General features: G+C 46.6%; 3 protein-coding genes and 2 long non-coding RNA genes across 8 annotated transcripts; 3 read left to right on the forward strand and 2 right to left on the reverse strand.

The window, feature by feature from the left end:
* Positions 1-12,122: 12,122 nt before the first annotated feature.
* Positions 12,123-13,847, forward strand: LOC124678061 (cyclin-dependent kinase B2-1). The gene is made up of 6 exons (XM_047214001.1): positions 12,123-12,527; positions 12,651-12,824; positions 12,931-13,024; positions 13,125-13,194; positions 13,298-13,436; positions 13,559-13,847. Exons 1-6 carry the CDS (start codon positions 12,123-12,125, stop codon positions 13,649-13,651), a joined length of 975 nt encoding a protein of 324 aa, XP_047069957.1. The 3' UTR covers positions 13,652-13,847.
* Positions 13,848-18,780: 4,933 nt separating this feature from the next.
* Positions 18,781-22,515, forward strand: LOC124678071. 4 transcript variants are annotated; one of them, XR_006994322.1, is made up of 4 exons: positions 18,781-18,841; positions 19,980-20,098; positions 20,901-21,726; positions 22,113-22,515. It is a non-coding gene; the product is annotated as an uncharacterized LOC124678071 (long non-coding RNA). The 4 variants fall into 4 exon arrangements; XR_006994324.1 differs by lacking the exon at positions 18,781-18,841 and having other exon boundaries at positions 19,284-20,098; positions 20,901-20,963; positions 21,610-21,726; XR_006994321.1 differs by lacking the exon at positions 18,781-18,841 and having other exon boundaries at positions 19,284-20,098; positions 22,110-22,515.
* A 4,147-nt stretch (positions 22,516-26,662) lies between these two features.
* Positions 26,663-27,424, forward strand: LOC124680762. The gene has a single exon (XM_047215815.1). The coding sequence runs from the start codon at positions 26,663-26,665 to the stop codon at positions 27,422-27,424; it is 762 nt and encodes a 253-aa protein (XP_047071771.1).
* Positions 27,425-43,068: 15,644 nt separating this feature from the next.
* LOC124678087 lies at positions 43,069-45,982 on the reverse strand. Its single transcript, XR_006994328.1, has 2 exons — positions 45,829-45,982; positions 43,069-43,443 (listed from the first exon to the last, which is right to left on the reverse strand). It is a non-coding gene; the product is annotated as an uncharacterized LOC124678087 (long non-coding RNA).
* Positions 45,983-51,752: 5,770 nt separating this feature from the next.
* LOC124649247 (caldesmon-like) lies at positions 51,753-60,857 on the reverse strand. The gene is made up of 11 exons (XM_047188901.1): positions 58,927-60,857; positions 57,481-57,495; positions 54,858-54,912; positions 54,376-54,437; positions 54,201-54,282; positions 53,585-53,655; positions 53,430-53,511; positions 52,914-52,988; positions 52,760-52,834; positions 52,310-52,429; positions 51,753-52,228 (listed from the first exon to the last, which is right to left on the reverse strand). Exons 1-11 carry the CDS (start codon positions 60,855-60,857, stop codon positions 52,046-52,048), a joined length of 2,751 nt encoding a protein of 916 aa, XP_047044857.1. The 3' UTR covers positions 51,753-52,045.
* Positions 60,858-71,201: the final 10,344 nt, after the last annotated feature.

A 71,201-nucleotide genomic window follows, 5' to 3' on the forward strand; every position in this document is an offset into this window, starting at 1 on the left:
TCGTCGCGAAAACCCCAGTACCGAGAGCCACGATACGGAAAACCTTCCAGAGACGCCGCCGCCGTCAATCCCATCTCGGGGGATTCAGGAGATCGCCTCCGGCACCCTGCCGGAGAGGGGAATCATCCCCCGGAGGTCTCTTCATCACCATGATCGCCTCCGGATCGATGTGTGAGTAGTTCACCCCTGGACTATGGGTCCATAGCAGTAGCTAGATGGTTGTCTTCTCCCCATTGTGCTATCATGTTAGATCTTGTGAGCTGCCTATCATGATCAAGATCATCTATTTGTAATGCTACATGTTGTGTTTGTTGGGATCCGATGAATATTGAATACTATGTCAAGTTGATTATCAATCTATCATATATGTTGTTTATGTTCTTGCATGCTCTCCGTTGCTAGTAGAGGCTCGGCCAAGTTCATACTTGTGACTCCAAGAGGGAGTATTTATGCTCGATAGTGGGTTCATGCCTCCATTGAATCCGGGACAAGTGACGAAAGTTCTAAGGTTGTGGATGTGTTGTTGCCACTAGGGATAAAACATCGATGCTTTTGTCTAAGGATATTTGTGTTGATTACATTACGCACCATACTTAATGCAATTGTCTGTTGTTTGCAACTTAATAATGGAAGGGGTTCGGATGATAACCTGAAGGTGGACTTTTTAGGCATAGATGCATGCTCGGATAGCGGTCTATGTAATTTGTCGTAATGCCCCGATTAAATCTCATAGTACTCATCATGATATATGTATGTGCATTGTTATGCATTCTTTATTTGTCAATTGCCCAACTGTAATTTGTTCACCCAACATGATATTTATCTTATCGGAGAGACACCACTAGTGAACTGTGGACCCCGGTCCATTCTTTACATCTGAAATACAATCTACTGCAATACTTGTTCTTTACTATTCTTCGCAAACAAACATCATCTTCCACACTATACATCTAATCCTTTGTTTACAGCAAGCCGGTGAGATTGACAACATCACTGTTACGTTGGGGCAAACTACTTTCATTGTGTTGTGCAGGTTCCACGTTGGCGCCGGAATCCCTGGTGTTGCGCCGCACTACACTCTGCCACCAACAACCTTCACGTGTTCCTTGAATCCTACTGGTTCGATAACCTTGGTTTCTTACTGAGGGAAAACTTGTCGCTGTACACATCACACCTTCCTCTTTGGGTTCCCAACGGACGTGTGTCTTATACGCCATCAAGACAGTTTTCTGGCGCCGTTGCCGGGGAGATCAAGACACGCTGCAAGGAGAGTCTCCCACATCCAATCTCTTTACTTTGTTTTTGTCTTGCTTTACTTTATTTTATTTACTGCTTTGTTTGCTCTTTATATAAAAAATACAAAAAAATTAGTTGCTAGTTTTACTTTATTTACTGTTTTGCTCTCTATATCAAAAACACAAAAAAATTAGTTACTTGCATTTACCTTATTTTGTTATCATGACTAGTCCCGTAATTGTTACACTATCACCTGAGGAGTCGATCTTCACTTTTAAACAAGGTGGTGAAGAGAGTTTTAAAGAAGCTTGGTCTAGAATTTTTGATTCTTATAGTAAAACTGAACCTAAAATGACTCTAAGTTTGCTTCTTAGTAACTTTTATTTTGGGCTTATTCTTCGCTATAGATATGCCTTAGACGCTGTAGTGGGAGGAGACTTCCTTCACTGTGATGGGGATCAAGCTTATAATGCCATTAAAAAATTGGTTGCATCATCTAGCTCCGCTAATAATTTTGATTCATCTCTTGCTAGCATTCATAATAGATTAAACACTCTCGAAACAAATATATCTTGTTTAAAAGAAGGGTACAACCAGATTCGTGAGTATTATGATTATGTTCCAGTAAGCTTTGAACCTTCAATGTGGGTGCCTACTATTAAAGTTGCTATTTGTGGTGAAACTTTTCATGCTCGCTGTGATATTATGTCTGAGTTTTGCCTTATGCCTGAAAGAATTTATGAATCTTTAACACTTTGGGAACTTACTGAAGGAGGAGAAGGAATAACTCTTACTGATAACTCTGTTATAATTCCCAAGGGTATAGCTCAAGGTGTGTTCACAACCTTTCTTGGAACAACGGTATCCACGGATTATTTCGTTGTTGTATGTGTAGAGACAGGACAAATCACGCTTGGAAGGTCCCTGCTGAAACTCGTGGGAGCAATCATAGATGTGGGCAAAGGCACTCTAAATTTTACCTCTACGCCCGGATGCGGTCATGTATTCCCTATAAAAAAAGAGTAATAAGGGTAAGCGCAAAGCCCCTGGTAAGAATGCTAATGCTTCATCTCTTGACAATACTTGATTCACACTTTCTGTGCCTAGCTGATAGGCGTTAAAGAAAACCGCTTATGGGAGACAACCCATTATTTTACTTCTGCACTTTTATTTTATATTTGAGTCTTGGAAGTTGTTACTACTGTAGCAACCTCTCCTTATCTTTATTTTATTGCATTGTTATGCCAAGTAAAGTCTTTGATAGTAAAGTCAATACTAGATTTGGATTACTGCGCAGAAACAGATTTCTTGCTGTCACGAAATTGAGCAGCCCCTGCTGAAGAAAATTTAGAAAAAATCTGCCAATTTACGTGCGTGATCCTCAGATGTGTACTCAACTTTCATTCAATTTGATCATTTTCATCTGAGAAAGTTAAGTGCCCCTGAAAAATTCGTCTTTACGGACTGTTCTGTTTTGACAGATTCTGCCTTTTATTTCGCATTGCCTGTTTTGCTATGTTTGATGGATTTCTTTGTTCCATTAACTTTCAGTAGCTTTATGCAATGTCCAGAAGTGTTAAGAATGATTATGTCACCTCTGAATATATGAATTTTCAATTATGCACTAACCCTCTAATGAGTTTGTTTTGAGTTTGGTGTGGAGGAAGTTTTCAAGGGTCAAGAGAGGAGGATGATACAATATGATCAAGAAGAGTGAAAAGTCTAAGCTTGGGGATGCCCCCGTGGTTCATCCCTGCATATTTTAAGAAGACTCAAGCATCTAAGCTTGGGGATGCCCAAGGCATCCCTTCTTCATCGATAACTTATCAGGTCACCTCTAGTGAAACTATATTTTTATTCCGTCACATCTTATGTGCTTTACTTGGAGCGTCTGTTTGTTTTTGTTTTTGTTTTTGTTTGAATAAAATCGGATCCTAGCATTCCTTGTGTGGGAGAGAGACACGCTCCGCTATTTCGTATGAACACATATGTTCTTAGCTTTATTCTTAATGTTCATGGCGAAGGTTGAAACTGCTTCGTTCATTGTTATATGGTTGGAAACAAAAAATGTTGCATGTGGTAAATGGTATAATGTCTTGAATAATTTGATACTTGGCAATTGTTGTGCTCATATAGATCATGTTTAAGCTCTTTCATCATGTACTTTGCACCTATTAATGAAGAACTACATAGAGCTTGTTAAAATTTGGTTTGCATGATTAGTTTCTCTAGAGTCTAGATATTTTCTATTTAAGGTGTTTGAACTACAAGGAGACGATGTAAAGTCTTATAATGCTTGCAATATGTTCATATGTAAGCTTTGCTGTAACGTTTTATACTTGAGTTTGCTTCAAACAACCTTGCTAGCCTAGCCTTGTATTGAGAGGAATTCTTCTCGTGCATCCAAATCCTTGAGCCAAAAACTATGCCATTTGTGTCCACCATACCTACCTACTACATGGTATTTCTCTGCCAATCCAAAGTACATTACTTGAGTGCAACCTTTAAAAATTCTATTCTTTTGTCTGTGCAATATATAGCTCATGGGAAAATAGCCTTGAAAACTATTGTGGTGAAGAATATATACTTATGTATCTTATTTCTTAATAAGTTGCTTGTTGAGCGGTAACCATGTTTCTGGGGACGCCATCAACTTTTACCTTTGTTGAATATCATGTGAGTTGTTATGCATGTTCGTCTTGTCTGAAGTAAGGGCGATTTTCATGATCAAATGGTTTGAGTATGCATATTGTTAGAGAAGAACATTGAGCCGCTAACTAAAGGCATGATCCATGGTGGAAGTTTCAGTTTGGACAATTAATCCTCAATCTCTTATGAGAATATTATTTGTTGTTGAAACATATGTTATGCAATGATAATCCAGGTTAATCCAAGCTAATTAGGACAAGGTGCGAGCACTACTGGTATACTATGCATGAGGCTTGCAACTTATAGGATATCTTATACATAACACATATGATTTATTACTACCGTTGACAAAATTGTTTCTATGTTTTCAAAATGAAAATCTCTAGCACAAAAATAGTAATCCATGCTTCCCTCTGCGAAGGGCCATTCTTTTACTTTATTGTTGAGTTATTTTACCTACTTCTTTCTATCTTAGAAGCAAACACTTGTATCAACTGTGTGCATTGATTCTTACATGTTTACCTATTGCACTTGTTATATTACTTTGTGTTGACAATTATCCATGAGATATACATGTTGAAGTTGAAAGCAACTGCTGAAACTTATATCTTCCTTTGTGTTGCTTCAAATCTTTCTACTAAGAATTTATTGCTTTATGAGTAACTCCTATGCAAGTCTTATTGATGCTTGTCTTGAAAGTATTATTCATGAAAAGTCTTTGCTATATGATTCAGTTGTTTACTCATTGTCTTCACCATTGCTTCGAATCGTTGCATTCATCTCATATGCTTTACAATAGTATTGATAAAGATTATGATAGCATGTCACTTCAGAAATTATCCTTGTTATCATTTACCTACTCGAGGGCGAGTAGGAACTAAGCTTGGGGATGCTTGATACGTCTCAAACGTATCTATAATTTCTTATGTTCCATGCTACTTTTATGATGATACTCACATGTTTTATACACATTTTATGTCATTTTTATGCATTTTCCGGCACTAACCTATTGACGAGTTGCCGAAGAGCCAGTTGTTGTTTTCTGTTATTTTTGGTTTCAGAAATCCTACAAAGGAAATATTCTCGGAATTGGACGAAATCAACACCCAGGGTCTTATTTTTCCACGAAGCTTCCAGAAGACCGAGGGAGAAATGAAGTGGGGCCACGGGGCGCCGACACCATAGGCCGGCGCGGCCAGGGTGGGCCCCGCGCCGCCCTATGGTGTGGGGCCCCCGTCAGCCCTCCGACTCCGCCCTTCCGCCTACTTAAAGCCTTCGTCGCGAAAACCCCGACACCGAGAGCCACGATACGGAAAACCTTCCAGAGACGCCACCGCCGCCAATCCCATCTCGGGGGATTCAGGAGATCGCCTCCGGCACCCTGCCGGAGAGGGGAATCATCTCCCGGAGGTCTCTTCATCACCATGATCGCCTCCGGATCGATGTGTGAGTAGTTCACCCCTGGACTATGGGTCCATAGCAGTAGCTAGATGGTTGTCTTCTCCTCATTGTGCTATCATGTTAGATCTTGTGAGCTGCCTATCATGATCAAGATCATCTATTTGTAATGCTACATGTTGTGTTTGTTGGGATCCGATGAATATTGAATACTATGTCAAGTTGATTATCAATCTATCATATATGTTGTTTATGTTCTTGCATGCTCTCCGTTGCTAGTAGAGGCTCCGGCCAAGTTGATACTTGTGACTCCAAGAGGGAGTATTTATGCTCGATAGTGGGTTCATGCCTCCATTGAATCTGGGACGGTGACGAAAGTTCTAAGGTTGTGGATGTGCTGTTGCCACTAGGGATAAAACATCGATGCTTTTGTCTAAGGATATTTGTGTTGATTACATTACGCACCATACTTAATGCAATTGTCTCGTTGTTTGCAACTTAATACTCGGAAGGGGTTCGGATGATAACCTCGAAGGTGGACTTTTTAGGCATAGATGCATGTTGGATAGCGGTCTATGTACTTTGTTGTAATGCCCTGATTAAATCTCATAGTACTCATCATGATATATATATGTGCATTGTTATGCCTTCTTTATTTGTCAATTGCCCAACTGTAATTTGTTCACCCAACATGCTATTTCTTATCGGAGAGACACCACTAGTGAACTGTGGACCCCCGTCCATTCTTTACATCCGAAATACAATCTACCGCAATACTTGTTCTTTACTCGTTCTTCGCAAACAAACATCATCTTCCACACTATACATCTAATCCTTTGTTTACGAGCAAGCCGGTGAGATTGACAACCTCACTCGTTACGTTGGGGCAAAGTACTTTGATTGTGTTGTGCAGGTTCCACGTTGGCGCCGGAATCCCCGGTGTTGCGCCGCACTACACTCGCCACCAACAACCTTCACGTGTTCCTTGACTCCTACCGGTTCGATAACCTTGGTTTCTTACCGAGGGAAAACTTGTCGTCGTACACATCACACCTTCCTCTTGGGGTTCCCAACGGACGTGTGTCTTATACGCCATCAAGACAAGCTTTCGGCGCCGTTGCCGGGGAGATCAAGACACGCTGCAAGGGGAGTCTCCCACATCCAATCTCTTTACTTTGTTTTTGTCTTGCTTTACTTTATTTTATTTACTGCTTTGTTTGCTCTTTATATAAAAAATACAAAAAAAAACTAGTTGCTAGTTTTACTTTATTTACTGTTTTGCTCTCTATATCAAAAACACAAAAAAATTAGTTACTTGCATTTACCTTATTTTGTTATCATGACTAGTCCCGTAATTGTTACTCTATCACCTGAGGAGTCGATCTTCACTTTTAAACAAGGTGGTGAAGAGAGTTTTAAAGAAGCTTGGTCTAGAATTTTTGATTCTTATAGTAAAACTGAACCTAAAATGACTCTAAGTTTGCTTCTTAGTAACTTTTATTTTGGGCTTATTCTTCGCTATAGATATGCCTTAGACGCTATAGTGGGAGGAGACTTCCTTCACTGTGATGGGGATCAAGCTTATAATGCCATTAAAAAATTGGTTGCATCATCTAGCTCCGCTAATAATTTTGATTCATCTCTTGCTAGCATTCATAATAGATTAAACACTCTCGAAACAAATATATCTTGTTTAAAAGAAGGGTACAACCAGATTCGTGAGTTTTATGATTATGTTCCAGTAAGCTTTGAACCTTCAATGTGGGTGCCTACTATTAAAGTTGCTATTTGTGGTGAAACTTTTCATGCTCGCTGTGATATTATGTCTGAGTTTTGCCTTATGCCTAAAAGAATTTATGAATCTTTAACACTTTGGGAACTTACTGAAGGAGGAAAAGGAGTACCTTAATTTCCAGTAGATTCCCTAGAGGCCCGGCTGCCACTGGCTGGTAGGACAAAAGATGTTGTGCAAGTTTCTCATTGCGAGCACGTACGACTAAATATGGAACACATGCCTATTGATTGATTAGTACTTGGATACCGTTTTATTACTATCTCGCAAATGCCCTACCTTGATTGTTACATGAGTTTCTCTCATCCATGCAACGCCCGTTTATCCATCCCCGTGCCTACGGTATTTTAATCCTGCTCGTTTACTATAATCACTACCGCTGTCTTTGTTACACCGCTCGCCGATATTTCACTACCGCTATCGCTATAAAACTCGTTGCTACCGATAAACTCTTGCGAGCAAGTCTCGTTTCCGTGTGTAGCTGAATTGACAACTCCGCTGTTAAGGCTTACAAATATTCTTTGGCTCCCCTTGTGTCGAATCAATAAATTGGGTTTTACTTCCCTCGAAGACTGTTGCGATCCCCTATACTTGTGGGTCATCACCCGTCGTGGACTAACCAAGAGATCCTTCGCGCAGCTTTTTCCAATATCGGAAATTGGGCAAGTGTGGGGACGAAGCTCCAGCTGTCACGTTCTTCCGGAGGCTTGTTGATGAATTTGGGCAGCCCATCGTGGACACCCGGAACTGCGATATTCTTCACGTAGAACCATCCGGCGTTCCAGTACCGGACGGACTCGTGGGAGTCGTGAGGTGGATACATACGACCAGGTCGGAGCATGAAGGTCATGCTCCCGCAGTTCACCATGGCCTTGTCCTTCGTTTCTTTCTTCACCGGAAGAAAAATTGCCATAGTCGGACGTCTGGGCGAATTCCGAGATGCCCGTCACAAAGCGTCACGAAGTTCGAGAGGAGTAGATATGAGTTCGGACAGATATTGTGAGGTTGAAGTCCATATGTGGAAAGGATGGAGAGAAAGAATTCCGAACAGGGGAGCGACAGACCGCGCTCAACCCAGGCTTTCGTCAGGACTCTTTCATCCGCGTCTGGCTTGGGGACGTCGGAGTCACGCATGAAACTCCAATACGAGGAAATCATGCCCTCATTTTGGAGGTCCCTTAATTCCGCATCCTTGGTTTCGCAGGGCCACCACTGTCCCTTCTCGCCTTCTCGAATCCGGCCCTTGGAAGCCTTCTTCGCTTCCGCCTCCTGCACCTTAGCAGCCATCCTAGCTTGTCCCTCAAGTTCTTCTTGGATTTTTTTGAGGGTGGGGATCCGGCCTAGTGCAATGCTGGAAGAGGCAGAGAATGGTTGAGCTAATTTGATGTCGGAAACATATGGTGGCAAGAATGCAAGGGGCTCCGGACAGCTTGGTTCTAATGAGCTGGGTTCCGGATTATTCGGAGAACTACCAGTGCATTTGGGCGAACTAGGCAACATGCTTCCGGCTGCACCCATGCAAACTAGTTTGAGTAGTCGAATCTACACTAAGCTACTTCTTCTTCTACAAGACCGACGCACTTACCGTTAATGGCGCGGTGGTTCTTCGGAACGCCGGTGTGGATGGGGTTGCCGGACTTGAAGCGCTGAGCTTTGATGTCTACGCACGCTTCTTTTCCTGTAGACAGTGTTGGGCCTCCAAGAGCAGAGGTTTGTTGAATAGCAGCAAGTTTCCCTTAAGTGAATCACCCAAGGTTTATCGAACTCAGGGAGGTAGAGGTCAAAGATATCCCTCTCAAGCAACCCTGCAATTACGATACAAGAAGTCTCTTGTGTCCCCAACACACCTAATACACTTGTCAGATGTATAGGTGCACTAGTTCGGCGAAGAGATAGTGAGATGCAAGTGATATGGATGAATATGAGTGGTAATAACAATCTAAAATAAATATGGCAGCAAGTAAACATGCAGTAGAACAGTAAATAAACGGGGTTTCAATGCTTAGAAACAAGGCCTAGGGATCATACTTTCACTAGTGGACACTCTCAATAATGATCACATAAATAAATAAGTTCTCTTCTCTTATGCTACTTCAAACACTCTCTTGTTGGATAACAAACACCATTCATTGTGTAGGGCTACAAGAGCTCCCTCAAGCCGGAGTAAACAAGCTCCACAACATTCGGAATTCATATTTAAGTAACCTCTAGAGTGCATAATAGACCGTTGCAATTTAGACCGAGTACTAACATAGCATACACACTCGTCAACAATAGCTATGAAAGGGGGAATAGATCGCATCAATACTATCATAGTAATAGTTAACTTCATAATCTACAAGAGATCACAATCATAACCTACGCCAAGTACTACGTGATGCACACACTGTCAACATTACATCATGGAGGAGGAATAGACTACTTTAATAACATCACTAGAGTAGCACATAGATTAATAGTGATACAAAGCTCATGATCACATAAAGATCACACCATGGGAGAGAGAGATGAACCACATAGCTACCGTGCACAGCCCTTAGCCTCGAGGGAGAACTACTCCCTCCTCATCATAGGAGACGACGAGCCGGCGATGAAGATGGCGGTGGTGTCGATGGAGATGCCTTCCGGGGGCAATTCCCCGTCCCGGCGGCGTGCCGGAGCAGAGACTTCCGTCCCCCGAATCTTGGCTTCGCGATGGCAGCGGCTCTGGAACTTTTCTAGTATCGTGGCTTATTCTCATAGGGTTTTCGCGACGAAGGCTTTATATAGGCGGAAGGGCAGCCTCGGAGGAGTCCTGGTGGAGCCAGACCATAGGGGGGCGCCCCCCCCCCCTTGGCCGCGCCGCCATGTGGGCTGGGGCCCCCAGGGCTCCCCTCTGGTCCCTCTCTGGCTCTTTGGAAGCATCCGTGAAATATAAGACCCTGGGCGTTGATTTCTTCCAATTCCGAGAATATTTCCTTTGTAGGATTTCTGAAACCAAAAACAGCACAAAACAGGAACTGGCACTTCGGCATCTCGTTAATAGGTTAGTTCCGGAAAATGCATCAAAACGATATAAAGTGTGAACAAAACATGGAGGTATTGTCATAAAACTAGCATGGAACATAAGAAATTATAGATACGTTGGAGACGTATCAAGCTTCCGATGACCATGGATTGGCGGCGGAGATGTTTTCCCGATCAACCGTGGGAATCTCAGGTCGAGGAAGACCTTGGAGTGGTGGCGGGCGAAGCTCTCCGTGCGGAAGATCGCCGGAGATCAGATCTGGCGAGCGGCGCTGCGGGAGGAAGAAGATGAAGTGGGGATTGTGGTGAAAGAATGGGAAAGTTACCGCGCGCGGGGGTATTTATAGACTTCGCGCGGGGATTCGTGATTCGGATCCAATGGTGGAAACGGAATGGTCACACTGTTGGATGGCTGACACATCTCTTAGGTCAAAAACGGTAAAATGGCGTGGAGGTAACTTAACTGTGGAGGTAACTTAACTGTGCGCTTCCGAAATTTCTGGTTAAAGATTTGTATCTCCGAAAATTTAGCGCGGGAAAAGAGGAAGTTGTGCGCGGGATAAGTGGAAACTCTGCTAAATTGCCGTTACTGAAGAACAGATGATTTCCAAGAAGACGACGTCGGAAACAAGTAAATTTTGGAAGCTCTTCAAGATTCTCTTCGGATCTGAGTTAAATGAAGTCGGAAGAATGATGAATCTCGGAGAACTTTGGAGGCTACTGTTGTGGGTATACTTTATGGGTATATCAACGGCCTGGTCTCGATCCGGCAAGCCCGGGTGGCCCACAGATGGTGATGTGGCATATGGCCCATCGGGCGGCCCAGTTGTTGTAGATCCTGAAAGATGAAATCCAGCCCAGGAGCGAGGAGCCGGATCCCAACCGACCTACGAAGGGGGCCGGATCCGTAGAGGCCCATAAGGTATCCGGATCCTGCACGACATAGATGGAAGGCGGATCCTTGACGTACACGGCAAGATATTGTACCGTAGTTAGGCAACTTGTATTCCGGCTAGGACTCTTCGTGTAAACCCTAGATCCGTGCGCCTTTATAAGCCGGATCCCGGAAGCCCTAGAGGCACAACCACAACTCATTGTAACAACGCGAAAGCGTCCAGATAATTCCAGACAAGCAGTAGTAGGCCATGTCTTCGAGCAGGTGTTCCGAAGGTGGGTAAATCGCGTACCACCGTCCCGAGGACTCTCCGCTCTATGGCCCCTACTTCTTCTCCCCCTCGTGAGGATCCCTCCTCCGAGGCACCGTCGATTAGGCAACGACACCACCGCTACCTCCGCACGCGCCACCACATGCAGCATGGGACAGCCAAAAGGTTCCACCTCCACCGTCAGCGATGTCACCACATTTCGCGCAACCGCCTCCGCAGTACGCGCAACCAGCGGAGGTCCCTGCTTGGCCTCAGCAGCTCTGGATGCCACCGCCCTTTGTCGACCTTGTCTCCGACGACAAAGAAGATGGCGGCGCCTGAATTAGTTTAGATTTTAGTTTTAAACTACTTCCTCCGATTCATATTATTTCACTCTAGTTTTAAACTACCGCGCACATGAGTATGTAAATTATGTTTGAATCAATGAAACCTAACAAATTTTCTCTTTTTTTTTTTAATTTCATGCCATTTTATTTGTCTTCCGTGCGCGAGCCAAGTAGCCAGCGAACCGAATGAATCGCGCCGCCGCGTGCACTGTTGGGACCGGCGGGACCGTGAGACGCATCGGTGCCGTCTTTTGGGCGATTCAGCCGCCGAACGACGGGCTGTGAGGTAGCAACGGCCCATTCGCTGATCCCACCGACCACGTATAGATTGATACAATTCTAAAGAAAAACTTGAGAATTCGAAATTCGAAATCTGAAAAGGCAACCGTTGGAGCGCCCCCCCATCAAACGGCTCTCTCGCGTACAAATCTCCCCCACGATTCCCCCAAATCAACCACAAACCCTAGCCCCACCACGCCTCCATCCATCCCCAATCCCGCACAACAACAGCCCGCGAGAGAGACAGAGAGGTAGCGGCGGATCTGCGCGATGGCGACCCTCCAGCACCAGGGAGCGCCGCCCATGGCGACGACGGGGGGCGACGAGATGCGCGCCATGGACCTGTACGAGAAGCTGGAGAAGGTCGGGGAGGGCACGTACGGCAAGGTGTACAAGGCCCGGGAGAAGGCCACGGGCCGGATCGTGGCGCTCAAGAAGACGCGCCTCCCGGAGGACGACGAGGGCGTCCCGCCCACGGCGCTCAGGGAGGTCTCCCTGCTGCGGATGCTGTCCGAGGACCCGCACGTCGTGCGCCTGCTCGACCTCAAGCAGGGCCAGAACAAGGAAGGACAGACCATCCTCTACCTCGTCTTCGAGTACATGGACACCGACCTCAAGAAGTTCATCCGCGGACACCGCCAGAACCACGAGAAGATCCCCGCACACACAGTCAAGGTAATCCATTCTCCTCCTCACCCCCACCGATCTCGGTCTCTTGTCGTTCGTTTCCCAGATCTTGCACGCCAGGTGTTTGTCTGAATGTTCCCGACAGCGTTTAATCCGTTGATTCGCGTGCAGATCCTGATGTACCAGCTCTGCAAGGGCGTGGCCTTCTGCCACGGCCGCGGCGTCCTGCACCGCGACCTCAAGCCGCACAACCTGCTCATGGACCGCAAGACCATGGCGCTCAAGATCGCCGACCTCGGGCTCAGCCGTGCCTTCACGGTTCCCCTCAAGAAGTACACGCACGAGGTCCGCTTCCTAGTTCCTGCTACGAGTTTTAGCACCTGGCGGTTGTTTCTGCACGATTGTCCTTCCTTGATCTGCTCTTCATGACGCAATCTGAATCCCTTTGCAGATCCTGACTCTGTGGTACAGGGCTCCCGAGGTCCTTCTTGGCGCCACACACTACTCCACGCCTGTTGATATGTGGTCCGTCGGCTGCATATTTGGTAAGATGAGCTCGATTCTACATGGATGTTGTAGATAAGCACTTCTTCAGATTCAACTCAGCTATATACAGATATGCTGAACTCCTTGTAAAACTGGCAGCTGAATTGATCACCACCTCTGCCCTGTTCCCTGGAGACTCTGAGGTGCAGCAGCTCCTGCACATTTTCAAGTACAGTACCGCACCTTGTCCAATGTTATTTTATTTCTGCCTGACATTAGTACCATAGTATATGAGATGTTGATGGTGTGTCTTGTTTTTGAATGAATGATAGGTTGCTGGGCACTCCAAATGAGGAGGTCTGGCCAGGAGTGGGCAAGCTCCCCAACTGGCACGAGTACCCTCAGTGGAATGTCTCACCCTTGTCTAAAGTAATTCCCAGTCTCGACGCTGATGGTATTGATCTGCTTGAGGTTAGTCAGTCATCTACCATGTGCATTTGTATTAGCCTGTTGCTGGGGATAACTGTTAAAGCAAACATAAAAGAGGAGGTGCTCTTTTTAGAATGCTGTCCTAACCTGGTTCACTGTTGCAGAAAATGCTGCAGTATGAGCCGGCAAAGAGGATCTCTGCAAAGAAGGCAATGGAGCACCCCTACTTCGATGACGTAGACAAGGAGCTGTACTGAAGACTAGCATGAACCCGATTTCTTGCGACTTGTGCTTGCCTGGAAGCATCCCTTTTGCTTCCACGGCATACTTTTTACCACTGTTTTTCCAGCTGCTGTTTAGTGTGCGTCATTCACTGGTATCTGTGATGGATAATGATTATGTAGCGTCCTGCATAATTAAACTGTCTTGCTGAATGTCTTATGCAACAGTACTTCTGCTTCAAGGACCTCTTTTTTACTAGCTGCTACGCCATTCGTTGGCGTTTGTGATCTAATAGCTAATACAGTCTTTTCGCAAAAAAAAAACTAAAATCAGCTTGATATTTGCTTCAAGCCTCACTAATGACTATGGTGCTCGGCAATTAAACTGTCTTTACCTTGCGATTCAGTGTGGTGTTGGTGATTTACAATTAAAATCGTCTTGATAAAATGTAATGTCCTGAGCTACTATACTCTTTCGGTAGGGAGAGTATGGAACGGGTTGCTTGAAATAACATATGCAATAGATTTCGCAATAGACCTTCTATTGAATCAGATAAGTTTAAAATAACCATCGTTTTTCTCTCTAAAATTCAAAAAAATCATGATTAAATTTTTATTGGATTTGGTGATGCCAAGTAAAATAGGCGAGGAAGGAAAAGGCCTTGTAGCGGCAGAGCTGCTCCACAGGCCCATAACTCCAAGAACCACCCGTCGAAGTTCCAGTTAAGCCCACGGAAGCTACAGTAATCGATACTAGGGTACGGCATCAAACCAATCTGAAGGGGAGCCGCCGCCGCCGACCTTCTATTGTACTTGAATTAAAACTAAGTTGAAATGATTAGCATTAAAAGACTAATACTCCAAGAAGAGAGCTTAACATGAACTCTCTCTCGCATAAGCTAGTAAAATTATCATACAATTACCTTTCTATCTGAAGACCATACCACCACTGCACTTTTCCCTGGAGATTCTGAGGTGCAGCAGCTCCTGCACACTTTCAAGTACCGTACCACACCACACATTGTTCACTCTTATTTATCTCCCGCTGACATTAGTACTAGGGTTTATGAGATGTCGATGATGATGGTCCATCTTGGTATTTGAATGCTAGGATGCTGGGCACTCCAAATGAGGAGGTCTGGCCAGGAGTAGGCAAGCTCCTGAACTGGTATGAGTATCGTCAGTTCAACGTCTCAAAGTTGTTTTCGGTAATTCCCAGTCTTGACGCAAATGGTATTGATCTGCTTGAGATTAGTCATCCATCATGTGCATTTGTACAATCTTGGTCCTTGCGCCTGGTGTTGGCAAGTATGATCTCAAACATAAAAGAAGAGGCCCTCTTTTCAGAATGTTGTCTTAACCTGCATCACTGTTATTCTTGCAGAAAATGCTGCAGTATGAGCCAGCAAAGCGGATCTCTGCAAAGAAGGCCATAGAGCACCCGTAATTCAATGATATAGACAAGGCGCTATACTGAAGTTGTCTTCGTACTAATATGAAGCTGATTTCTTGCGTCTCGTGCTTGCCCGGAGCCTCTCCTTTGCTTACAGGGCATGCTATTTTACCTCTGTTTGTTCCAGCTGCTGTTTAGTGTGTGTCATTCACTGATATTTGTGATGATAATGACTATGTAGTCCTGCATAATTAAACTGCCTTGCCGAGTGCCTTGTGAAGCAGTACTTCTGCTTCAATGGCAGGATTTACCTCTTTTTTCTTGATGCTATTCAGTGTACGACTTTAATTGGTTTTTTTTTTACGGATAGCTAAAATCGCCTTTGGATGCAAAATATTGTGCCATTCACTGATATTTGTGATGGATAGTGACAATGTAATTTGGCATGATTAAACGTGTCTTGAGTATCAAGTGCATGTCTTGTCAAGCACTAGTTCTGATTGGATTTACCTTGCGACTGGGGAGTTCTCCATAATTAAAATTGTCTGTCCAAGCACTAGTTCTGCTTCAGTGACAGGCTTTACCTCGTGATTGGGGAGTTCTGATAAAGCTAAAAGCAAAACATTTCTTTGGAAACAAAAGATAATTTGATTTCACTTGTTAACACATGGTGATCACCTAGAGATTTATGTAATCTCTTTATGACACAAATTTGGCCAATTAATCAATGCAGAACTTTGCTTCGGTGGGATGCTCCTGCTACACAAATTTGCAAATAATTGGCATTTTGCTTCAGATGCAACTTTCTTCTCAACTTCAAATTATCTTCGATGTTTTGGATGCCGCAGGTCACAGCATAAATCTCTCAAACCTTTATGCAACCGAACGTTTGAACCTGGTCAGCGTTTTTTTGCTGCAGAACAGCATCGCCACTCATAGAGAAGCATCTTCTTTATTTGGCTTACCCCGATATCTGAAGACATCAGCATTGCTAACACCATTGGTATGTCAAATCTTGTGTCGATGTTGGAAATCCCACTTACCCATTTTTACCGTAGTGCCATGATATGAAATCTTCTATTGAATCATTTAGAGGAATTGCCAGGGTGTTTCGAAAAAAAGGAATTGACACTTTGACAGGATCCTCCCAAATACCAATGGACTAGGAAGTTTGCTTTACAAATTCTTCATCCCACCGACCAATAACTGGGCTCATGCATAATTGGTGTTTCTGATGGATAATTAAAATCGTCTTGATAATAAAACAGCGCGCTAGTTTCTCTCTCCTTAGATAGAGTTATGAAATCTTCTCATATTTGGGTCTTTTGAGAACATATATACTCCTCATGCACTCATCTTGCTCTTTTGAGGTTGCACTAACATCTCGCTCAAATAGATTTGGCACTGAGAACCAACCTGAGGTTGGGTGGTAATACCCCCAGCCCACCAGAGTTCAAACCCCAGATTTGATATCTACGTGTCTCATAAAGGTGGAATATTCATTTACTGGGAGGCGATGTTCCCGTCCACAGCAGGCGCCTGTGGTGACTTCGTCAATTTCAAGATCCAATCCACCAGCTCACTCTTCCGGAGGTGCTCGCAGGGGTAGGGTGTGCGGGTATGCGTCCATAGAGATGAGTGTATGCGCGTGTATGTGAATTTTGCGTTTGTACTGTGTTTCTCAAAAAAAAAAAAGATTTGGCAGTGGATGTTCTAACCACCTCTATTTTTTTATTGGATTTGTTTGATGCTCTTTTTGTTTTTGAGGATATGGTCATGCCTTTTTTTGAGTCTATAATGATGATGCCCTAGTTTTTTTTCTTGAGAATCCTGATGATGCCCTAATTGCACGGAAAATATTAGAGGAAGAAAAAGGCCTTGTAGTGAACAAGCTGCTCCACAGCCCACAGGCCCATCCAGCCGCCGAAACTCTATTTATAGAATTGGATGCCAGTAATCTCTAAAATTGTACGCCACAAAACCAATCTGAAGGGGAAGCCGCCGTCGGCCGCTGCGCCGCCCACCCCACGTCTCCCTCTCTTTCGAACGGAAGAGAGGCCGACATCGCTGCCGGCCGCACTGACCACGGTGATGTGACACGGCTGTGGCACCGCGGGGCTTTACTAGGAAACTAGAAGGTGAGTCGCTTTGTTGTTCGTACCGTGGCTTCAAAAGCCACGCTATCCTCCTATCTAACTTTTTTTTCGAGACAACCTCTCAAATATTTTTTAAACCTCTCGTTGCTAAAATCCCATGAAACCATCCTCAACGAGATCGACCTAGTTTCCTTTTTTTTGTGATTTTTTCGTATTTACTGCAGATGTATTCATATTTATTGCAAAGATTTAGGATGGGAAAAGAGGGAATAGAAACGTGTTGCCTTGATTATTGTCCCCCATATCATATTCTTTAAATAGAAACACAGCCTTGTGAAAAAGAATTATGCAGCTTCGAGAAGGGAAAAGTGGATCCATGGAGTCCATATCTGCTGCGATGCCGAAACCTTGACGGCTGATCTGAGTTCGGCGGATTGCTGGTTGTATCGCCCGCGTGTTGCAATGGCGGCAACGGGCTATCTCTTATAGGTTGTAAGTAGACCTTCCCCTAATAAAAAATACCCATACACAATCATGTTGCCAATCATATAGCCGGTTGCACGCAGGTGAAGTGTTTCGGTGACCTCTTTTGAAGCTGCTGAGATGTTCCTCTCCAATCCTCAATCTGCCGCTCATACTGCTGTGACCGGCAATATCCTTATGTGGTTAACCTTCTTTGAGAGGCACGAGCTTCTTGTTAATGCATTTTTGTATAGAAATATTTTTGTGCTTATGGATAATCATGCATGTATGTTGTTATTTGAGATAGAGTTAAAGATGGTCTCATATTAACTTATCTTTTGATGTAATGGCTAAATTGTTATTTTTTTGACATTGGATAATTAACTGTGATTATTGTTTGTGTTAGCATGTAACATGTTTTTTTTCCGTGGTGATGTATAATCATGGATAGTCACATGCTATCAATGATTTTCTCCTTATGCTCTCTGGTTGTAGTTTATATTGATTATAGTGTTTGTGAGCATTTCGTATATGTCACTAGATTGTACAAGGACTGCCTTCGAGTTTGTTGATATTTTGTGAGAAGATTTTTGTAGTTACTTCATACAAAATATCAGCAAAGACTCGAATGTATTATTTGTAATAACATAAATGAAATGCTCACAAACACTAGATGTAATCATTACAAATTATAACAAGAGGGCATAAGGAGAAATGTTTGATAACCATATATACTTTACATGATTATAGAATCATGGCTAAACACAAGATTCTACATTCTAAACAAACACTAACCACACATAATTATCCAATGTCACAGAAATAACAACTCTAGCCATGACACCAAAAGATAAGTGAATACCAGGCTATCTTTAACAAGGTAACAAAGAAGGAACAAACATGATTATCATAAGCAAAGAAATATGTTTATAGTAAACAATACATCAACCTGGGCTTGTGTCTCTCAGGAAGGCTGAAGACACGAGTATAAGGTAGTAAAATTAGTAGCCACCAATTTTTTTCTACTATATAAAAAGGAGGAACTGGTTCTGTTTCCTCCGGTCGAAGATTTCGCCAAGCATATTTTTTAGACCATTTTGCCCTCCCACCAATTCACTTGCCACAATACCGGTTCCTTTATGTCATCCTCGCGTGGCTGAAATCAAGCAGAACACATGCCGCCACCGCCGTCTTCGTCGATCTTCCTACCAGAAGCCATGGCAGCAGGCCCATGTCTCCCAATGGCCGCCGCAACCGATCCGCATATGCGTCCAGGTAATGATCTAATTCGTCCTGTCCATCTTGAATTTTCTTGATCTTGTTTTCATCTACGTAGTGAACTTCAACGAAATCTGTAAATAATTGACACATGTCATATGCGTGATACCGATCATATTATTACTGGATACGCCCAAGATGTTTCTCCACCGCGTGCCGGTACGATACCGACGAAGAAGCTGGTCCACCTCCAGCGAGGCAGCTTCCTGCTGCCGCTTCGATAGACCTTTTTCTCGCGTGGTGAGAGAGGGCGGTAGGGTTAACTTCCACTCGGGCAATCATTTTCGAGGGAGAGAATTCCATATCTCGTGATTAGAGATGGGGAATGATGAGGCCACCTCCCTCAATCCGGCCAGGAAGACGCCCGGCAAAGAATCAGAGAGGGGAAATCCACCACTGCACGTGGGAGGCAAAGGATGGGGAGGAGCTAGAAGGGAAAGCCACCACTGCTCGTGGGAGGCAAAGGTTGGAGTGGTTCCTGTAAGAAATTGAGAGAACTAAAGAGATAAACTGGGAATAGATAGATTGAGAGGGAAGAACGGCAAAACAGCACCACTGATGCCCCCTATTTTCCAAATCTTTTGTTGCTATTCCACTCTCCATTGATGTGGTACACAGATTTGATCACAAACCTGGGGAGCTCCTAGCTAGCCTCCGGTCAGCTGGATGCATATTTCTATGGTGCTGAAGATGGTGTTGGCTGCAAGGACGCCGACGAGGCCGCCTCCTCGGTCTGTTTGGCGCAAATATCTTGGTCGCAGGCCGTTCGTCCGCTGTTGATCGTTTGGTATGTGCTTGCTGACCCTTTGATTTTTCATCCAGATTGGTTCATGGAAAGGTGAGTTTTTTTTCTGTATTGCTCATAAAAAAGGTTGCTGGTGTTGTATCCAGCAAATAAATACTACCAATTACAAATTGAGTAGATGCAAGCTGATTGTGTCATCGTTATATGCTGGTCCGTACTTGCTAGAGACGAGACAAATTCTAGCTGATATTTGCTAGACGATAGCTACCTGCTGCTGCTGGATATACATAACTGATTTTTTTTAGAGGATTGCTTATACTGAATTTTGTTACACCATTGCTTGCCCTAAATTTTTTTAGACGATTCCTTGACCCGCTCTTTTGTAAACAGGAATGACAACCTAACTAATCATGTTTAATGGTGAAGAAAAGAAGAAAAGAGAAAGGAAATGTTGCGATTTGGCTATGACATAGCTTCTCCTACTGATTGCTTTCATCAACGGATTTGGGGTAATAATGAGACTTTATATATTTCTTTGACTAGAGAAAATGAAAGAGATAGACATAATTGCTACAAATATATTTGCTACAGGTGGGGTAATAATGAGACTTATATTTCTTTACATATCATTCAGTTATCTTAAACAATGCTTCTAGATCTGCTAAATAGAGAACACTTTTTTCCATCACTGTGCGTGCTAATATGGGCATAAACGGAGGATTCTATTGAAATTGATTGTGATACAAAGCGCTACAATGGGTTTGTTTCAAAACTGATGTTTGTAAGTTCTTGGATGTCACATGAATGTTTGTGATTTGCACTCTTATTCATATGTACGCACTTGCATCTTAAATGTGCATCTATGAATGATTACCTGGCTGGGTTCTGCATTATGGCCAAGAAGGAATGCTATTAGCCTTAGCTTGTGTTAGATATGTTGTACTCCATATTGGGCAGCATAATATATTCAACTATGCTGGCACCTGAAAGATTCATCTTTCTGGTGCTTTGTGATACATTGAGAACCTGGAAGAAGAATTAACCATCCTCTGTTCGTTGTGAAGATGTATCCACTAAGTAGTTCAATATGAGTGAATACTGAAGCTTACTTTGCAGAGCTCTGTTGACATGCATCCATTTTTTTGTCAGGGTTCCATAATTCAGCTAACATAATTGTCCATCATGCATGACAGTAGAACAAAATGTATGCAGTTAGTTAATTTGCAGCCTTAAGGAAAATTTTCTATTAGCTACCCCTTGTCAACAGCCATTGATACTTTAGAACTGAGATACATTATTGTGTTTTTATAGGTATGATTTTACGTGCTATACAAAAAGAAAAGTTAAAGGATGGTGGCACAAAACGGGAAGCAGGTGATGTGATTACTTGAGGTGGAGATGCATTATGTATAATATTGTAGTGAACACGTGGAGGATCTTAACAAGCTAACATAAGCTTCATTCTTTCTCTTTGCCTCTTTTCTTTCTCATTACTGGAATCAGTACAAAATTATAAAACGTTTTGTATGATGGAGCTGCTGAAAACAATGATAATGAACTTGCTGGTTGGCCTGGGTTTTCATATGATAAATATTAGTACTTGTCAAATTATGCATTCAGTTTTCGTATCTTGGCATATTCCGTTCAACCACCATATTAGCAGAGCTATTGTGCGTCAAATGGTACTTGATTCTGTCATATCTCTCGTTCACCATTGGACTGTCTAAAATCTGGACGCTTTTTCTTTAGGTGGTACATTCACTAGATGGGCATCGGACTGGTCATAAGCTAATTATGGCTTCTTGATGCTCATTTAATTGATTGTTGTGTACGGAAATTACATGTTAATATACTCATGTATATACTTTGTTAACGCTACAAAGTTAGCAGATAACTTGGGGCTTGTATCTGTGTCAAATGAGACTGTCTTATTTGGCACAATAGGATACTGTCTTCCCTAAATGTGTTGCTGGACATAGCATGAAGAATCAATTCAACTTATTTTCTTCTAATTTGCAAGATTGAAAGAAAGATTATGGATATTTGACAATGTGAGAGATATCCAAGCCAGAGGCACTTGCGAGCCTGCAACAGCAAAAAGGAGCATGGAGTGATCGGTGGCGCCCCAGACAAAGTGGTAAACAACCCTCCTCCACTCCATTATTCATGACGTTTTTTTTATTTACAAGCTTTACAGTGTTTGACATTTTGGATGCCCCTGATTGTTGGGTGTAGAACCAAGAAGAATGATCAGGGGTGAACCCGTTCTTAAAGGTGTTTCATTTTCTCAAGACAAATTTAGATGGTTATAGATTTTGCGTTTACTAAACACCCATTTTCTATGCTTGTTTTATTATATAGCCAGGGGGCTAACAGAACCATATAATTCCATATTCCTATTATAAAATGTAGCCATTTAGATTTCTCATAGTTGTATAGAACTACACGAGGAAGAAATTTGTGCTCTTCTTGGGGCCTATTGCATTATGGATTATGAGTTCTCTTGACTGATTGCTTCAGCAGGACTCCTAATGCTTCAAAAACATTTAGCGGCAAGCTCTAGCGCTGATGATGGTTGGTGCTAGGCGCGGGGTGGTAGAGGCCAAGTTGGAGCAAGAAAAGGGGAGCTATAGCTCCGCATGCTCAGCAGGAAGGCTGAGGAGGGGCTGGGGAAGCCGAAGAGGGCGTAACGAAGACAACACGGTCATTGGTGGTGGCGGCTGGATTGAGGCATGGTGGTGGAGGTGCTTGAGGGTGGGAGCCTCCTTGGGAAGGAGATGGAGGCTTGTGAGCATATCGGAGCGGATGGGGTAATGGTAATGCATCAGGTTAGGGACGGGATGGAGGAGGATATCTCGACTCGGTGGCGGTGCACTAGAGGGGAAGAAAACCACCAAGGCGCGATTCAGAGCAACCCGTCGCAGTTCCTGGTCTAGCTGGTGATTCATGGTGTTGTTGAACATCAGTTAGGCGGGGCTCCACGTGGCTCCACCTCCACGCAGCTCCAACTTCTATGTTAAAATGATGACTTATAAGACTGATCTAATATGTTTTCGAAGATCTTATGTTTTTGTAAATGTTAGGAATAAATTAGCTTTAGATTTAGGCTAATCAAGCAGTTAGCAGATTCCTTAGAATATTCTCTATAGCAGTTAGCATATTAGTGATTTGTCCAATCGCTGTGCATTGTGAAAAGTTGCGTCCCTTCGGAATAGACGCATGTAAAGGAACCGACTTGTACGTTCGGCTACTATAAATAGCCAACAATCCTTCCTAATCAATAAAGTACTTCATTCTCTCACTACGTAATGCTCTGAAAAGAAGAGCACAGGCCAGAAGAAGAAAGGTGAGAAAGATGGCATCCTTGCCGCAACTAGCTTTTGCTTTTGCAGATTTGTCGCTCGTCGGACCCATCCCCATCCCGTTGCTACCCGTCGCCGCTGGAACTCCGGCCGCCACCGCCCGGACAGATGAAGCCGGCCGGCGGCAGCGAGCGCTGGTATAAGGCAGGACAGGACATCAGCAAGGGGATTAGGATAAAACAGATGAAAGGAATCGTGACCTTATCCTCAAAAGTTTTTTTTTTTACCTGCTGGTCAAAGCCTCCAAGAGGTAGTTCTTTTCAGTCTTCCCCACCGCTCTCGCTCCAATTCACCTCCTCCTCTCGGTTCCTCTAGATCTAGGGCGGGCCCCTCCCCTCCTCTTCGGCAATGGAGAATGTCGAGAAGGCGAGGGTCCCCTCCTCGTGCAGCCAATAGCCTAGGGTTTGGTCTAGTGCTAAGTTTTGGTGTTATGCTAGTAGTTTGGAGTGCTTCGCTAGCGCTTGGGGGTCGAGTATGGCGACCTTTGGCGATGGCTCTCTCTTCACGGCGCTCCTAAGGCTAGAAACGGAGATGGAGAGGGACTCCACCATCCGTCTCTCCGTGAACAATAAGGTTGAGGTTCATAAGAACTTTCGGAGCAGCTGGGCGCGGTTGTGCATGTTGGTATCCAAGATCCTCACAGTCGCCATGGTGGCAGGGAAGAGGAGCGAAGCAGCGGCGTGTGCTCCGGCATTGGGATGTACGGGGAGGTGGAAAGTCGGACGATCGCAACATTCAATAGACGAAGGGCGGCTCCAACGGATACGGATGATGCACCCCTTGTTCAACTTCCAAGCTTGGAGGCCCTTCAACGGAGTCACGAGGGCGATTCCCGTCCTCTCGCATCCCAAGTGGTCTCGTCCCCGGTAATGCCGAGGATAACCGGCGTTGGCTTCGGGTCAATGGAGATGGCAATGCTAGACCCGATTGATTTTCATCTTTTTTCTAGGGTATGTGTGAAGTAAAAGTGAAGGGCTGCTTTGTAAGCCTCCTTTTCTTTCGGCGTTGTTCCGTAATATGTCCCGACACTCCTCGATAAGGGATTTCACCCCACTATATTAATATATAGCAACTGATCGATACAAGACCGAGACCACTGTTGGGGCAAACAACACATCACGCCCAAAATAAACAAGAAAAGATAAAGATAAAAATAAAGCTGATATCGGTGGTTCGAAGAAAACGAAGATGACTCTCGACCTCTACGCCTTCGCAGGGTTTCCACCACGTCTGTAGCACTCTGAAGCGTGTACCAAGCGGCACCTCCAACAATTAAAAGCGACGAAGACGCTGTAGCTGCCCGGATTGTTCGTAATGTTTTCCCCGGTACGGTACGGAAGGTGTGGAAGAGTTATCCCCGACGCCCTTCGGGAAGGACGTCGACACCCACATGCGCCATCACGTTGGTGTCGAGATGGCATGGACTTCTCCCGGCACCCAAAAAACCACACTCCTGGACGGTCCAATCTTGCGACCGACCAACAGACGCCACCACGGTCTTGCAATCACCGTCGTCGTCTCACCGTGACCCATGTTGGGAGGCCGGTGAGACCGAGAAGAAGGAACGTCGACTAGGGGCAACCGCGCAATAGCACACGATATTGAACGACCTCCACCACCGACGGCGTGAGCCGACCGGGTGAAGTAGCAAGGACACGCCAGGCCCTCCGGCCCGACTGAGCGTGAATTGGGCCCGTGAAGTCCCGCCGCCGCGTTGTTGCAAACACGCTATCGTTTTCGCCACCCGTGGCACCGGTCCCCCCTCCTCTATCCACCACCTTTAACGAAAGTACCGACTAAACCTTGGGGTATTTCCATTTTTCTAAAAAGAAAATTAGCCTTTTATCAAACAGTTCAATTTTTTTTTTTGTAAGAGTTGACCTTCCCATTTGAATGTTGAGTCATTTTTAGCCAGATTAGGGTAAAAAAATCAATTAAATTTTCAGCGCAGCTGGGCTCGGTTGTGCATGTTGGTATTCAAGATCCTCATAGTCGCCATGGTAGCAGAGAAGAGGAGCAAAGCAGCGGCGTGTGCTGCGGCGTTGGGCTGTACGGGGGGGGGAGGTTCAAAGTCAGGACGATCACAACATTCAATAGCCGAAGGGCGGCTTCAACGGATGCGGATGATGCATCCCTCATTCAACCTCCAAGCTTTGAGGCCGTTCAACGGAGTCACAAGGGCTATTCCCGTCCTTCCGCATCCCAAGTGATCTCGTCCCCTATGAACTTGACGATAGCCGGCGTTGACTTCGGGTCAATGGAGTTGGCAGTGCTATCATCTTTTTTCTAGGGTGTGTGTGAAGTAAAAGTGAAGGATTTCTTTGTAAGCCTCTTTTCTTTCAGGTGTTCTTCCGTAATATGTCCCAACACTCCTCGATAAAGTTTTCGCCCTCGCTATATTAATATATAGCAACTGACCGATACAAGACGGAGACTAGTGTTGTGGCAAACAACACATCACACCCAAAAAGAAACAAGAAAAGAATAAAAAGATAAAATAAGCCGACACCGATGGCCTGCCAAAAACGAAGATGACTCTCAACCGCCGCGCCTTGGGATGATTTCCACCACACTCCTAGCAATTTTTGAAGCGCGTACCAAGCACCATCTACAAGAAGTAAAGCGACGAAGATGATGCAGCTCCCTGGATTTGTCCTAGGGTTTCCCCTGGTATGCTACGGAATGTGGGGGAAGATGTACCCCCGACGCCCTTAAGGAAGGACATCGACACCCATAGGCGCCATCGTGTCTGTGTCGAGACGACATGGATTTCTCTCGGCATCCAAAAAAAAAACCACATTCCCGGACGATCCGTAGCGCTCTAGCAATCTTGTGACCCACCAGCATACGCCACCACGGTCTTGCAATCACCGTCGTCGTCTCACCGTGAGCCATGTTGTGTCGGCTAGGGGCAACCGCGCACTAGCACGCGGTAGGGAACGACCTCCACCACCGACGGCGTGAGCCAACCGGTTGAAGTAGCAAGGACACGCCAGACCCTCCGCCCGGCTGACCCTAAATTGGTCCCGTAAAGTCCCGCCGCCTCACCGCAGCAGGCACTCCACCGTTTCCGCCACCCGCAGCACCAGTCCCCCTCCTCCATCCACCCCTCTGCGGTTTTTTCCATTGTTGAAAAGACTAGCCTTTTATCAAACATTTCGAAAAGAAATTTGTAAGAGTTGTTGACCTTCCGATTTGAAAGTTTAGTCATTTTTAGTGAGATTAGTGCAAAATGGAGGAAATTTTAGGGGAAAAATATAGAAAAAAATCCCGGCTGTCATTGCCAGATCCCACGCCTCCCTTCCTCTTCTCCTGCTGCACAGCAGCAGCAGTGCAGCCGACCCCATCATACCATACGTCCAGTCCAGTCCCTCCCCGCTCCGCCTTTATTACTCCCACTACCCCTGCTTCGCTTCCTTGGTCTCTGCTCTGCTGCTGCCTTCCACTTCCACTTCCACAAAACCCCCCGCGATCAATTCCCCGGCCACCACGCCTTCGAGCAGAGCAGAGCAGAGCTAGATCCAGCCACCCCGCTCCCTCCACGCCGTCTATTAACGGCAGGGCGGCGCGCGACCTAGCTGCCGCTGCTGATTACAACAACAAAGAATAGGCGCTTCCTTCCCCTCTGTCCTTGTCTCCTCCTCTGGTGGGCGCCGTCTCCTCTGCGCACAGGCGGCGGCGGCGGCGGCTGGGGGATCTTCTGACTGAGTGATGGACGGGAGGGTGCTGCGGCGGAGCGTCACGCTGGCGGACCAGCTGGCCGCGGTGGGGCCGGCGGCGGCCGGCTCCTGCAACCTCCGCGACCTCCTCAAGCTGCGCGACGAGGACGGCGGCCGCCGCGCCGTCACCCTCGCCTCCGCCATGCAGGCCGACCGCCGGGCCTCCTCCTCCCCGCCGCCCTCGGCCGTCGCGGCGGCCGCGGCCGCGCGGACGCTGCTCGACATCATCCGCGACGACCAGCCGGCCCCGGCTCCAGGCTCGTACGGCGGCGCCGGCGACCCGTTCGTCCGCCGCGCCGTGTCCCTCCCGGCCCCGCAGACCGCCTCCCCGCCCGCGCCGCCCAGGGCCCTGGCCGCTCCGATGCCGCCTCCCGAGGCGTCACAGGCGACGGATCAGGAGGAGGAGGAGGAGCAGGCGGAGAGGGTGTCCCTCATGGCGCTGCTGGAGCAGACCGACAGGCAGTGGAGCGCCGTCGCCGCGGCGCCGAGCGAGCAGGACCCGACGGCGGCCGCCGAGTCGGACCCGTCGGGCCAGGACGCGTTTGGGCCGGAGGACGACGCGGACCTGCCGGCCCGAGGCGCCGGCGCGGCGGGCGGCGGGTGCTGCTGCGTGTGCATGGCGCGGGCCAAGGGCGCCGCCTTCATCCCCTGCGGCCACACCTTCTGCCGGGGCTGCGCCCGCGAGCTCCTCGCCGGACGCGGACGCTGCCCGCTCTGCAACGCCGCCATCGTCGACGTCCTCGACATCTTCTGACCGGCCCCGCCCCATCTGACCGCCTCTCTGCCCGCCCGCAGCCGGCGGACCTCTCCAGCGAAATCAGCAGCTCCTGCGGCTGACGGAGATAGGAAGGATCCAGACATAGATAGATCTCTGCCCGGTTCTTGCCAAAACTGAACAAGACAACGACATGTTCAGCTCAAAATCGTTGTCGATGATGTTGCTACAACTTTGCCAGAGACCAATTTCTCACTTCCGCGTTGCGCATTTCTACGTTTACACTTCTCATTTCAATCCCCAATTGTCGGGTTCTTGCTTGCTGCTGGTAAACAAACAATCAATCGAGGTGGGTGCCTGGGTGGTGGCCGGTTAAACAAGATTACTTGGGTTTGACTCGAGATTAATCTGTCAGTGCAGGAATTACTTTCTGCTGTAGCCTGTAGAGTAGGAGTAGCTAGGTACTAGTTGTCCAGCTAGCAGGCACGCGCTGCTTGAAGTCTTGAAGATCTCGAGACGCTCTCCCTCCATTGGGAGTTTCAATTAATTTACTTCCTCACTCCACTCCAGTCCAGTGTGCAGCTCGTAGGCATGAGCACATTTAATTCCGTGGAGCGCATTTCATATTCAGAAGATCCAGCTCAGTGATCGGCAATGCCACGACCGACAGAAGTGTGGCTAATAAACTGTTGCAAACGTGCTGCAGGGTTCGACCTACTGATTTGTCATCTTCATTAATTAAAAAATGTTTTAAGGACAAATTCTTAGGACATGGCTAGGACTTCACCATTACTCTCTCCCAGATTACATCACTGAGCCTTACTGCCTCCATTTCAAGGAATAAGGCGTCTTCATTTTACGAGATTTTTGTTTGATCAAAAATTATTTCAAATAGATAAAAATTATTTGTATGAAATTATATCATTAAACAGTTCTCTTCAATACGAATTGAACGATACTAATTTCATATAATATAATCAAGATTTTGTTGCTCAATTTATATGGTTAAAGTTTGTCTTGGAATACACATGCGCTATATTCCTTGACTCGGAGGTAGTATTTACTTCTAGTGTATATGAGGATCGGAGGAAATTATTTTAAATCTCGAAAAATCCCCAATTTCGTTTGCTTCTACGGGTTTGAACTAAATAATTCTGAGATATCCCCTTTCATCTCCTCCCATCTTCACATTTTTTTGCTAAACTAAAAAATCTAGATCATACTAGTGTATTTTGGCGAAGAACATTTGAGAGGATGTGAGATGATTGGGTGAACAGCAAATCCCCTCCCATTTTCATGCCTATTGGGAAGAATAATACGAGAGAAGTAAACAGGGCATAAAGAATTTCAGCGATGCTCCACATACTAGCCTCATCTTTGATCTTTGCAATGACAAGATTGGCGCGCGAGCCATGGCGATGGAAGACCCTCATGTTTCCCTCTTTTCAAATTTCCCAAGACACAATCATAAGTAAGGATGTCATCTCATTTCGAGAGTTACTTTGCCCCCAAGACCATCTTCATCCACCAATCGTTGACATTTTATTCATTTGTCCAAAGCAAGGTATCCACATCATATTGCCCACACATGGGCAGGACACCATTCCATATGCGGAGGAAAAAACGACATCTGAAGAGTAGATGAGCCGCCAATTCTTTAACTTGATTGCAAAGGGGACAATTGCCACAATTTGGCCAACCCCTTTAACCAAATGGTCTGCTGTCCAAAATCTACTTTGCAAGATAAGGCACGAAAAAACTTGCATTTGAGAGGAATGCAAGATTTTCAAATGGCCGGTTCCTTGGGAGTTAGAATGGTCCCTCAAATTTTATCTTGGATGACGAGGCAGCGCAGTAGGATCCATCATTGGTGAATTTCCAAGAAATTTGTATCACCGATCCCCTCAGAGAGGAGAGTGACGAGTTGGTTGTACGTGCTCAGCATCAAAACCTTCGCCCAAATCAATATTTGAGGCCAATTCCGTGGAGCGCATTTCATATTCAGAAGATCCAGCTCAGTGATCGGCAATGCCACGACCGACAGAAGTGTGCCTAATAAAATGTTACAAACGTGCTGAAGGGTTCGACCTACAGATTTGCCATCTTCATTAATTAAAAAATGTTTTAAGAACAAATTCTTGGAACAAGGCTAGGACTTCGTATACACATTACTCTCTCCCAGATTACATCACCGAGCCTATTTACTCCTATGGTGTATTTATGAGGATGTGAGGGAATTATTTTGAATCTCGAAAAGTCTTCGTTTACTTCTCCGGGTTTGAAATCCGAGATATCCCCTCTCATCTCCTACCATCCACATATTTTTGGTTAAACTAAAAATTCTAGATCATACTGTGCATTTTTTGGGAAGAGTATTTGAGAGGATGTGAGGGGATTGAATGAACGCCCAAATCCCCTACTATTCATATACCTATCGGAAAGAGAAATACGAGAGAAGTAAACAAGGCCTACGGAATTTCAGCGATGCTCCACATACTAGCCTCATCTTTGATCTTTGCAATGACAAGATTGGTGAGGGAACCATGGCGATGGAAGACCCCCCGTGTTTTTCTCTTTTCAAATCTACCAAGACGTAATCATAAGTAAGGATGACATCTCATTTCGAGAGTTACTTTGCCCCCAAGACCATCTTCATCCACCAATCGTTGACATTCTATTCATTTGTCCAAAGCAAGGTATCCACATAATATTGCCCACACCAGGGCAGGACACCATTCCATATGCGGAGGAAAAATCGACATCTGAAGAGTAGATGAGCTGGCAATTCTTTAACTTGATTGCAAAGGGGACAATTGTCAAAATTTGGCCAACCCCTTTAACCAAATGGTTTGCTGTCCAAAATCTATTTTGCAAGATAAGGTACGAAAAAACTTGCATTTGAGGGGAATGCAAGATTTCCAAATGGCCGGTTCCTTGGGAGTTAGAAACTTAGAATGGTGCCCTCAAATTTTATCTTGGATGGCGAGGCGGCGCAGTAGGATCCATCATTGGTGAATTTTCAAGAAATTTGTATCACCGATCCCCTCACAGAGGAGAGTGACGAGTTGGTTGTACGTGCTCAGCATCAAAACCTTGGCCCAAATCAATACGAGAGATCCAAAATATATCCTCCAAAGCTTTCGTTACCGGCATCTTCTTTCTTTTATCAACGATGAAAATCTTTGGAGCGATATCTTTGGGCCTACGTTCAGGAAGCTAGAAGAAGAATACAAAAATTGCTCTCTCTCCATCACCAATGTTGGCCATAGTCGCCGTGTCAAACATTTTTCAATCACTCTCGTTACAAAGGGTTGCCAAGGCCAATCTAAGCTTTGGAATCATCGGTTCATTCGAGTCAAAGCCAACGGACTATAAGGACGGTAGCAAACCTTTTAAGGTTTAAGATGCCAAGCCCATCTTATTTTGCTGGGCAGGCTCCCAATTTACTTTGCATTTTCTATCGGTTCCCTTGTCGCAAATATGCACAAAGAAGAGCCATGGTCTTCTTGACGACCTAGTGAGGTTGGAGCCAACCAACAACTTAGCAGTTTTTGATGTTACAAAGCTTCAGCCCTACAAGTCTGCCGTACAAGGTAGCAGCTCTGTTTCGTATCGATCCTTGATTTTGTCTCTTTGATCCGTAAGACACGGTTAAGCCTTTTCTTGCACCTCTTGAGCTGTTCGAGTGAAATTCCAGCAAAATTCTTGCGGATCAGTGACCCGCAGTGCTAAAGATAAAACCTCTACTAGAAAAGGAGCTCTAGATGATTTGGTCACCCGTGACGCACTGGAATAGTGGTGCGCCCTGGTTATATAGCCACGACCCATCAAAAAGTGGTGCGCCATGCATATGGATATACCCAAGGAGGGACACACCAAAATGTGGTGTGCCTGGCTTATCCTTCGACAGGCTGGGGTGGGCAGACTTACCCGTAGCGCGCCCCAATATAGTGCGCCACAGGTATCACTGGTACCCGTGGCGCACTAAATACATGTGCGCCACGACTAAGTAAGATATTGAAATTTGGGCTCTCCATACCCGTGGCGGACGCCGCACGGGGTGCTAGTGCGCCAAGGCTAACTTGCCACGGGTTGGTCTCCCCCTCCCCCGTTTGTCTTTTCATTTTTCGAGAAAAATAATTGGAAATTGAAAATTTGAAATCCTTTAAGATATAGTTATGTTATGTAATGTACTTGTTAGGAAAAAATAACAAACATAAATTTCGACCTCCTCCCTCCTCTCCGTCCGCCTCTACGGTCACGCCCTCCAAGGAACCATGAGTTTGTAGACGTAGCAGGACGAGCGCTCCTTGATCGCGGGTAAGCCGTCAAAGCTCGTCGGTTCATACTCAGGTAAAGAAAAGAAGAAGATGGGGTGCACACTTGCAGACGGGAAACGCTGGTGGAGAGCACCTGTCGATGCATGGTCGTGCGTGCCGGTTGGACGAGCCGCTCACCGGCTCGACCTGAACCCTTGCAGTGGCAGCAGTACGATGTTGGGTCGCCCGCATATATTGTCACATGGCAAAGCTGAAGCTGAAGCCAGGACAGATGGACTGGCGCACCAACTCGGCCAGTTTGTTAACAACCGTCTTCCTTCCTTCCTTCCTTTCTTTCCAGTGGCTGATCTGATCACATCACATCATCGGTTGGGGTTTGTTTGCGCAAAGATAGACGCAACTAGGCGGGCGAGAGCCTGCTTTGCAAGCTCCTGCATTATCGACGCCTTCTTTTCCGGGGTAGTGCGGCCGTCACTCAGCCGATCTGACCCAGCTAGTAGCAGTAGTTGGTTAAGCTAACCTTTAATTAGCATCAGTGCATCAAACTCATTCGTTCACATCGCAACTCCGTTATCCGGTTTGCCGAGATTGGTCAAGGCTCGTGCCAATCGGCAACGCGCGCGCGCGTGGCCGGAATTTAGTAATCTTTGGAGGAGGCCCTGGTGGACTAATGAACCAGCAGCCCTCTGCTCGGGTTCGAGGAAATTAATCATTCATGGCACGCGAGCTCTTAGAGCATCTCCAGTCGCGTCCCCCAAACCGTCCCCCAAACCGCGCCGGATCGAGCGTTTGGGGGACGTGTTTTGTTCGTGCCGCGTTTGGGGGACGTCGCTCCCCAGCCGCGTCCTCCAAACGCCGCCCCCAATCAGAAATTCAAATAGATGCATTCAAAAGAGATCGTTCCCGCCGATTCGTCGCGATCAGAGTAGCGGCGATCGATCAAAGTACTGGGCGCGCGATCATATTACGGACCGGTGGTGCATGCAAATTAGAAGAAGGGGAAGGGGTTGGTCGACGGCGTCGTGTCCCGAGTCGACGCAGCCCGTCGAGCACGACGACCTCGTCGCGATCCGCCTGTTCCTGTGCATGCCGCGTCCGCTCCGTCGCCGACGCGGAGGCCGACGCAGGTGTAGCGAGAGAAGACGCGTCGCCTGCTCTTGCCGCGCCGCCGCCGCCGCCGATGCCGATGCCGCCGCCGTGGCCGCCGCGTCCGCCGCCGCCATTTTGGCTTCGATGTCGTCGAGGATCCGGCCTTTGAAGAAGCTGTGCGCCGCTCACGTCCGGGGAGACATTCCCTCCGTCGACGCTTCCGAGCGGGGACATGTCGTCCCTCGCGTTTCTTGAGCTCCGGCTTCTCCTCTTGCCTCTTGAGCAGCTCGGCCCACCTTTGGTCGGCCTTCTTGTCGCGGGAGATAAAGGTCGAGGAGACGTCGGCGAGGCATTTCGTGATCGACGCTCGCGTCTTCTCGGACGACGCAGCGTCGGCCAAGGCGGCCTTGGCAGCCTTGTTGCCAATAGGACGCCCTCGTCGAAGCTGCCGGCCGGCGCGTCCAAATCAATGGCGTCCTTCCCCTTGGACAGCGACACGCGCGTCAGCCGCCATTTCTCATTCATTTTGAGCTTGCCATAGCAATGCATCAGCGCGAAAGACTTGTGACCTTCCGAGTACTTGGCGTACAATTCCATGGCCCGATCAAACTAACCAAAGGAAGCGGAGTCATTTCATCGAACACAATGTGGGCGCTACGGATTATGGAAGAAACAAGCCGTACCAGCTTGGCCGACGTCGGCGCCGCTGTCGCCTCGGTCTCTAAGTCGTGATGGTACCCATGGAAGGAGTTCACCGACGCCTGGATGATGGCCCATCGCGTCGACATTGTCTTCTGGCTCCTCTTCATTGTCACTTTCCGGTAGTCGCTGTTGATGAGCTTGCGCTCATCGAACTCAGCCTTGATCCTCGCCCAATACTTCCCGCCTTTTTGGTTGGCGCCGATGATGGAGTCATGGCTCACCGTCGCCCACGACTCGCACGGACATTGATCTTCCGTAGGCGTCCACTTCGGGCCTCGTGTGCCCGACGCCTTCTTCTTCTTCTTCTTCTTCTTCTTCGTCCTCACGCCGTCCGCGTCTACCTCCACGAGATCATCGTCACCGGCACCCTCGTCGTCCTCTTCGTCGCCGCCCTCTTCGTCCTCATCGTCGTCCTCCTCGTCGTCCTCCACCCCCTCCTCTTCCTCGTCGTCCTCCTCCTCAACCCCGTCGTCCTCCTCGAAGACCGGCGCCGTCGTATTCGAGCGGACCCCCGCGGCCGGTGAAAGGGTCGCCGTCCGGACCGGGTCCCGGCTCGCGCCGCTCGTACGCCGGGGAGTAGAGGTTGTTGGGGTTGAAGCCGCCGTGCGGCAGCGCATCCTGGTAGTGCGGCGACAAGTTAGGCGTCACGCACCCGGGAGTGGCGGAGGGGCCGTCGTTGTAGAAGGCGGCTTGCGACGGAGAGATCACTCCGGAACGTACACCGGCATGGACGTACTCCATGGGCTCGCGTTGGTGGCGGCGATACACCCGGCCATTACGTGCCGGTGCCGGCGCGCCGCCTGAGCCTTCTTCTCCAGCTCCACCGCCCTTCGTCCTTTCCGCTCCGCCGTCGATAGCTTCCGGCGCAGGCAATCTTGCTGCCATTGATCTTCGGTCATTCCTTCAGGCTTCTTCTTCGCAGCCGGCGCCTTCCGCGGCTTCGCGAACGGCGCTTTCGCCCCTATCGTCGCATTGCCCGGTGGCTTCTTGGCCGCTTTCTTCGCCATCTTTTTGGGGGCTGTCGGCGGCGCCATGGAATGGGGAGAGGGTAGCGGCGGCGGGTGCACGGCGGGAGGGAGAAAGAAATCGGCAGGATAGGAGAGGAGAAATGAATCGGCGGCAGGATATGTTTTGGGAGGCCTGTGCGCGGCGGTATAGGCGCGATTTGGCGGGAGCGGCGGGATTTGGCGGGAGTGTGAGACGAATTTTCCCTGTGCCGCTGACGCGTCGGGCCCGCGTCGGTTGGCCTCGCGTTTCGTTGTGTCCGGCGTCCCCGGAGCATCCCCTGTGCGCCGGGGACGGGATCGGGGCGCCGGACACCGTATCGGGGCGCGCCGAGTCAAAAGGAGTTGTTTGCCGCGTTAACCCCAACCGGCTGGCTATGCTTATATATTATGATCAACTTGTACAACAAGGAATACAATGGTATAGAATACCGTACAGTATAGAAACCGTATCTACAACTCTAACACTCCCCCTCAATCTAAACCGTCGTGAACAAGGTTAAGATTGGAACTAAAACGACGAAGCGCGAGCTGCGTAGCAGAGCTTCGTAAACACATCAGCCCGCCTGGTCGGCGGTGGAGATGAACCGAACATCAAGCGCACCAAGCGCAACTCTCTCACGCACGAAGTGAAAATCAACCTCGATATGCTTCGTGCGGGCATGGAAAACCGGATTGGCAGATAAGTACGTGGCACCAACATTATCACACCATAAGACAGGAGGTCGAGGCTGAAACACTCCAAGCTCCCGTAACACAGACTGAATCCAAACAGCCTCAGCGGTGCCATTGGCCAGAGCCTTATATTCTGCCTCGGTACTGGAGCGAGACACAGTCGGCTGCTTGCGAGAACTCCATGACACAAGATTAGGACCAAGAAAGACTGCAAAACCGCCAGTGGAGCGACGATCATCAGGACAGCCAGCCCAATCCGCATCAGTAAAAATATTGAGGTCCATAGAAGAAGAGCGACGAAAACGCAAGCCAGTCGACACAGTGCCACGAACAAAGCGCAGAATACGCTTGACCGCCTCATAGTGGGCAGTAGTCGGCTGCGACAGGTACTGACAAACCTTGTTGACAAGCAAATGATAAGTCGGGACGCGTCAATGTGAGGTACTCGAAGTCCCCCAACCAAACTCCGGTACTTGAAAGCATCCTCTCGAACCAAGCGGTGTACCGAGATCTCGTGTCAACTTGTCGGAAGTAGACATAGGTGTAGTGACCGGCCGACTTTGCTCCATGTTGGCCCGATGAAGAAGATCAAGGGCATAGCGGTGTTGAGACAAAGACAAGCCCTGAAGAAGAGTAGGCAACCTCGATGCCAAGGAAATACTCCAAGCGCCCAAGATCCTTGATAGGAAAAGAATCCGACAAGGTGGCAACAAGCTTCTCCACTGCAACGGAAGAGGATCCAGCCAGAACAATGTCATCGACATAGACAAGCATATAGACAATCACACCAGCATGATCAAAAATGAACAAAGAGGTATCCGCTGTGCTAGCAACAAAGCCAAGCTGATGGAGCTTATCACCGAGGCGCGCATACCAGTGCACGGGGCGACTGTTTCGGACCATAAAGAGCACGTTGCAACTTACGGACATGCTGCGGATACCGCGGATCCTCAAAGCCAGGCGGCTGCCGCATATAGACATCCTCGGTGAGAAAACCATGGAGAAAAGCGTTACTCACGTCAATCTGACGCAGGCACCAACCGCGAGAAACAGCAAGAGATAGGACAAGGCGAACTGTGACTGGCTTGACCACTGGACTGAACGTATCATGATAATCAATACCATGCTGTTGTGTAAAACCTCGAGCGACAAGTCGCGCCTTGTATTTGTCAACCGAACCATCAGGACGATACTTCGTTTTGAAAATCCACTTGCTTCCAACAATGTTAGTGCCAGGAGGACGAGGGACCAAGACCCACGTTCGATTCTTCTGAAGTGCATCAAACTCAGCTTCCATAGCGCTACGCCAAGCAGGTTCAGTTAAAGCAGTGCGATGAGAGGCTGGTTCCACCAAAAGAGCACGACGACGATCGGAGTCATAGCGAACCGTGCCGTCCCGATAGATCTTGGGACGAAATATAGCATTATGCTGCCGCGTGACGATGACCCGAGGCGGTTCAGCGGCAGGTGCTGCAGACGACGTCGGGGAGCCGAGAGGACTCGGTGATGCTGTCGATGGATCAGGCGAAGCCGAAGGCGAGGGAGCAGGTGAGGCCGGCGAAGCACAGGACAGCTCGTCCACAGCGCCAGCGGGGAGCGTGGTCGGCCCAGGAGGGAGCCCGGTTAGCCCAGACGTCGGCGAGGAAGGCGTCTGGCGCACGGGCGAGCAGGCAGGAGCTGGGTCGCTAGGTGCAACGCTGCCCGAGCCACAGGGGGCCTCTGCATGGGAAGACGCAGGCCCCGAGGCATGCACGTCGATCCGCTGGTCCAACACCTGCACAGGAAAGCTTGCAACAGGAACAGGTGCATTAGCCGGTAACATAGTGATGTCATAATTACGCGTGTCGGTGCTCTGAGTAACTGGTTCAGTGGAGGGGAAAGACACAGGTAGCAATTTAGAGACATCAACGACAGCACCCGGAGTGGAGAAGGGAAACACCTTCTCATCAAACACGACATCACGAGAGATGTATATGCGACCAGTGGAGCGATCAAGGCACTTGTAGCCTTTATGCATAGGACTATAGCCAAGGAAAACACACATCTTGGAGCGAAACTCGAGTTTGCGCGAATTGTACTTACGCAAACTAGGCCAACACGCACAGCCAAACGTGCGTAGGAACGAATACTCCGGAGGTGTGTTGAGCAAGCGGAAAACTGGAGTGGCGTTGTTGATGATGGGCGTGGGCATCCTGTTGATAAGATAACAGGCAGTAAGAAAAGCCTCATCCCAATACCGAAGGGGCATTGAGGAATGAGCTAAGAGGGCTAAGCCTGTTTCGACAAGATGGCGATGCTTGCGTTCGGCAATGCCATTTTGTTGGGAGGTATGTGGGCAAGAAACACGGTGAGCAATACCCGTTCGAGCAAAGTAGGCATGGAGGCGATGATACTCACCACCCCAATCGGACTGGACAGTGCGAATTTTAGCATTCAACAAACGTTCTACATGAGACTGAAAAGTGTAGAAGATGCTTTCAACGTCAGATTTATGTTTAATCAAGTAAATCCAAGAATAACGGCTGTAGTCATCAATGAAGCTAACATAATACTTAAAACCTCCGGAAGAAGGCAAAGCAGGACCCCAAACATCAGTATGAATAAGCTCAAGGGGAGACTGAGACACACGGGTCGAATAACTATATGGTAATTGATGACTTTTGGCACGTTGACATGCATCACACACTAGAGACTCAATGTTTGAAGAACACGATAGATTATTGGAACTAACAATAGTTTGCACTACTTTATTTGAGGGATGACCGAGACGTTGATGCCAATGCTCAGAAGACAGCCGCACACCGGACGATGCATGAGGCCCAGACGCCATGGCGCGGCTGAAAGGTAGAGGGTAGAGACCGCCACGACTTCTACCGCGAAGAAGAACTCGCTTCGTGACCTTGTCCTTGACACAGAAAAAATATTTATGAAACTCAATGAATATATGATTGTCAGAAACAAGGCGGTAGACGGAAAGCAAATTCTTGCTAAGACCAGGAACAAGAAGGACATTCTTAAGCTCAATGGGAGATGATGAACCAGGTAACTGAGAGCGACCAACATGCGTAATAGACAAACCTGCACCGTTGGCGACTTGCACTTGATCCTTGCCGGGGTAGCGATCCTGAACGTGCATCCGACTCATGTCGTTGGTGAGGTGGTCGGTGGCACCTGAGTCGAAGAACCAGGGCTGAGATTCTCGGAAGGAGGCGGCGTTCCCGGAGCGAGAGTCCTTTGCCGATAGGCCCGGTTGAAGCGATTTCGGCACTGGAGGGCACCGTGACCCCAGTAATCGCAGATTTGGCAGCGGGTGCCACGCTGGCGGCCAGAGCGACCGCCGCCACCGCCACCACCTTGACCTCCTCCGCCGTCACCACCGCCCCCTTGGTTTTGGCGGTTGCCGCGCTGGCCTTGCTGCTGCTGCTGGCCACCGGGTGCAGGGCCGCCACCAGGTGGTCCGGATGGGCGGCCACCGGAGCGACCGGTGTTGTTGTCGACGAAGGGGCGCCCTCCTCCACGGTTGTCACCGCCCTGCCGCGCCACGGCATTGGCGGAGGTGGAGAAGTCAGGGGCCTGTGAGTTTTGCTCTAGGAGAGCCTCACAGGAGAGGAGCATGGAGTAGAAGTCTTCCACGCTGAGGTTGTCCGCGCCAGCGGCGGCGAGCACCGTGAGAGAGTGCTGCAGGGACTCGTACTGAGACCCAAGACCGACAACGATGTAGTCGATCAACTCGTCATCAGAGATCGGAGAACCGACCATCGCCATAGCATCAGCAAAACCCTTCATCTTGTGGAAGTAGGCGGCGGCGGTGAGGTCGTTCTTCTTCGGCCGACGTAAGCCGCCGTCGCATCTGGCGTGCCCCTGCTCGGTTTTGGGCCGAGAACATGGACACGAGGCAGGACCACACGGACGCCGAGGTGGTGCGCCCGATGAGGTGGCCGAGGATCTCCTCCGTCATGGAGCCGACGAGGATACCAAGGACGCGCTGATCCGTGTAGAACCAGTTGGCGTAGTCGGGATTGGGGCTGGTGACGGCGTTGGCGTCCGTGCCCTCGGTGATCGTGGGCGGGGGCATCTTGCAAGAACCGTCGAGGAAGCCGTACCACCCCTGTCCAGCAATGTTGGGGACGACCTGCATCTTCCAGAGAAGAAAGTTAGTGCGATCAAGGCGCACGGTGATGGTGTTGGTGTTGTGGCCGGTGGGTGCGGTGATGATTGCGCCGGCGGGGATCGATGGAGTGGAGGAGGAAACCAGCGCGCCGACAGTGGCGATCTGCATCGCGGAAGAGCTCATCGCGAGCGGCGGCGAGGCGGAGGACTCGCGCGAAGTAGCGGCGACAGGGAAAACCCTAGGGAGTCGACTCGCTCTGATACCAAGTCAAAAAGAGTTGTTTGCCGCGTTAACCCCAACCGGCTGGCTATGCTTATATATTATGATCAACTTGTACAACAAGGAATACAATGGTATAGAATACCGTACAGTATAGAAACCGTATCTACAACTCTAACACGCCGGACAAAAATGGGCTTTGGGGGACGCGGCTGGAACGCTTTTTTTGTCCGTCGCGCCCCAAATCGCTTTGGGGGACGGTTTGGGGGACGCGAGATGCTCTTATCTGCCCGCTGTTTCGTCGTCTCCGACAGCGACGGCTCACGGCCGACGGCCGACGTGACGGCCCGAGGAGAAAACAAGGCGGAGAGCGACCGGCCGCGCGGTGGAACGGTGGGGATTTGGCCAGCGACCGGCGGTGCTGGGACCGGACGGGACGTGGCGGCGCCCGGTTTTCCTCTGGGGAAAAGCTGGCGGTGCGGCGTGGACGAAGGATGGCTCGCCGACGTACCGGAAAATCGGCTCCTCCGTGGCCATTGGGATTCCTGGCGTGTGGGAGGCGGAGGAGCAACGTGGGGGAAGATCCCTACCGAGCGTGATGCTTTGGGCAGTTCGAGCTTTGGTATTCCCGGGGAGCAGGAGCTTCGATTGGTTTGCTCGCTCGCGCTGCACGGCAGTGTCTTTCTTCATAAAAAAAAATCCAGTTAATCAGCACAGAAAACCGAGGTCGCCGGCAGCAAATTTTACTCCTACAAAATAGACAAATAGTTCGAGTGCGGCTACAACACCATCACGCTTAAAAGAGTTTATCCCGCTTAGCAAACGCAACTCAACAAGTATTCAATAGTTACTCGCAAAAAAAAAAGTACTACTCAATATATCCATACCTTTTTTTTCTAAAAAATAATATTATGTCCGGAGCAAAACAATACCATCTCAATACTCCGAGTCTCCTCTACTCCTAGATGGAGAACCAAGGACTTTGACAATTAAGGCCGCATTTGGTAACTTGCACGGTGGTAGATAGAAAGTATAAGGTGAGAAATATTCATTTTTCAATGGGTTACCAAACCATGGGGGTTAAAAAGCACTAGCCAGCACAAACCTCAAAGTAGCCAAAAAGGCCTCCGGGGCAGGGTCCGCTCTTATTGCCGAATAAGCCGTTCCTCCCGAGCAGACCTGCTTGGGAAGAAACCGCGTGAAAATTTCCCTTGATTTCAATGCTAGGCTGATGTGTCCTGACATGGTAGCCTCACATGGTATGCAGGATGCAGCCACAACTAAACACACAACCCAAAATCATTCGTTGGCCCGGCAGATGCAACCCGAGAAACCAAATAAACCGACGACAACATTTTTTACCTTTTTTAACGGGCCAAATTCTAAACATGTGATATTTTGAAGCATGCCTAGCTACACGAGCCAGGCAACCAATCGCGTCCTAAATGTGAAATAACTTACGCTTTATTTCTGCAAGCTTGACATAGAGCTCAACAAGTTTTTGGACTCTGAATCTACCATACCTTTTTTTAATGCTATCATAAGTGCCATATTATGCACATCAAGTGTCATCAGTTGATGACAGAGACGATCTCTTGCTTGTTTAAAAGTTAGAACAGACTTAAATCTAAACCCGTGAAAAATACAATTGATTTTTTTCGAAAATGGGCACTTTCATGATCAGATCGAGGACGTCACGACAAACAAGATGGCTACATTGGACTAAGAAACGTCTCAACGGACGGCAACGCTTACTAACACTTCGTTGCAGTGGAGCTGAACATAATCAAAGCTTATCTATATACGACTTGACGTTGGTAGGCTTGGGCCGAAGCAAAGTCAGAACAAATTGGGTACAGAGGAATTACACTGTTGTTTGAGGAAGGAACATGATCTTCTTCCATGCATTGCATCAGCACCTTCAACTACCACAATATTCCGGAGTAACTTTATTTGTTTTGGAAGGTCATGTGCTAAAACCAGAGGACAAAACGACTGTTTAGACTGGTTGTTGGTCAAAAGCACTAGTAGTCGAGTACATACAGCATCATCCTAGGTTATGCTAGGATATATGTAGCGTGGTAGACAAAGCATGGATTTAGGAGGAAAGGTGTTCAACCTTTTCCTCGGAATTCTGCTCCCTCACCCTGAGTCCATGGATCGACCGGACCCTGGTTACGGCATTAATTTTATTTTTTTCCTTTTCTAGGAGTGCAACAGCCCAATCTAGCCATATCACTCTCCTCTCCATCGTGAACAACGGTCGTCTGCCGTCATGGTGTGTAGTGCCGTCCTATGGTTCACTGGGATCGACGCCGACATTGCTGCCGTAGAAGAACGAGTACAGTGATCGACGCGTCGCGTCACCGACGGCGTTCCACACATCTGCTTCGTGCTGCTGTTGGATGGATTCACCGAGCATGGGGGCCTTGAGTCGTCGCGTACAGGTGCATTCACTTTCGGTCCGGGATCGCGGCGATCTCTTCTACTCAATCTAGCTAGCTACGTCGGCCGGCGGCATAGAGAGCTGGAGGAGAGAGCCGAGCACACGGCGGCATAGGATCCCATGTGCGCTGCCTCCGATCGATGCATGCACGAATGCGTCGGCCCATCCCCATCAATCATAGCCCATGTCCAATCCGCCACCTCCTTTGTCGGAGCAGTAGCCTAAGCTGTTGTTTTTGGCAAAATATTTTGGAATTTGGATGCACCGTGTTTATCTGAACAATTTAAGTTGTTGTGCATATGAAATAAGAAAGTTACGCTTGTTTCAGTGAACATCGTCCGAAACCGATTTTGAAGAGAAAACATACATTAGGTCTAGTACAGTCAGAAACAAACTCTCTCGATCTGCAATAGCTAATCCCTAATCAAAAAAAGCGGGACTCTACACAACCTACTAGCAGGGAGGTGGGGTATTTTGGCCAGCTTATGGGTAGCCGAAATCAACTCTTGGTATGTGATGGATTATATTATATGGACGCGACTACGTTCAGGTCGATCTGGATTTACCTTACCGTCAGGTCACCAAAATATTCCTTTTCCGTTCGGTTGTTAGTTCCTAAAATAGAAAGGCTCTGGGACCACCAGTTCCGTCCCGCGGGAATCAAGGACGCCTTCGCGCGTGAACCAGTGTCCCCTTCGCGCGCGAGGACAACAAAAGGCTGGACGCGGTCGTACATAGATATGCCCCTGATTGGACGAAAATCTGCTTCAACTAAATACATTCCCTGATCTGCTATAGAATCACATCCAGTTCGAGACCGTGGGTAGAAGAACATCCAGGGGAAAAAAGGTACTGAAAAATCGCACACCTAGTTACCCCTGGATGGTCTTTGGTAACATTCAGTTTCTTCTGGTTAACATCTAGTTTTCCATTACTGCATCCATGATACACTCAGGATACGCTCGAGAGAGAAAAGAACCTAGGACCTGTACCTGTTCAGGAAGACACATCCTGTAGTTGAATACTGGAGAAGATTCAGTAATCTGCTGTTGAAAAATAACATCCAGTAGCTGTAGGAGAAGAAGAAACCATAACCTGACAGAGAAGTACCTGCAGAAGCTAACATCCAATTTATCTGCAGAAGTAACAGCATCAAGTTGCACTAATAGGAGGTACACACCCATCTGATTTTATTGGAAAGTAAACAGATAACTTCTCTGTATGAGTAACATCCAAAAAAAATTGGATTCCACATGTTTCACAGCGTTTGTTAACAGAAAGACCATCTATTACAGTAGCATAATACGTGCCAATGCGACAAAATGTCAACAGACTTGACCAAAAAAATAACATCCAGCTTTGTTTTCCACGTGATTCGCAGCGTAGCTGCTCCCAGACTTGCTTTCCTGAAGTGACACACTGTTAGATGTTCAATCTTAAAGGCATTGATTGCAACAGAGATGACATAGTCCATGTAAAATTTGAGGCAATCACTTGTTCTTCTTTGGTTTTGATTGCAACAGACCATGAACCTGCGTTTAGTATAGGAAAAGAAAATGTTATTTTTGAAAAAACATCTGTATGCAGTAGTAATGTCACATGTAAGTTAATATTATTTTCTTTCTAGATTTTGCTGTGATGGATATATTACTTTCCAGACTTTGCTGTAATGTAGGAAGTATTTAGATGCAAAAATATAGTGGTAAAACAATTTGGTATTTGATTTTTTGCAGGCAAATTCTCACAGAAAATGCCGAGGGGTTTTGATTTCTGGTTTGGTGGAATTGATCTTAATCAACCAGCTGATCAAGGTTTTACTGCAGGTAGAAATGACAATGAAGCTGGCACATCTGCTGGTCATCCTACTTGGCAACATTCTGATGAAACTCATCCTACTTGGCAGCATGCCAGCATCCTGATGAAACTGACACTTCCGTGCTTACTCATTTGGTCAATCGGGTGATGCAACAGGTGCACCAATTGACACTAGGGAATGAAGGTGAAGTGATCAGGGTTTCATATTGGTATAACTCTATCTAGCGAGGACAGTGGTGATGAAGGTGAAGTGCAGTCGACACCAGAAGGTCTTGCTCCTAGAAGGGCTTGCTAATTTTGAGTGTCTCTTCCGAACATTTTTGGAAGTAATTAATGTCTTACATCCTCTAAACATCATTACTGACCAGGATGGTGCTAAGAGGACTCGTCCACAGGAACTGCTGATGGCTAATTATTTTTTTTTTCGCGAAAACGCAAAAGCCTTGCGTTTCGATGCATTGATAGATAAAGAAGAGTTTATATACAAGTCCGAGGGACGGACACACCACGCCGTACAACTCGACCCAAGAAAAAGGAAAAACCTAGACTAGGGGAGTAGCTGGCGCACACCCCGGGCTCCCGCGTCCGCCCAAAGCCTCGCGTCGGCAGCGATGTCGTTAAACACGGATGCCACCGAAGGTCGCGCATTGTCAAAGACCGCCGCGTTCCGGTGTTTCCAAATCCACCATGCCGTGAGCATGATAACCGACGACGTGCCCTTGCGCAGCTGGCGAGGGGCGGTCCGCACCACCAGCGACCACCACTCCGCGAAGTCACCCTCAGCCGTGGGTGGGCCTGAGGTGGATCGGGTGATGGCTAATTATGCAGAAGGTGCAAGAAAGAATTGGTCCAATGGAAGCAAAGAGAGAAGATTTAAGGAGGGATTTCAATGATGTGATTGATTACAGTGTTACTGAAGAAGAATTTGAAACTAAATGGACGGAAATGATTCTGAAACATGATGTTGCTGACAATGAGCATTTCAAGGATGTCTATGATTTAAGGAAATGCTTTGTTCCTTATTATTTCATGAAACGGCCCTTCCCATTCTTGCAGTCCACGGCTCGCAGTGAAGGATTTAATGCAGTTCTTAAGCACTACATAAATCCACATGATAGCCTTCTGCGTTTCTTCAAGCAATACATGAAATTGCAAGAAAAGATAGATGTTGTCGAGGATAGACATGAGTTTGTTGGTATAGACAAAGTTGTGAGGTTATGGTGTGCCGAAAAAAGAAGCAACTCTTCTGTAACATGAATTCATAGGGGTGTGACATAATTTGAAGCTCCAAAATAAACTACAATAGATGACATCTAATATGGATGTTACCACCATATATCCATGATTCACATTAACTAAACGGATATGTCACATAGCAGGTGTCATTTAGATATTTTGGTAGATGTCACATAGCAGATGTTACTTGAATATTTTGGTAGAGTACAAAACAAAGTGCTGGAAAACATGGATGTTAACTGATCGCGATGTCATCTACGTAGATGGTATCTATGGATACAAATTTTAAGTGTCACAAAAATCCTAGATGTTAATGTGGATGCTAACCTCATATATTCCACCTTCTGCATTTTATGGGGCAGATAATTAGTTTGCCAAGACAGAAAACAAGCTGTCAACTGGGAAGATGTTACATGGATTAATCCAGGTGATACATGGATGAATCCACATGCTGTAGTGAACAACCTAGATTTAATTGACATCTAAACTGATAGGATGTTAATTAATAGGATGTCGGAAAAATGAGATGTTAATTAATCGGATGTTATCAAATTAGGTGCCAATTAAAAATCGGATGTAGTGCAATTAGATGTCAATTAAATTGATGTACCCTAATTGGATGTTAACTAATTGGATGTCATGAAATTAGATGTTATCAAAGCTGGCTATATTACATGTCAATTAACTGGATGTACTGGAACCGGATGTTAATTAACTAATCGGGCGTCATGAAGTTAGATGTAATCTACATAAACTTGGCAACCAGCAGCACATCCTAAGTAGATGTCACAACCTAGATGTTACGTAGATGTGTGTTAGAAAATACATGTCCACAGTGATTGGGATGTTGCACAAAACAGACAGACCTGCCGGGAGAAGATGTGGCCCAGGATGTTGCCGAGACATCTCAAACAGGTGTTGCTGACTGCGAGAGATGTGGCTGGACTCCCGAGGACGCCCTCACCGACGAGAGGGTGTCGCTGTTGACAGGAAGATGTAGCAGCGACGCGAGGATGTTGCCCGCGACTCGATGGATGTAGCCGAGGACGAGAAGATGCGTCCGACTACATGAGAACGTGGCCGGCGACTCGACGACGACACCGGCGACGTGAAGACGAGGCCCGCGGCGAAGGATGCGACCTGAGAAACGAGGTCAAAATTTGGAGATACGGGTGGATGCGGAAGCTGATTGGAGATGGGACGAAGTGAAACTTGTGCGAATCCGAACACGAGGATGTCGCCCGCAACTCCGGCGGCCTAACCTACCGAAGCATCGCCGGATTTGCGACCGTGCCGGAGGTGATGCGGTGAGGAGCTTGCGAGGCAGAATGGGGAACGGCTATCGGATTCTCTCTCTACCCCTGTACAGCGTGCGGCTATGGGTACCAACCCGTAACACACTGCGAGTGGGCCCCCCGATGGTCACGCCACGCTGCTCGCTGAGGTCCGTCAGATGGCGATCGCACAGCCACGAGGATCGACCTGGCTGTACTTATAACCAGGTCAGCTTATAGTTAGATTTCTCGTTTATGTTTCTACTTTGCCTTTGTATATTTTATTGATCTAAAATTCAAATTGTATTAGCCATGTCAATTTCTTCGGTTAGAGAGGTGAGGATATGTTTGCTCAATTGTAAAAATGATGGTTTTGAAAGCCCCTCTTGAAACATTTGGAATGGCCTTCTCGGCGACGAAGACCATCGAGATCGAGTTGCGCAAAAACATGTCAGGAATGGTTTCTTGATGAATGATGATGTGCTACATCGAGCGAGGGATATTCAAATATCTTGATCGATAAAGCTACAGAAGATATGTCCTTAAAGCTTCATTATTGTACTAGGTGATTATGTATACATAGTAATATTAATGTGTGAGAACGATTTTGATCGTGAAATGGCCCTGACCCGTCCTGTTCCTGGGCCGCTCCCACGTGACCTCGGGAGCCGTCGCGGGCCACATTGTAGTTGTGTAGTCATTTTACTACACAACTTTTTAGAACATAGGTAGAAATTATGTAAAAGAGTTACAAAGAATGTACAAATAGATATATTTGACTACATAACTTTAAAATGACTACACAACATTGATGTCCTAGCTCCACCTCTGCTCGGGAGGAAACCCTAACTCCCCTCTCTCTCGGCAGCCATCAGCATGTGCCGCAGGGCAAAGCCCGTGGTGCCATCGGCAACATGCCTTCATTTCCCCGATGGGACCGTGTTCTTCTTGGTGGTGGTGCAGATCTTGGATGCCGGGGTGGCAACCCCGGAAGGTCGACTACGCGGGCGTTTCTTCAGCGAGCGACGTGTGGCAGTGGTGATGGCCTTGCTCTTCAGTCATGATGTGGTTCCCTTCTCCATGTGTGAGCTCCTCGGTGGCAAGACTTGGTTCTTCTTGTACCATTTTGGTTTATCTTTGATCTAGTTTGCAAGAGGGCCTTCTCATCATCTTGTATCAGTCTGTGTATAACTTTATTTATAAATAAATAATAAAGTGGAGCGAGAGCCTCTAAAACTTTTTAAATCGTTGCTTCATTTTTTAAGAATTTGGCCAATCTAAAAAAATGTTTCCGTCCTCTTGCACTGTACCCGCAGGCTACTGCTGCAACCCTAGCTCATAGCAGTTTTATGAAGCTACATGCATGTACTCCTCGCTCCTCCTGCGCCCATGCGGAGAATTATTGCATTAGTGCAGTGTCATATCGCACGGGTGGCAACGTCGGGCGGCTCGAGCGTGTACCCAGATCTTGGTTCGTACCACACGACAACGAGCATTCAAGAAGGCGTTGGTTGGATGGATCTCCGATCATGAATGATCAGTTCGTTCATCAAGCGCTGTACGCGAGAAGAGAAAGATCGCGTCGGTCCTCGGCCGTGCGACCGATCCTCTGCTTCCAGGTACTCTGTCTCTAAAGGCAAATCGAGAACGAAGACGTGATACACGTACCACTTTTAACGTACGATTACACCGAGATGATGGCTAATCACCCTTGGAAAACTGTAATTCGAGGCGTCTCTAGTCTAGTGGGGCCAGGCTAATTAGTTTTCCCCACACCATTTGAGCAGGTTAGTGAATTAGTTAGTGCGAAACTGAGCATTGTATGGAGATCGAGCCCCATGTCTGATGCCTCGTTAAATCTGAATTATTCTTGTGGTGGTAAAGTCACCTGCTTAGCGTCGAGTTGGTGGCTTCGACAATCTTCAGACTCTAGAATTCTACCAGTGTTCAGTAGGCACATGCTACATTCGTCCACAGTTTGTGTTTAGTCTTCTTAAAGGAACGTTAATTTGTCGGTGCACGTTTTCCTTTCATCACAACCAAACCATACGGTGAAAATATTGCAGCTGGAGCACGTTCCCGGCTGCGAAATTTGGGCGCTCCCGCTCCGTGTGGGTTAACAGACCTACCTCCCTTCCTTCTTTGCTTTTCCTTTTATCACCTGGATGATTTTTCGATAAAGGGAATATATTAATATCGAGAGATACCAATTACACCCAGCCTCTGCAACAACGCACCACCCTAATGGCACTACGGATGCACACAGCCAAAAAAAACGAAAAGAAAACTAAGAAACAAAAGTCCCGCTACAGTACCACGGACCTAACAACAGCAATACATCCACCACCATGACAACACCTGAATTGTAGACTCTCCAAAAAACGATGCCTCCAAGAAGGGAACAGTGCTCCAACACCGTCGTCGCCCGATCAAAGATCTTAGGTTTTCACCCTGAAGATAGTCCCCACTCTCAAAACAATGCCTCCACCAAGGTCACCGCTGGGCACAACCGGTTAAGGCGCGGACCTTGGATTTTCACCCCGAAAGGTAGGACTCGCGCTTCACATGTGTTGTCGCCCCCACTTTCATACCGCTAGCTGTGAAGCCCGGACACCAAGCAAGCCCCTCAACGGCGCGGAGACTTGAACCTCCCTTAGCTAGTCCTCCCTCCGGCCTTCATGAAATTCTCTTCTTCCGACTTTCATCATGGATCCATAGTCACTTGATGTCAACACGGAAAAAGAGCTTCGCGCCGCTCCCTCCGGAACCAAACGGTCGGAATAAACGCATGGGTGCGCACGACCGAATACCTCCGATCCAGCAAACTCCGAGCAAAGCACTATTACATTCGTCGGCGGAGCCTTCCGGAACTCAACCCTCCGGCCGGATCACGAGTCCAGGGCCTCCGGTAGGTCCTCCTCTTCACGCAAGAGAGGCCCTAGGACCGCCGCCTTTATTCAGGCCGGACCCCCACGTCGGAGACCATCCCGGGCTGGCCAACCGAACCCTCCACCGGCGACACCATCGCCGGCTTCCATGCACCTCCATCTCACCGCCGGCTGGCGATGATAGATCAAAAAATCCACCACCACCAACCGCAGGCCGTCCCTCTCCGGCGAAGAAGAGGCCACCTCCTCCGTCAAACCCAAGGCTGCTGCCCGGGCGCCCTCGTGTCGCGGAAGATGCCCGAGATCGCCTCCACGCACCAACGAGAGGCGGGGGTGGATGGCATGGCGTAGACCGAGGGTCTGGCCGCCGCCCACCACCAACCCCTGCCGGAGTGCTGCGGGAAGCCGACGAGAAGAGGGAGACCCCAGCGCCGCCCATCCCACCCGCGCCGACCGGTCCGCCAGGGGACAACCGACGGGAGGAGGGCCGCCGCCGCCGTCGCCCATCCCACGCGCGTCTGCACCGCCAAGCATGGAGGAGGTGGGGATCCGGCAGCCGATCTGCACGCGGCGACGAGGAAGGGCCCCCGCCGCCGCCATGCCCCGAGGGACTTTGCCCCCGGCGGCGCTACCGGCGGCGGAGGCGGAGGGCGGTGTTTCGGGAGGGTTAGGGTTGGGGGCGGAGGGTACCTAGTGCTTGTCTCATCACCTGGATGATACTTGGCTGTCTTATCTCTTTGGTAATGAAAATCGACCCCATCGCCGGGTCGTTTGGAAATAAAATAGACCTACCTCCGAGCTCAGTCACGGAACATCATGCATTACCGCTATTTTAAGTTGATCATAGGAGCCTTAATGAGTTAACTAGTAACTAGGTGTTCTCCTCTCGTCACTCCCTCCCCTAGCCACCACCTCTACTCCTCTCTCCCCCTTCGAGGCCCCTCCTTGGTGAACCGCGACAAGGCTTTGGGTACGTGATGGGCGGCGGCTCCTCTTGTACGGCGGTGCTTCCACGCTGATGTCATGGCTCACGGCGGTGGCCTTGACTACTGTTAGAGATATATTTGGTATAGGTATATTAGGTAGTCTAGGATTTATAATCTCTACCTACTATATCTCTAGGAGAGCTATCTTAGCCCCCAAGACTTGTACCCCTATATATACTCGCCCGAGAGGCTCAATACAACATCCAACATATTCCGCCAATCTCTCCTCCCTCTATCGTTCTACAACTACGGCGCCGAAGCTCGTTGGTGGCCTCCTAGAGAGGAGGGTGCGACATCTTCGCCGGAGTTGGATCTAACGGATTCAACCTCCCTGGGTGCCTGTAGCTTGGCTCATTGGGCCATTTCGCCACCGCCGGCAATGAAGAGTGCATGGTGGACAAGCCGGTCTGGATCAATGCGGTCATCGTAACCTTCTTGAAGGTGTCGGTGACGCAGTCCTCGATCCTATCGTAAGCAGGTGGTGTCCAAGTAAGTAGGTGGAGCGGTGTTGTATCTACCGCATCGGCAATGGCAATACTTAGCAGTATTGTGCAGCAGCATTTCGACGACAAATGTGTGACAATGAACACGCGCAGGGTGGAGGCGTTGTCTGGTGTCGTGGTGGCGTTGATGGTAGGTCCAACAAGGGCTATGCGGATATCTGCCCTAGAAAGTTCATCTGTTCGACGGAGGTGACAACTTCTAAGCAAGGACATGAGTTGCTCGCACACAGTCTGCTGCTCTGGATGAGTGCTCATGTTTTATCATAGGGTGACTTGGTGATGCCCGGTACCTGGTTGCTGGAATGTTGTTTGTGTTTTTATGACGTAAGACCCTGATTATAGGAGCGGTACCGTGGCTTAGGTTTCATTGATTTTTCTGTTCAACAAAATAGAAATAAAAGCCGTATGCATCTTGATAAGAGATCGAAGTCTCATCGTTCTTTTTGAAAAATAATAGGAGCCCTTAATGCAACCAGAGACACCAAAAGAGTGTCCCTCCGTTCTAAGTGTTTTAACTTTTTTTTAGATACCGATGTATGTACAACTAAAATATGTCTTGATACATTCATATTTAGACAAATTCAAGACAATTTATTTTGGAATGGATGTAGTACAGCGAAACATATTGATGCCGCAGCCATGTTACATATTCCACAGAACATGCAACGGTCTTGGACTCTTGTTGCCAGTTTGCCACTACATCCAACCTTGGCGATTTCGAATCTTTGCTGACGATTTCCATCAGGAAACATTCTCGCTCAAGACAAACTTTTCACAACATATGGATCTAGCTTAATTCCAACAAGGTTCGACTACGGGCACATGATTAGAACAGGAAATCCATGTCTCAGCAGCAGCTATCAAGTAGCTGCTGCTTTCTGAATCTAGGACGGTTCCTCCACATGCAGAATTGAAGCTCGAAAGTACAGTACAGGTGCACAAACAAAAGCTCAAACCATGTCATGTGCCGACAGCAGCATGCGAACAAGGACAGGGTCCTTTGATTTCCCTTCTCCTCTACCCGGAGAATAAAGGGCATTCAATGTTTTGCTCCGTGAGCAACAGTGATCCATCGTTAAGGAAAACAGGTTTCCTTGTCAAGCACAAACGAGCACGAACATGACTGTAAATGCCATGATTTGATTTCTCCTGCATGAGGATTCGTGAATACAATTGCAATCACGCACCGTTTTCTTTGGTAAGATGAGAAACACCAGGCCATTGTTGCCAGGAAACCCCAGTGGATTTATTGGAAAGCAAATGTTGCGCTATGGTGGTACATAATTTGCCAGCAACAGGGGATAGATCCGATCGACGAGATCTATTCGCCACAGTGCCGTCCATTCACTGGTACTCCATTCCATTACCACGAAGCTTGTACGAAGTAGATGGGCTCTTAATGTGATGCAGAGATGAATGAAGGCTGTCCCGCTCACTTCGAGAGCAGACCGAAGTAGGGATTCTCCATGGCAGACGCGATCTCAACCCCTGCGGCATTGAGGAGCGCCACGTCGACCTTGCTCCTCGGCATGTACAGGTAGCTGTTGTTCCTCAGCTTCTGGAACCCACACAGCTCCAGGAACTCGACGCCGCCTTGCAGACTGCACACCTTGTCCTGTTAAAAGCAGAAGTGGTAGGTTCAGGATGAACTGAAGCAGCTTTCTGAAGAAGAAGCTGTATCAGGTTGTGTAGTTACCTTGAAAACAGGATTGCTTAGGCGAATCCTTCTGAACTTCTCCTCTTCTGGGTTCTTTGCTATGTTGGCGATTATCTTCAGCAATATTTGGAATGCTCTTTTGACTCTAGCATTGTCATCCTACAGATAAATTTGCAAACAACACACGTCAATTGGTTTCTGGCATCCGCATAACGCGAGGGGTTATTGAGTTATAGAGTTTCGTATGTCTTTGCACAAGCAAACTGCTGAATTCTAAGAGGGTGCTGACATTAGACTGCTGGGAAATAAAATGGAACACCAAGTCCCAGACTACAAAACAAGAGCAGAAACTGAACATCCTGGAGTGCAGAAAGTATAGTTTCAGTTATCTGCACTGACAGAAGTAGTGCAGCAGCGCGTGGAATAGTAATCAAGATCTTTTAACACCTCAATGGATAATAAATCATATATGCAGGACGATCATTTTACCTTGTGATTCTTTTTCAGAGTGCGCAGGCAGTCTTTCAGTTGTTCCGATGTTACAACAGGTTCAGTAGGTTTTACCTGATCAGTCAAAAAAGGGTGAGGAGTGTGTTGTCGTAGTTTTGCTCATGAGATGTAGTACTATGTGGGGGCTCTAGACCTTTTTGGGAGTTACTATCGGGGTTGATGCTACTGTATTTTCCTGCGGCAAACCAAGTCCTCTCCTCCTTTCTGCCTGCATAGAGGGTAATAGTTTAGGGCTTTTTAGCAGAGTACAAGAAGCAATGTACTATCTCGCTGAGTCTGAAAGTTTTGAAGAAAAGTAGCAGCAAATGAGTAACACAGGGAAATTCCCAGTTGAACATGTAGGAAATTTTAATTGCACTCGACATAATTGATCATTGCATGATAGGCTTGTTCCACTTCAAGGAGACCAGATTAGTTTAGGCTGAATTTGAAGATGTCCACACACAAAAAAGATGTCTTATTGCATGTAGCTGTGGGTTTGCGGAGGCAAGATATAGGCATATAGCAGTAACTTTATCGATATGGAAACCAAGTGACAGTAAGGACTGCATGACATTCACTGAACCATTGTCAAACATTGAAATGAAAATAGCAGATGGAATGAAATACCAAAGGACCAAAATATTAGGTAGTTCAGAATCAGTGGGACCTTATCGTCATTTATACGTTGACGGATTCTCTCTCTTGCTCTTTTCTCCTCCTCTCGTTCTGCTTTTTGACTTTCCATCATGCTGCATTAAATATTATTTTCGCAATGAGTACATTTGAGTTGAAAATGGTATATGGGTTGCATACGAAACCAACCGTTTTCTTTGTTTTTCTTCAAGAATCCGTTTTGCTTCCATAAGATCTTTAGCAGCTTGAATCCTCTCCCTCTTCAAAAAACAACAAATAAATTACACATGAAAGATAATGGTCGTAGAATATGTAACAGAGCTCAACAAATACTTTTGCAAGAACATCGCAATATTAGCACAGAGCTGTTGTTCATTAAAAACTATAGTAGGTTATAATTTTTATCATCCTCTATCATGTAACACTTAACGCAATGTAGGATGTGTTGTAATTGACTCCCTTGTTGAAAATCGAGTTAAATGGTTCTCATGTTGATGTGTCATTATTTTTTAATAAACAGTGTTCCTCTATACTACTGCATGCAGTATTCAACACAGTGGAAGATGGTGGACAAGCGACAGGATACAACAAAGAGGGCTTCCCGACCAGCGCACACTTTAACATCCCAACAGAGAACAGTGCAGGCCAACATGAAATTCATCTCTAATGGGGCCAACATGAAGTAATTGCATCATAGCTGCTACATTGAAATGTGATAAGTAAGACCAAAGGAACACATTTTTGCTCTTTCCCTTTTACATTGTTATGATCTTTACTTCTTAATAGCATGGAGAAGTTGTCATACCTTATCCTCTTGGACTTGATTTTGGATTCTCCCTCTTGCTCTTTCTTCCTCGTCACGCTTGGACTTGTATAGTGCTAAAATCCTGCAAAGAGCAGGAGGGTTGCAGCCTTGGAGAAATATCAAACAAAATGCAAGCAGCTCACCGAACAGTATCTATTCAAAACAAGGTACACACCTTTTTCTATCCTCTTCTCTGTGTTCATCTGCATGTAGTTCTCTTTCCACCAGTGAAGTCTCCTGGTAAATGAAGTATGGGTGTGAAAAGATAATGAACTACAAAACACTAGCCTGGGTTAGGTGAGGCAGAAAATAAAACGCTGGTGAAATGACAGGTGGTTGGGATGCGGCACCTACTACTCAACCTTTGACTAGAGTATTACATGGTGTAAGAACATTGAAACAAGGTCAACAGAAAACATGTGTGTATCTTGTTTACAGACATAATATTTTTAGTTCAATGTGGTATGAGAAATCTTTTATTGAGTCTACGCTGTGAGATAAAAATGGAGCAAAAGAATTGAAGTAAATTTCCACCTGGTTCAATCTTTTCCAGTAATGGTTCCGTGAATGACAAAAAGACTTCACTTAACCATAACATGCTAACATGATTAGAAAGGACTGAGATGTCAAAAATTACAAAGAATGTTTATCTGGCACCTTCTGACTTCCAGCTTCAGTTTGCTCCTCTTGTTTTCTCTCCTGTGCATGAGTCCTGCAAGAAAACCATGCCCAAGCCGATGATGCATTTTTATACTCAATAGCATAACAAAGGAACAAAACATCAACCGGTACATAGGCTTTTCATGGATATTAGTAAATTGTAATAATACTCTCTCAGTTACTTTATGCAAGTTACCCACGCATTCCAAGCTTGAAGTTTGACTAAGTGACTTACAGACTATATAAGGCATGTAAGTTATGTCACACAACAGTGATACTATTGGATTCATATTGAACAGCATTTTATGATGATATTAGTTTTATGTGTAGAACCCACATTTTTATGATCTATATGTTGTGAAGGTTAAATCTTTAAATGTATGGCAGGCTTGCATAAAAAACGGAGGGACTAAGCATCTAACTCTGATGCATAACAAGCCTTGCATAAAAAGCAGAGGAAGTGAGCATTTAACTCTGACACATGACTTGCCTTCTTAATGAACATGCTAATACTAGTTCCCTCGCCCAAAAAAAAATACTAATGCTAGTTAAGAGGAATACTATGCTCATTTGCAACTTCCATTTTCCAGTGCATGACATCAAACTGTTAATTTAGTAAGTGGGGAGGATTAATGGCACACTAGCAGCTATTTTATTTTGTAAACAAAGAAGGTTTAAAAAGGCTGTTCACTCCCTTGAGCAATCCCCGACTCAACAGTTTTTTCCTTGAGGTATGGCATAGCAGGATGACAAACATAAAGGGAAAATGTTGTGGATTGTCAAGTGCAACAACCGGTTCATTCCAAAATCTAGGCGCTTGGGGAAAGGTGGGAAATATACTCTTCAGCACTCCCACTCGTATCTAGGGTCCCCCAGTCAAGTCTTGGACTCATGGTCGTTTTGATATCATATTGATTTTTTTATATATAAAACCACTCCATCCAAAAACTTAGGCTCTTGGGAAAAGGCAAGCAACATCTTCATACTTTCTTTTCTATAGCAGTCTGGAAAAAACTAACCTCACTACTTGAGCGCTGTTTCTCACTTCGTTTAATGTGTCACCACATTCAATGCTGATTTCTCTTGGAACCTAAAACATCCAAGGAGTACCCAGAAGTCAGAACAAGAGCTTCGAAAAACAATTGATATGACAATGCAGAAATGTAGTCATAGAATAAAGGAAATTTACTGGGATTTTAGCACTACAGAGCATTAGGTTACAGACTGCTACACAGACATACACCAACATGTAAGTTGCTTCATATTTAAGCATCTAACAAAAGTAGAAATGGTTGAATGCTGTAATCTCAGAGAAAACAATTCACAGTTATGTATTTACAGGATAGCCCCATTGAGAACGGAGTATATCAAGTGGGTGCAGAATAAACAAATAACGATTGCGTTATGAAGAAATAACCTACCAATGGCAACTGATCAATATCTGGGTCACTTTCATGTTCCAGAAGCCAATTTATCGCAGATTCAAGATTGGAATTACCTGATAAAGACATTGGAACATTTTTCCATTTCATTCAACAAGATATAGAAGAAAAATGAATATTTACAAGAAACGTGTTGCATAGCTTTGCAATTAATTCATTTACTTTGTAAAATTTCAAGAAACACAAATAGTACGATGGTTCAGCAGTCAGTACAATTATAATTGGTGAGACCATAGAATCAAATGCCTGTAGTGATAAACTGATAATTGATGGAATGCCAGCCTAACTATAATTGGAAACTATGTAATAGAAGATCTTTACCATCTAATCTCAATTGAAACAGACTTACCAGAATAATGGAGCGCCCTAATTGAACGAATGGCGGGGAATCCCATTACTTCAAGTTCACCAAGCATTTTCTTGTCAACTTGTGGGACAGCCATGGCTAGAAGTATATGAATAAGAATAAGAGCATGCAATTCCCACAAAATGGAAAACTAGAGGGAGAAAAATCGACTTATGAAGAACGTCGGCTCACCTGCCACACAAATTATATAGACAAAGCAATCTTGCAAGCAAAAAGTATTATGAAATGAAGTTAAAGTGGGTAGCCCCATTGTCTTATAGAATTTCAGCTCAATTTGGAGAGAGATATATGATAATACTTCTGTTTCGTGTCTAGTTGAAGTTACCACATTCTGCAATTTAGGATATGCAACCTGTTGATATGCTGATCTTAGTCATTACTCTATTTGCCTTAACAACCATACTGGGTAGATCGGTTGTACCACACTGCCTGATGAGTATAAGCTGGAACTACAGGCCATAACGGCACAACTAGGATAAATTGCACAATTTGCATCAAAAGTCTGCAGAGCTAGAAAGCAGGACAAAAGGAATACAGTATTTTGAAGAAGTAATTCAGGTTTCAGGATGCACTGAGACTTTCAATACGGCAAGATGATGAAAGGCAAATAGAAATTCTCACCTTTCAGAGTTTTTCTCCACACTTTGTAACTTTAGAGCTAAGTTGGTATACAATCCTCTATAAGTAGGGTATGAAGCAATGTGTTACTGCAGATGGAGAGGGGCACGGGAAAATTATCTGAGGAGGATTAGAGCTTTGCTTCATCTGTACTTCATTCCTGTCTTGTCTTCCCAAATGGTTTTCAGGAAGCTCCAGTGACTTCTTTCTTCTTCCAGTTACTTATACCTTCCTTCCTAATTAGGATTTCTCTCTGGAATCAACACCTTGCTCACAACTGATCAGTTACTTCATTTGGAAATGCTTATAGAAAATCAATAGGGGGACTCAATTAGACAAGAATAAAAAAGGTAGAATTATAAATTTACTGTACTTCAAGAATTTGACAGTGATTATCAGCATGCAATTCAGCTAAGTTGCACAAAGAACATGTCAGCATTTCTTTGGAGGTAAGTACTCCCCTCCGATCCATATTACTTGATGCTAAAATGGATGTATCTACAACTAAAATGTGTCTAGATACATCTATATTAGCGTCAAGTAATATGAATCGGAGGGAGTACATGAATTACACAGCAAACATAACAGAGAATAAAAAGAAATTGGTTCAATCAAGTTGGCATGCCTGTCAAGCCATGGATACATGTTTCCTCAAAAAAATTCATGGATACCTCTGAAGCGCTGATATTGTAGAGTATTGGCAAAAGGTTAATAGGATTTGAGTCCAGAGCTGTGATAAAGGAACAATTGGTTTTTCATAGAAGTGATTGAGACTATTAGAAGAAGATTTTAATTCCTAACTGAACTTTTCTGCTATTCCTAAAAGGCATGGACGGAGTTGCAATCAGCAATATAAGGGTAGATTATTTAGAAATGATCGTGTTTTCATCTGACAAACAAAGCATCCTCAGGCAAGATTGAGCTCATTTATAGTATGAAGACCCCTGTTAGATTCTGAAGATAAAAGATCAAAATGCAGGATCTGCTGCCCATCATTGCAAGCGTGGATTTGGATACTTTTTGAAAGAAAAAGGTGCTGACACGGCCAATACAGACAGGCCAAAATTTTACAGGAATCTCCACGGTTTCCAGATTTCCCGTGAAGGTGGCCTATCTCTGCAAAAATGAAACAAAAATGAAAAAAGAACAACTCGGACTTTAGTCTTTTTGGGCAGTGGGAGTGGGGTTTGGAATAACATCAGTAGGCAAAGAGAGAAATATGAGAACCCTAGGCAGGACTTTTTCCTATAAATTATGTTTCATCCAATTCACTGTTAGCAGCGGAAGAAGTGATCTCATAGGAAGATTCAGGGCTATGAACAAGTTATTCATGGGAATGTTGCCTCACAGTAAGAGCTGATACAACGTTGTCCAGAAGAACAGGATATATTAGTGCATCTGATCAGAAGTGAACCTACAGGATGCATCATAGTTCCATTTGTATGCTTTAACCTACTACCAGTACTAGCATAGCCATGCAGCTATTGAACAGAAAAGGTAAGATTTCTCGGGAACTTCTGATGTGATCATCACCCAGCTAATGATGGTAATACCTCAAACCTACTATTTGCAAAACATGCGGCTAAATGTTGTCTTCAATGCTATTTCCAGGTACCATTGTCATCGTAAATCTCAAGAAGGATTGGAACTATTTCCAATCGTCGAAATGTACTCAATGATTCGTCGATGCTTCTCCTCCATAGTCGCTATCATCTCATCAGCAGCCTCATTGATCGTTCTTGGAAGGTACTTTTCCATCCGGTCAAACCACTCCCCCAATGTCATAGTCTCCAGGCTGCTTCTCCCAGCACGCTTCTCTGCCTTCTCCACATCCTCTACATCTCCTCCATTGCCAGCTGCTTCCTTCTTGTCACCCTGTTCCTCTTCTCCACCATCCTTTATCTCCTCACCTCTGTTCTTGTCAGAAGCAGCACACCGAGCATTGGTCATCCCCTTTGGCGCTCTTTGTGCCTGCTCTCTCCCAGCAACTGGCATGATCTCCAGGCTGCTTCTCCCAGCACACTCCTCTGCATTCTCCACATCCCCTACCTTTCCTCCACTGACAATCGCTTCCCTCTTGCTATCGTCTTCCTCTTCTCCAGCACCATTTATCTCCTTACCGACATTGTCAGAAGAAGCACACTGGGCATTGGTCATCCCTTTTGGCGCTCTTTGTGCCTGCTCTCTCCCAGCAACTGGCACGGTCTCCAAGATGCTTCTCCCAGCAAGCTCCTCGGTGTTCTCCACATCCTCTACATCTCCTCCATTGCCAACAGCTTCCATCTTGCCATCCTCTTCCTTTTCTTCAGCACCATTTATGTCCTTACCGACATTGTCAGAAGAAGCACACTGGGCATTGGTCATCCCCTTTGGCGCTCTTCGTGCCCGCCCTCTTGGAGCAACAGGCATGGTCTCCAGGCTGCTTCTCCTGGCACGCTCCTCCGCATTTTCCACATCCCCTACTTTTCCTCCACTGACAATCGCTTCTCTCTTGCCATCCTCTTCCTCTTCTCCACCACCCTTTACCTCCTTATCGACATTGTCAGAAGCAGCACAGCGAGCATTGGTCATAGCTTTTGGTGCTCTTCGTGTCCGCCCTCTTGGAGCAACTGGCATTTCCTCCAATGCCTTCGCAGTCCCTTCCACTTCTCCCCCAGCTGCCACCTTATCACCCTTCTCCTCTGCCGGTGCAACCACCTCATCTCTCTCCTCCTCCTCAGGAACAGTCTCCATTGCACAAGGCACTGTAACCCTTCCCTGAGCCCTTCTGGACCTTGTCGTCCTAGGCACTGGTGGTGGGGCGACCGTCACTGCATCTTTCCCCTCATCTCCCTTCTCTGATTCAGAGGGCTCAGCATTCTTCCTCCTCGTGCGGCGTGTGGCCACCGCTGCCTTCTCCTCTTTCTGTTCCTCCGCCTTCTCTGGTTCAGGGGGCTCCACAGCCTTCTTCTTCCTACCGCGGCGTGCCTCCAATGCGGCCTCCTCGATCTCCTCCTTACCCGCTTCCAGGGCCTCGGGTGCAGCCGCCTTATTCCGTCTGCTCCGGCGAGTAACCATCTGGGGTTTCTCTTCCTCCACCACCACCACTGTCGCTGCGTCCAGCCCTTCCTTCTCAGCTTCGGAGGGCCCCGCCTTCTTCCGTGTGCTCCGGCGGATGACCGCGGGGGTCGGTTCCTCCTCCACCACCTTCGCCGCGCGGCGCGAGGAGCGCCTAGGGGCGGGCTTCGCCTCCGAATCGGGCGCGATGGACACGGCGAGCTTGGTGGACTCGCCGAGGACGATTAGGTCCCCGTCGGAGAGCGGGGCCGGGACGGAGGGCGCGAGGCGGGCGCCGTTGAGGAAGGTGCCGTTGGAGGAGCCGAGGTCGGAGACGGCCCACCGGGCCGCGGGCGGCGGGAGGAACTCGATGGCGAGGTGGCGCTGCGACGCGCCCACGTCGCGCACGGCGAGGTCGTTGCCGGAGATGACGCGGCCGACGCGGAGAGCGGCGCCCGCGCGGCACTGCCGGGTCTCTCCGGCACGCGGGCCCTTCTCCACCGCCAGGGTGAGCACCGGCGGCGGAGCGGCCATTGGGGGAAACTGGGGGACCGGCCCAAAATGCGGAGGTGTTTTTGAATCCAGTGCGAGCGAGATCCAGTTTCGGGGCTTTTTTAACGTCGGTTCAATAGTAAGGTCTTTTCTGTAAATCATCGCTGCTAACCCGCTACTGTGCCCCATCGATTGGAACCGCCTAATCTCGATCGGACGGTGGCCGAAATTTCTCCATGTTTTGTGCAGTTTATGAGAATGGAAGAGATACCAAAGAGTTTATGTGCAGGATAAGCCAGCCTCGACTCCATGCATATACTAAGCTCAAAAAAAAAGACTACATGCATATTCACCAATGACCAAATTGGCGCCTCAACTATTAGTTTGGTTTCTTCCTCTTTTCTTCCTCGAATACAGCACAGACGATAGATGCTCAAAAATACGTACATACATTTATCCTTATGACCGACCATGCACACACACACTCTATAAGCACATTCAAGAAACTGAGTCTAAGAACCGATCCGATGGGTCTTGAGATTGACAAACTCACTATCGACGAAAATGACGCCTCTCATTGAAGAATATTCTGCCTTTATGAGACACCAAATTGTTAAACCTGAAGTTTAAACTCTGGTTGGTTGGGGATGTTACTGCTCTCCTACTTATCTAAGCACAAGTTAATTTTCTTTGGTTTTCTTCATCTTACATATAGACGCGAGGATAGACATGGTATCCCTCCGTCCAAGAAAAAGATGTCACGTTTTTTTGTTTTAGAGTATGTATTTGTACATTAAAACGCTTATAAATACATCTAAATTTAATAAATCTATGACATCTTATAAACTGTTATTCTTAGTAGCTAGGGACAGAATGGTGATGCTAGTATTGTAAGGTCGCCAGTAGATAGAAGGTGTGGCCGAAATTGTTTCATCGCCAAGGCCATTTAGAGCAAGTACAATAAGTCCTAGTCAGCTGGCTATAAGGTTTAAAATAATATATTGCTACCTAGTTGGAGGAGAGAGAGGAGGAGAGAGAAGAGGAGTGGGCTCTTATGCAAGAGTCAGCTCTAGCACATACTTCTAGGCACTATATGAGAGTGAATGGTGGGCCATGCACTAATAAAATAGTATAATTTTATATCTCACTATTGTACATATTGGCTCTAAGATGACTATAGATGACATGACACTTAGCTTATAGCCAACAATTGGCTCTACTATTGAACTTGCTCTTAGACTAGTCTGCAAGCGACTGATACGTCTCCGACGTATCGATAATTTCTTATGTTCCATGCCACATTATTGATGTTATCTACATGTTTTATGCACACTTTATGTCATATTCGTGCATTTTCTGGAACTAACCTATTAACAAGATGCCGAAGTGCCAGTTCCTCGTTTTCTCGCTGTTTTTGGTTTCGTAAATCCTAGTAACGAAATATTCTCGGAATCGGACGAAATCAAGACCCAGTGTTCCTATTTTTCCCGGAACCATCCGAACACCCGAGAGCCGCCGGAGGGAAGCCCCGGGGGCCCCACACCACACCCTCGGCGCGGCCGAGGGGGCCGCGCCGCCCTATGGTGTGGGCCCCCCAGACCCCCTCCGAGGCTCCCCTTCCGCCTATTTAAAGCCTCCGTCGCGAAAACCCTGAGGCGGAAAAACCACGATACGGAAAACCTTCCAGAGCCGCGCCATCGCGAAGCCAAGATCTGGGGGACAGGAGTCTCTGTTCCGGCACGCTGCCGGAGCGGGGAAGTGCCCCCGGAAGGCTTCTCCATCGACACCGCTGCCATCTCCACCGCCATCTTCATCACCGCTGCTGCTCCCATGAGGAGGGAGTAGTTCTCCATCGAGGCTCGGGGCTGTACCAGTAGCTATGTGGTTCATCTCTCCTATGTACTTCAATACAATAATCTCATGAGCTGCCTTACATGATTGAGATTCATATGACGATGCTTGTAATCTAGATGTCATTGTGCTAGTCAAGTGAGTTTTACTTATGTGATCTCCGGAGACTCCTTGTCCCACGTGTGTAAAGGTGACAAGTGTGTGCACCGTGTGGGTCTCTTAGGCTATATTTCACGGAATACTTACTCACCGTTATGAATGGCGTAGTGAAGTGCTTATTTATATCTCTTTATGATTGCAATGTGTTTTGTATCACAATTTATCTATGTGCTACTCTAGTGATGTTATTAAAGTAGTTTTATTCCTCCCGCACGGTGTAATGGTGACGAGTGTGTGCATCCGTGTTAGTACTTGGCGTATGCTATGATCATGATCTCTTGTAGATTGTGAAGTTAACTATTGCTATGATAGTATTGATGTGATCTATTCCACCTACATAACGTGAAGGTGACAGTGTGCATGCTGTGTTAGTACTTGGTTTAGTCGTGTCGATCTTTCTTGCACTCTAAGGTTATTTAAATATGAACATTGAATTGTGGAGCTTGTTAACTCCGGCATTGAGGGTTCGTGTAATCCTACGCAATGTGTTCATCATCCAACAAGAGTGTAGAGTATGCATTTATCTATTCCGTTATGTGATTAATGTTGAGAGTGTCCACTAGTGAAAGTCTAATCCCTAGGCCTTGTTCCTAAATATCGCTATCGCTGCTTGTTTACTGTTTCTGTCGCGTTACTACCGCCGCGTTACTACCGCTTGTTTACTCGTCCCGGGCAAAGCACTTTTCTCGGTGCCGTTGCCACTACTATTTCATACCACCCGTATTTCACTATCTCTTCGCCGAACTAGTGCACCTATTAGGTGTGTTGGGGACACAAGAGACTTCTTGCTTTGTGGTTGCAGTGGTTGCATGAGAGGGATATCTTTGACCTCTTCCTCCTCGAGTTCGATAAACCTTGGGTGATCCACTTAAGGGAAACTTGTCGCTGTTCTACAAACCTCTCGCTCTTGGAGGCCCAACACTGTCTACAAGAATAGAAGCTCCCGTAGACATCAAGCACTTTTCTCGGCGTCGTTGCCGGGGAGGAAAGGTAAAAGGCATTCATACTCCGGTTCCGGTAACAGTGATTTTTCTGGCGCCATTGTGTTTGTGCTCGAAGCTATTTCATTTAGATCCTGCAATTGCATCTTTTTGTTTCTTGTTTACACTAGTTTGGCATAATGGACAACAATGAGCTTCTTATTCTATTTCCTGATTTAAAACATGGATTGTTTGATGCGAAAATTAAAAAACCTATGAAATTTTATTTGCATGTTGGTAGTAATATTAGTATGAACGCTTTGAACACCATTGTTGATAATAATATAGAAAGTTCTAAGCTTGGGGAAGCTGGTTTTCATGATCTTTTTAGTCCTCCAAGCATTGAGGAGAAAATTTTCTTTGATGATACTTTGCCTCCTATATTTGATGATGAGAATAATAATGATAGCTACTTTGTTGAATTTGCTACCACTATTACTAATAAAATTGATTATGCTTATGTGGAGAGTAATAATTTTATGCATGAGACTCATGATAAGAATGCTTTATGTGATAGTTATATTGTTGAGTTTGCTCATGATGCTACTGAAAGTTATTATGAGAGAGGAAAATATGGTGGTAGAAATTTTCATGTTACTAAAACACCTCTCTATATGCTTAAAATCTTGAAGTTGAGCTTATCTAGTTTTTCTATGCTTATGGCATTATGCTTCTTGAATTTGTTTATTTACAAGATTCCTATGCATAGGAAGCATGTTAGACTTAAATGTGTTTTGAATTTGCCTCTTGATGCTCTCTTTTGCTTCAAATACTATTTCTTGCGAGTGCATCATCAAAACTACTGAGCCCATCTTAACGGCTATAAAGAAAGAACTTCTTGGGAGATAACCCATGTGTTATTTTGCTACAGTACTTTGTTTTATATTTGTGTATTGGAAGTTGTTTACTACTGTAGCAACCTCTCCTTATCTTCGTTTTATGTTTTGTTGTGCCAAGTAAAGTCTTTGATAGTAAAGTAAGTACTAGATTTGGATTACTGCGCAGTTTCAGATTTCTTTGTTGTCACGAATCTGGGTCTACCTCCCTGTAGGTAGCTCAGAAAATTAAGCCAATTTACGTGCATGATTCTCAGATATGTACGCAACTTTCATTCAATTTGGGCATTTTCATTTGAGCAAGTCTGGTGGCCTAATAAAATCCATCTTTACGGACTGTTCTGTTTTGACAGATTCTGCCTTTTATTTCGCATTGCCTCTTTTGCTAGGTTGGATGAATTTCTTTGATCCATTAATGTCCAGTAGCTTTATGCAATGTCCAGAAGTGTTAAGAATGATTGTGTCACCTCTGAACATGTGAATTTTTATTATGCACTAACCCTCTAATGAGTTGTTTCGAGTTTGGTGTGGAGGAAGTTTTCAAGGATCAAGAGAGGAGTATGATGCAATATGATCAAGGAGAGTGAAAGCTCTAAGCTTGGGGATGCCCCGGTGGTTCACCCCTGCATATTTTAAGAAGACTCAAGTGTCTAAGCTTGGGGATGCCCAAGGCATCCCCTTCTTGATCGACAACATTATCAGGTTCCTCCCCTGAAACTATATTTTTATTCCGTCACATCTTATGCACTTTGCTTGGAGCGTCGGTTTGTTTTTATTTTTTGTTTTGTTTGAATAAAATGGATCCTAGCATTCACTTTATGGGAGAGATACACGCTCCGCTGTAGCATATGGACAAGTATGTCCTTAGGCTCTACTCATAGTATTCATGGCGAAGTTTCATCTTCGTTAAATTGTTATATGGTTGGAATTGGAAAATGCTACATGTAGTAACTCTAAAATGTCTTGGATAATTTGATACTTGGCAATTGTTGTGCTCATGTTTAAGCTCTTGCATCATATACTTTGCACCCATTAATGAAGAAATACTTAGAGCTTGCTAATTTGGTTTGCATATTTGGTTTCTCTAGAGTCTAGATAACATCTAGTATTGAGTTTTGAACAACAAGGAAGACGGTATGGAGTCTTATGATGTCTACAATATGTCTTTTATGTGAGTTTTGTTATACCGTTCGTCCTTGTGTTTGTTTCAAATAACCTTGCTAGCCTAAACCTTGTATCGAGAGGGAATACTTCTCATGCATCCAAAATACTTGAGCCAACCACTATGCCATTTGTGTCCACCATACCTACCTACTACATGGTATTTATCCGCCATTCCAAAGTAAATTGCTTGAGTGCTACCTTTAAAATTCCATCATTCACCTTTGCAATATATAGCTCATGGGACAAGTAGCTTAAAAACTATTGTGGTATTGAATATGTACTTATGCACTTTATCTCTTATTAAGTTGCTTGTTGTACGATAACCATGCTTTTGGGGACGCCATCAACTATTCTTTGTTCAATATCATGTGAGTTGCTATGCATGTCCGTCTTGTCTGAAGTAAGAGAGATCTACCACCATTATGGTTGGAGCATGCATATTGTTAGAGAAGAGCATTGGGCCGCTAACTAAAGCCACGATCCATGGTGGAAGTTTCAGTTTTGGACACATATCATCAATCTCATATGAGAATAATAATTGTTGCCACATGCTTATGCATTAAAGAGGAGTCCATTATCTGTTGTCCATGATGTCCCGGTATGGATGTCTAAGTTGAGAATAATCAAAAGCGAGAAATCCAAAATGCGAGCTTTCTCCTTAGACCTTTGTACAGGCGGCATGGAGGTACCCCATTGTGACACTTGGTTAAAACATGTGCATTGCAAAGATCCGGTAGTCCAAGCTAATTAGGACAAGGTGCGGGCACTATTAGTATACTATGCATGAGACTTGCAACTTGTAAGATATAACTTTCATAACTCATATGCTTTATTACTACCGTTGACAAAATTGTTTCATGTTTTCAAAATAAAAGCTCTAGCACAAATATAGCAATCGATGCTTTCCTCTTTGAAGGACCATTCTTTTTACTTTTATGTTGAGTCAGTTCACCTATCTCTCTCCACCTCAAGAAGCAAACACTTGTGTGAACTGTGCATTGATTCTTACATACTTGCATATTGCACTTGTTATATTACTCTATGTTGACAATTATCAATGAGATATACATGTTATAAGTTGAAAGCAACCGCTGAAACTTCATCTTCCTTTGTGTTGCTTCAATACCTCTACTTTGAATTATTGCTTTATGAGTTAACTCTTATGCAAGACTTATTGATGCTTGTCTTTAAGTACTATTCATGAAAAGTCTTTGCTTTATGATTCGGCTTGTTTACTCATGTCATTACCATTGTTTTGATCGTTGTATTCATTACATATGTTTACAATATGATCAAGTTTATGATGGCATGTCACTCCAGAAATTATCTTTGTTATCGTTTTACCTGCTCGGGACGAGCAGAACTAAGCTTGGGGATGCTGATACGTCTCCGACGTATCGATAATTTCTTATGTTCCATGCCACATTATTGATGTTATCTACATGTTTTATGCACAATTTATGTCATACTCGTGCATTTTCTGGAACTAACCTATTAACAAGATGCCGAAGTGCCGGTTCTCGTTTTCTGCTGTTTTTGGTTTCGAAATCCTAGTAACGAAATATTCTCGGAATCGGACGAAATCAAGACCCGGGTTCCTATTTTTCCCGGAACCATCCGGAACACCCGAGAGCCGCCGTAGGGAAGCACCGGGGGCCCCACACCACACCCGGCGCGGCCAGAGGGGGGCCGCGCCGCCCTATGGTGTGGGCCCCCCAGGCCCCCTCCGAGGCTCCCCTTCCGCCTATTTAAAGCCTCCGTCGCGAAAACCCTGAGGCGGAAAAACCACGATACGGAAAACCTTCCAGAGCCGCCGCCATCGCGAAGGCAAGATCTGGGAGACAAGAGTCTCTGTTCCGGCACGCTGCCGGAGCGGGGAAGTGCCCCCGGAAGGCTTCTCCATCGACACCGCTGCCATCTCCACCGCCATCTTCATCACCGCTGCTGCTCCCATGAGGAGGGAGTAGTTCTCCATCGAGGCTCGGGGCTGTACCGGTAGCTATGTGGTTCATCTCTCTCCTATGTACTTCAATACAATAATCTCATGAGCTGCCTTACATGATTGAGATTCATATAATGATGCTTGTAATCTAGATGTCATTGTGCTAGTCAAGTGAGTTTTACTTATGTGATCTCCGGAGACTCCTTGTCCCACGTGTGTAAAGGTGACAAGTGTGTGCACCGTGTGGGTCTCTTAGGCTATATTTCACGGAATACTTACTCACCGTTATGAATGGCGTAGTGAAGTGCTTATTTATATCTCTTTATGATTGCAATGTGTTTTGTATCACAATTTATCTATGTGCTACTCTAGTGATGTTATTAAAGTAGTTTTATTCCTCCCGCACGGTGTAATGGTGACGAGTGTGTGCATCCGTGTTAGTACTTGGCGTATGCTATGATCATGATCTCTTGTAGATTGTGAAGTTAACTATTGCTATGATAGTATTGATGTGATCTATTCCACCTACATAGCGTGAAGGTGACGAGTGTGCATGCTTTGTGTTAGTACTTGGTTTAGTCGTGTCGATCTTTCTTGCACTCTAAGGTTATTTAAATATGAACATTGAATTGTGGAGCTTGTTAACTCCGGCATTGAGGGTTCGTGTAATCCTACGCAATGTGTTCATCATCCAACAAGAGTGTAGAGTATGCATTTATCTATTCTGTTACGTGATTAATGTTGAGAGTGTCCACTAGTGAAAGTCTAATCCCTAGGCCTTGTTCCTAAATATCGCTATCGCTGCTTGTTTACTTGTTTTGCTGCGTTACTACTGCTGCGTTACTACTCGCTTGTTTACTCGTCCTGGGCAAAGCACTTTTCCGGTGCCGTTGCCACTACTATTTCATACCACTCGTATTTCACTATCTCTTCGCCGAACTAGTGCACCTATTAGGTGTGTTGGGGACACAAGAGACTTCTTGCTTTGTGGTTGCGAGGGTTGCATGCGAGGGATATCTTTGACCTCTTCCTCCCTGAGTTCGATAAACCTTGGGTGATCCACTTAAGGGAAACTTGCTGCTGTTCTACAAACCTCTGCTCTTGGAGGCCCAACACTGTCTACAAGAATAGAAGCTCCCGTAGACATCAGCGACCAATCATCACGAGCATTTTGGCCCTAGAGGCCTAGGCCCCTAATGATGCATTCCGAACTACTAAACAAATTACTAAAAGTGGCTTGAAGTTCGGTTCAAACGAGAAAATTACAAAAAACCACCACATTTCAGGCAGTTGTTTCAAAAAACCATCACTTTATAAAAAAGTTTTAAAAAACCACCACTCTACAGGTAACACGTAACATGAAGCACTGATTCACCTCTAAAGCTGGTTTAATCACGAAACTGACTACTGGGACCTTTTGTCAGGTTGACATGGCATGTACATTTTGCAATAAGAGCCTTCATATAGTATAAATTTTAATTGTGTGGGCCTCGTGTCCTTCTTCCCAAAGAACCATTGCAGCCCATGGTGGCTCCTCCGTGCCCGGCCGCCGTCGCCGGTGCAGGCCCTCCCCACCACCTCCTCCTCCGCCCCTACCCCAGCTTCTTCCCCCGCTCTGCACCGACGTGATGGCCGTCGCCGACGCCTTACCTTCGTTTTCCCTGGTGTGCTCGCCCCCGTGCTCTGGATCCCGTCGTGGCCCTGCACCGGAGTACTGGCCCTCGCTGCCCTGACCTTCACCCAGACGCGCGCGCCCCGCCACGGTCACCGGCATGCTCGCCCCCGCCATGGATTTTTCCCGCGGCCACCTGCGCCCGCCCGCCGCCGGAGCACGCCCAGCCGTGCCACGGCCGAGCTCGCCCTCGCCGCCCGCGCTGCCCCCTCGCGGATCTAGCCCGTTCTGGCCCTGGCCAAGCTCGCCCGCGCCACCCTGTAGGAGATCGGCTGCGGCCGCCGGCGTAGCTCCACAGGTCGGCGTCGACCTCGTCCGCACTCGCACGCCCGTCCACTCGCCCATGCTCGCACACCACCGGGACAAATATTCTCGGTGCACGACCACGGCCCAAACCGGGCGGAGCCCCAAGCGACTGCGGCAACGGCGCGCGCAACCAGGACCTCCACACGGCGGCGCGCGACCGGGACCTCCAACCGCTGATGCCGCACTTGCTCGCACGCTGCGGCGGACCTTCTCGAGCTCGGCCCGTGGGTCTTGTAGGATGCTCGGCGAGGGTCGGTGAAGCTTACTCCGACGCGAATTCGTCGCCGGAGTCATAGCGGCGCGCAAAATAAGGCGGCGGCGACGATGGCCAGCACGGAGGTGCAAGACAACAGCGGGATCCAAATCCAGCACACCACGGAGGCGAGGGGCCACGCGCGCCCTATTTGTGGGTCGACGGCCGGGGGCAGGGGAGAAGGTGGTGGTGGGGGAGGGCATGCGCCGGTAGCCGGGCACGGAAGAGATAGTGCGGTGGTGCTTCTCACCCTTTTTTTTTTGAGAAAAAAAGAGGATAAGAGAGGATGCCATCTGACAAGTGGACCCCCTAAAATTTACAGAAAAACCCAGAACCAGTACCAATTTATGTGTGTCTCATGTAACCATGACCGACATGCCACATCATCCTGACAGTGGGGTCCACAGGTCAGTTTCGTGATTAAACCAGCTTTAGAGGTGAATCAGTGCTTCTTGTTACGTGTTACCTGTAGACTGGTGGTTTTTTTAAACTTTTTTATAAAGTGGTGGTTTTTTGAACCAACTGACTGATATGTGGTGGTTTTTTGTAATTTTCTCGGTTCAAACGGGCTAACGCCCAGGAAGCCTGTCCCTCAAAAGCCCCAAAATTGATCCAGGATATCAAACGCGTCCTTAACCTCCTGGGAATTCTCCTTTGATGCGCACTAACTGAGAGTGCACTATGGAAACTAGTGTCCTGGGTGTTATGATCAATTGGCAAAACGGATGAGGCAAACTAGATTCTGTTGATGAGGCAAACTGATTCTGGTAATCCACCATGGTGTCCCACGTGTTTGGATCGCAGGGTTAAAAAAATATAGGAAAAACACAGGAACCTCACAAATCACAACAGAAAAGAATTGCAGGAATAGTCGTTTGAATGGAACACAAGAAATTCAATTCACAGAAAAAGTGGCCCAAACGTGTGCGCTTGAGTCTAAGAAAGAGGTTGGAGTGGATGTTTAAATTCCTATAAAATTGATGCATAGGAATTCATAGTAATTTATGTAGCGCCATTAAGGTAATCCATAGGAAAAAATCCTAAAAAATCTTATGAAATCTCTATAATTCAGAGGCTTTTGGCTTGCAGAAGTTATCCTCGCGCCTCTTCCCTTTCGCATCTTATAACATGCACAACACTGAGTTGCTAGTTTGGGCGCTAGAGGAAAATAGTCGATAGCATCTGTGCCAGAGTTTGATCAGTGAAGGTACCGTACAAGCCTG

This window comes from Lolium rigidum, chromosome 1 (genome assembly GCF_022539505.1).
Source record: "Lolium rigidum isolate FL_2022 chromosome 1, APGP_CSIRO_Lrig_0.1, whole genome shotgun sequence".
Taxonomy (NCBI): Eukaryota; Viridiplantae; Streptophyta; class Magnoliopsida; order Poales; family Poaceae; genus Lolium; species Lolium rigidum.

Bases quoted from the DNA above. Each gene is read 5' to 3' on its own strand.
- LOC124678061 (XM_047214001.1), top strand. From the start codon at position 12,123: ATGGCGACCCTCCAGCACCAGGGAGCGCCGCCCATGGCGACGACGGGG. The intron at 13,025-13,124 runs GTAAGATGAGCT...TAAAACTGGCAG, and splicing joins GTCCGTCGGCTGCATATTTG to CTGAATTGATCACCACCTCT. The intron at 13,437-13,558 runs GTTAGTCAGTCA...TCACTGTTGCAG, and splicing joins ATGGTATTGATCTGCTTGAG to AAAATGCTGCAGTATGAGCC.
- LOC124680762 (XM_047215815.1), top strand. From the start codon at position 26,663: ATGGACGGGAGGGTGCTGCGGCGGAGCGTCACGCTGGCGGACCAGCTG.
- LOC124649247 (XM_047188901.1), bottom strand. From the start codon at position 60,857: ATGGCCGCTCCGCCGCCGGTGCTCACCCTGGCGGTGGAGAAGGGCCCG. The intron at 53,656-54,200 runs GTATGACAACTT...TGTTTTTTGAAG, and splicing joins ATCAAGTCCAAGAGGATAAG to AGGGAGAGGATTCAAGCTGC. The intron at 52,989-53,429 runs GTCCCACTGATT...CCCTCTATGCAG, and splicing joins AACGTATAAATGACGATAAG to GCAGAAAGGAGGAGAGGACT.